A 69,621-nucleotide genomic window follows, 5' to 3' on the forward strand; every position below is an offset into this window, starting at 1 on the left:
TCTGGACCCTTAGAGTTCTGGGAGCATTGAGCCAAGCTCCCTACCAGCTATGGGACACTACCCTGAGAACCTCCTTTCCCTATTCCCTGCCCCACACCCCCACACACCCAAACCCTGTCTGCCAGTGCCCCAAACCCTGACACAATTGTGCCTGCCCCATTTGTGTCAATGTTCTGTCCTGTCCCTGCACCACACCCCAGACGACCCTTTGTGCTCTTCCTCCTTCCCATGCCCACAGCAGGCAGGGACCCCCTTCTCTCTTCCAGAGAGATGCAGAAGGAGAGGATGGAGAGAGAGGGAACCTTGAGTTCACAGTCTTTGTAGCATTCACTTTCCCTGGCACTGATCCTGGGTGGAGAACTAAGGGCACGACCTCCCTGGATGGCCCCTCCCTGCTCCAGCCCTTTCTTTGCCCAGTAAACTCCCAGTTGGATCACCACAGTGATGGAACCATTCCGCAGCACCTCTACTCTTTGTGCATAGACCAGAGGTGGAGTGCAGAGAGCTCAGCCCAGGGTAGAGGTGGTCATGCATCCAAAACCACCTAGGGAAGAGGAAACCCCACCCTCTACCCCACAGAAGGTCTTCACAGTGTGGCAGCCCCCTGAGGAGCAGAGCAGAGGCAGGAGCACCCTTTTTTTTGACAAATGCCTTTATTTTGCTACTGGATAGAGGTCTATTGCACAGCAGCCTGGAGGCTGCAGGGCATGCAGCCCTGCCCCTGTTCAGTGCTGGACACGGCGGATGGATTGGATCTGGTTGGTGTGGGCCTGGCTGCTGTATTCATTATACTTCTTGAACTCGCCGTTCTGTCTGTCCCGCTCCAGTACGTACTGGTAGCCCCTGTATCCCGGGTACTGGTATGCCACCCACCTGAAGGTAGACCCGTGGCTCAGAGCCCCATATCAAATCCTCCTCTCCTCTCTACTCCTCTCCATTCCCTTCCCTTTCCTTTCTTTCCCTTTCCCTTTCCTTCCCTTCCCCTCCCCTCCCAATCCCAATCCCAATCCCAATCCCAATCCCAATCCCAATCCCAATTCCATCCCATCCCATCCCTCTGTTTGCCCTGGAAAGAGAAGGACAGAAAACACCCCATATCTTAGATTGTCAAGGAAAATGTAAAAGGAAGGCATCCCATCTTTTTGGAGTCCCTTTTCCCCATCCTGGAGTTATGCAGGAGGGAGGTCCTTGCCAAAACCCTGCTCTCAGCTGCCCCCACCCCCTGCCTGGCTGGCAGAACTCACGCTCCGGAGTTCACTTTGATGGATGCCACCTCCTTGTTGCCCCAGCCCATGGCCTGCAGCGAGGGGTAGTCATCACTCAGCTCAAACTTGTGCCCCTGGAAGTTCTCAGCCTCGTAGAGGATGACTTTGCTGTCATTGTGGTTCTGGAGAGGGAGAGAGCTGGGGGTCAGCAAGGCTGATTTGGCTTGTGCAGGGGTAGGGAATGTGACATCAGGGTGACACACACCAAGGCATCATGAGAGTCTTGGGACCATGCCCAGCTTTGGTTCACAGCATGGGGATGTCCTTCAGCTTGGCATCCCCTCACCAGGATGCCCCCGAGCTGCACAGAAGATGGTGTTCTCACGTCCCTATGGTCCCAATGCACAGCTGCCAGTGAGGGTGACAGTGGCTACAATTTTTGCACCTACATGGGCTCCTCCCCTTAGCATCCTCACACTCCCCAAGGCTGCAGGAGGGTTGAGGGCAAGGCAGGCTGCTGAGAGAGGTCCCCATGGCTCTGTGGGGCCTTGTTGGATCCTGGACACTGAAGGGTTAATGGCTGGGACACTGAGCAATGCGGCACTGTCCCCCATGCCCAGCCCCCATACGCATCTATCTGCACTGAGGAGCAGTCCTGCCAGTAAGGAGTGATCTTATCACATCCCCTTTATTAAAGCCCAAACATATCTGCCTGGTGATTATTAAAAGTTGGGGGGGGGGGACACCCGGCTCGGAGGTGCAGACGTGCCACTGCTGCAAGCACCAGTGTCTCTGCAGATTGAGCGATAGAGCTTTGTCTTCATGGGCACAGCTCAGGTACCCTGGGCGGTAGGGGGATGGATCCTGCACCCTGAGCATCACTGCCATCCTGCTGGCTCCTCTCTGTTCACCCCATCCCTGAGTATCGGGGTTTGGGCGGTGGCTGTTCTAAGCACAAAGAAGAAGGAGCTGGAATGGTGTTTCAGGCTAAATTCTAGCCCTAAAAAGCACCCCAGGATTCTTGCAGGGAGGTGGGAGCAGCTATTCCTTCATCTTACAGGTACCTCTGTGCATTTGACACCTCCATCCCATGCCCCATGTAACTCATTCTCCAGTCTCTTCCTCACCCCTTCTATGATGGGCTGACAGAAGGAGACTCTGCTTGCCCTAGGCCTCCCCTCCATCATGGTGTCCCAACAACTCACTGCGCATTTGATGGGCCGGAAGGAGAGGAGGTGCTCGGTCCTGTAGCCACTGTTCCCACTCCAGGCCTCCCACCGGGGATAGTCACCCTTCTCCAGGATGAACTGCTGCCCTTGGTACTCAGGGTACTCAAAGCCTACCCAGCTGGAGGAGAGAGGAGAGAAACCCTCAGGGATGCATGACACAGACCCCACTGTCAGCCAGGCATTGGCTTCTCTTTCCCATGCAGGGAACAGAGGCATCCTGGCAGGTTGTGGGTCTGTCACAGAGGCTGGGGTCCTAAATGTCCCTTTTGAGAGCAGAACCCTTCTCCCCAGAGCCACACTATTGCTTCCAACCCGTACCTTGGCTAGGCAGCATCTCTCTGCTTAACAGATGAGGAAACTGAGGTGCCACACAAAAAGTGCAAGCAGGGAGGTCATACAGTGAGGCTGTGGCAGAGCCAAGGAAGGATTTGGTTGTTCTGGCTCCTCAGCAGCTCCCAACAGTCCCCTGGGAGCAATGAGTTTTCTGGAGTGCGATGTGCAAAGGAGCCACAGAGCTGATGGGACACTTACGGGCCGGACTCCACCTTGATGGAGCGGATCTTGCGGAAGCCACGTTCCATGATGCTGGGGCACTCCATGAGGAATTCACAGCGCTTGCCCTGGAAGCTCTCCTCCTCCCACACCGTGATCTTGTACTGCCCCAGGGTGTCCATGGCTTCGCTGCTGGTCATACGGGTCGAGCGGCTGCTGGCAGAGCCCCACACATCACCCCAGGACAGGTGTCCACCATCAGCCTCCAGCCACCCTGCTGCCTGCAGTGCCGGTGGTACTGCCCTTACACATCCCACACCACCAGCCCCTTGCCCTCCCAGGCTGGTGCAGGGGGAACTTCCCATTCCCCTTCCCTCGGTGGTGAGGTATCTCTCTCTGGTGAACCCCACATCGCAGGGGGAACTTGTGATACCCTGTCTTTCCATGTGAAGTACCCAGGACTGCCTCAGTTTTTCTTCACCCAAGCTCCCTGACATGGCTCTGATAGTTGACTGGGTGTGGCGGCACTGCACCCGGTGCTGGGAGGTGACAGTGACCCCCACCTTAGACACAGGTGCAGGGACAGAGTAGCTCAGCTCTTTCATCCCTTCTGCTAGGGTCCCTCCTGCCCGCACAGGGCACCCCTGCCGTGCCACACAGCACCCCGCCACTTGCCCTTCCCCACAGTGTGTGTTGTGGGGGAGGGGGGGGTGGAAAGGGGTGGTGTGGGGATAAAGGGAGCATGGCAGCGCCTGTGCAGTGGTGGGGCTTGGCGTCTCACAGCCTGGTACTTACTTGGTCGGCAGGGCAGGGCACAGAGGCGAAGGTGGCGGTGCCGGCGCCGGCTTTTCCCCTCGCCCTTTATAGACGGGCGCCGAAGTGCCGATGGTGCAGGCGGTCAGGGCGCTGTGTCAGCAGGCAGGGGATGCCGGGGGGACGGGGTGCGCACCCACCCCAGACTCCGGCTGTCCATTCCACTTAGGCAGTGTGGCGAGAGCGGCCCCCCCGCGCCTCGCGGGGCTGACAATGAAAGTGCTGGGCTGTGTTTGCGCAGGGGCTCAGGGCACAATGGGTAAAGGGCCTGACACACTGCTTTCCTTTCTGCCCCCAGACAATGTCCCCGCTTGGCCCAGGGATTAAGGACGCAGCCTTTCCCAGGGCACCCGCAGCCTTTGTCAGGGTTGAGGTTGGTGGGAAGGAGGTGCCAGGGTGAAGTGGGGATTTGCCAGCTGGGAGCTGAGGGGCACTGATGTCCTTATGTTGGGACACAGGGCTCATGTTCGGGCTGCTTCTACCCCTCTGCCTGGGGCTCTTCCACCATGGGTCCCTCCTCTGTCCAGGCTCTGCCTTGCATTTCCCGAGCTGGCAAGGCAGGGATTCAGACTGCACAGGTAGGGTTGTGTGTGGAGTGGGATAAAGTTAGGGTGAGCGAGAGGAGTGAAGGAGGTGCTGGAACAGGCACAACTAGGTCTGTCCATGCTCTGCAATGACCTGCAGGGGATCTTGTTGACTCTAGACTGGACACTAATGGACCCCGGTTACACACTCCTGACTTGTAATGCCCTGGGCATTGTGCCCTGGCTTAACAAACGGCTCCCTGAGCTCCCCATTCACCTCCCATTTGGGCAGGGGACACCATGCACAGCAGAAGGGGACCAGCCTTGGGACAGAGCTGTGTCCTTCACCTGGTCAGCAGGACCAGCCCTGACTGGAACTGCAGTGTGCCATGCAGACATCCCCAGTGCCTACCAGGATCTGGGCTGGATAAGGCCAGCACAAGCTGGAATGGAAGAAGAGTGTCCTACTGAGCTGTGAAATCCTGTGTCTATTGGCAGCAGTGCTTCTTGCAGCATTCCTGCACAGTCTGTGGTGAGGCTGGGCACTCCCCACCTTAAACTAGGCAGGTGCCATGCTGGCCTCTGGGCAAGGGCTGGCCCAGAGCGCCCTAAGCTTTCCCATGTAAACTTCAGCCCTTCTGGGAATCCCGAGGATGAGGTCAGCATCGGAAGAGACCCTGACATTTCCAGCGATGGAGAATGCAGCTTGGGCAGCTGGGAGAGGTGTTAGGACGCCTGGCATCAGGAAGAATCGGAGACTGAGGGCTGACAGCAAGGACAGGCTGGAGGCAGGACTCGTAGGTCCTCTTCATGTACCCCCCACTGCTCGACGGTGCTCCGGACAACTTTTCCCCGCCTGCTCTGAGGTTCGGTGAGGGGCCGCGCCGATGCCTGCGAGACCCAGCAGAGGGTGCAACCTAGCAGCGGTTGAAGAGGGCTCCAGCTGAAGTACATTAGCGGCCCTTGGCCGGGGACAGGAGCTGGGGAGGCGACCCTCAGCTTGTGTCGCCCTGGGTGCTCGCAGCAGGAAGTGGGAAACCCTCTGGGAGCTGCCCGGGGAAGTAGAAGATGGAGGGAAGGATGAGGATGCTCCCCAGAGAAGTAAGAGCATCTTGGTGCAGCCCGGTGGCCTGAGGACATCTCTCAAAGTGCTGGAGGACAGGGCTGGATAGCATTTGGGGAAGCCATCACCTTGAGAAAGGTGGGACAAGATGCATGACTAGGGGACTGCAAGGTCTCCCCATGTTGCTGCTGCCCCTCGCCTGGGCTGTGTGAGCAGAGGTGTGAGGCACTGGTTAGTGCAGGGGTGTATTACAGAGCCAGGACAAGGGGTACCACAGGATATGTGAGATGCTGCAGGCTTTTACAGGGTGTGCATATGGGGTGTGAGGGGCACTGCATGGTCTGCTACAGGATCTATGGGGTACTGGTGGTGTGCCATGAGTAGCATGCAAGGGGCTCAGTTATCCCCATACAACCCTTCAGATAACAGCACTGGAGGGAACGATAGTGGAAGGGAGAAACCCACACGCAGACTGTGCCACTTGCTGGTTTCTCAGCATGTCCCACTCACTGGAAAGTGCCTCATTCTCTGCTTGGTACATTCAGGGCAGCCACATGGGAGCCACAGCCACATCAGGTGACAGTGGATCAGTGGGGTCATCCACGGGGAGCCCTCCCCCACAGCACTCCAGAGTGCTGAAGCAGTCTCTCCTTCCTGGGAATCTCCCAGCGTCTTGGAGCAGTCTCTGTCACCAGTCAGCATCCCCATGGCTAGGTCACCTCCTAGCCCCCCCCAACCACACCTGTCCAGCAGGAGGCTGATGAGGGGGCAGGCAGCAACTCTGCTCAGGGGCAGCTGCTTATACTATCTGTGGAGCTGGTTAGCACTTGCCCAGGGCCTTCTGCATAGGCTAATTTAATAAGGGCCACTCATTGCTCCCAGCTCAGCCTGTTCCCTGTTCTAGCAAAACAGATCAGGTTTCTCCGTGCCACCAGGCACAGTGTGGCAGCCAGCAGCCCAAAAGCATGGTGGGAGCACAGGGTCATCCAAGTGCTGCATGCCAAACCCAGACCATGCCAGCCGTGGTGCTGGCTGTGGGATTGTGCCCTGTGCTTTGTGCAAGCACTGGTCCCAGGACACTGCACAGCCTGGGGAGCTGAGCAGGGTGACAGGCAGCTGTTAAGGAGGTGAGGCAGGTGCTGCCTGGGAATTCTGATGCTGATGCCACATCTGGGACTGATGGCAGCACATAGTCATTCCCACTGCTGTTACAAGTATCTGGGCTGACTGGCCAAGGCAGCACAGCTGTGTGCAGTCCTGCATCTGGCTGACACTGCGGGTGTCAGCCCCCACAAAAGGCCCACTAACCTCTCTCTCCTCCCCAGCCTTACTAGGGGCTGGACTGCCACCCCAGGGGACTGGAGGTCTCTGGGCTGGGCCAACAAGGAGCAGATGGAGCTGGTGCCGGTCCCTGTTTGTCTTTCTCCCAGTTGCCTGGTGCTCTGTTTGTTCTGGGGATGGCTTCCTGCTGCCAGGGCCAAAACAGGTGGCTTTTATTTGCAGGGTCTGGCTGATTAGTTCAGGGGCGGTGAGTCATTGCCCCCATGCAGACCCATTGCTCTCTTTTTCCTCCTCTTTCTCCCCCAGCCTCATTTCCCTGGGAAATCATCCTCCTTGGCAAGGGTGCAAACACCCCCTTTCCCTCCTCAATCATCTGTGTTTACCAGCTGCTTTGAACATGGCCACACTAGGATTGGTTAATCCCCACCAAAATCCCTACTTTCACCTGCTGGGTCCCCAGATCCCAGAGCAGAGGGGATTGCTAGGATCTCCACTACCACTCGTTGCCTCCTGATGCTTTGCTGGCCACACAGGACACACGTGTGGGAGAAGCCTCTTTGCACGAGCTCTGCCTTGCACAAGGAGGCCTGGTGCACACGCCATCTGCCCCACACTCACGTGTCTTCTGTGCACCCAGCCATCCCATCCCTGCAGCTGGAAACTCCTGGGATCACAAGAGCCTGGCAGATGTTGCTGGGATTAAGCTCCCACACGGGCACACACGCACACTATGGGCTGATAGCTGTTCCGTGCCCAGAGAAGTCCCAGGTCCTCAGGCTCCCCCACGGCAGAGCTTGGCAGGTACCTGCTGCAGCTTCTGCTGCACCCAGAGCAGGATGAGTCCAGAGGATCAGTGAGACAGGAACCTATTGGGGACCAAAATGATGACTGGACTCTGGGTACTGTCACAATGATCAGAGAAGAGCAAGAATGTGGTGGAGGGCACAGCAAGTGGAACCCAATGCAAGAGGTACCCACACATACTCGGTCACAGCTGGGTCTTGCACTGGCTGAGGTGGTTCTCCATGCAGCACTCCCAACTCCAGCTTCAGCTCTCCCCAGGCACCTGTGACCCTTAGCCAGACTGCCCACACTGGGACCAGCTCTCCAGAACTTCCCACCCTGTGCCCTCACCAGAACCCTGGCCACCCCAGGTACGCTGCTTACCCCCTCCCTGTGGAACCATGGATGCCCACTTTACCCTGTGGCAGAGGTGCACCTGCAACAACCCACCAAGGCAAGGATACTCCCAGGGACACATGCTCACCCTGTGCCACTCATCCATGACCTGATCCCGACTGCCTCTGGCATGGGGGTGTGCTCAGTCCCTGACTCTGCCAGCCTTGCTCAGTCCTCAGGAACTGCCAGGGGAGCTGTGGCTTCACCTGCATGCTCCCCACAGTTCCCATGGGGACTAATCCCACCTGAAGGTCAGGGAGGCTCCACCAGCTGCTCACCTCCTGCCTGTGGATTAAAGCCTGAGTGTGAGCAGGTGGCAACTGCTGCCTCCCCAGCCTGGCCCAGCCCTGGTATGGGACTGACAACAGCACAAAACCCAAATGGGCTGCTCTAAAAGAGACCCCAAGGTGGCAGGTCCCTTGCACCCTGAGGTGTTCCCCCTGTCATAACCCTACCCAGAAGGGTATGCCAGGCACTGGGGCAGAGCAGCAGTACTGGGTCAGTATCTGATCCTCTGGTCCAGATTCTGACCTGAAATGCAGCCCGCTGGTGCCAGCCTCCTGCTTGTTACCACAGGTGACCAAAGCCTAGCACCTCCAGGGTACTCCATAGCTTCAATGTCCTGGAGAAACCTCCTGGCCCCCACAGAGTGCCCAGTGCAGACCAGTCCCAGGGGAGTGGTGATGGAGACAATGAAGCATGTTCCACCCTACACCCAGCCTGTCCTGGACGCAGTTGCTGGTGCATCTTCTTCAATACCTTGTATCCTATTTGGAGGGGTACCACGGGTGAGAACAGCTTCCCAGATCCCAGCTTTACCTATAGTACCTAGGGTGTTGCCATGGGAGTGCAGAGTACAAGATCAGGGCCAGCAGCCCCTGGCAACCTCAGAACCAGAAGATGCTAGCTCAGCCAGTGCTTGGCCAAGGTCCCACTCCAACCCAGTTCTCCCCCACTCACTTGTCGGCCACATCTGTAGTGCCAGATGCTCCAAGTCTGGGTGACGCTTGCCCAGGGCGCAGATGAAAAGGTTGGCAGTGGTAGGTCCCCTCCTCCAGCAGCCCTGAGGATCAGCGCAGATGGGAGCTGAACCAGGTGCTGCTACAAGAACAGAACATCCTGCCTTGGGGCTCCCAAAGCCAGCAATAGCTGGTCCAGGAGCAGTGGCCCTGGCACCCTGCTCAGCATCCATCTCTCGGGCTAGTGGCCCACACACTTCCCGGGGCCACTGGCTGGCCCAGGAGAGAGGAGCCTGATTACTCACCCCTTCCTTGGATGCAGGATGGGGCTGATGTTTGCCAAGATGTAGGACTAGTGCAGGCTCTGGGCTTTTTCCCACAGCACCATGAGTCCTTCAGCAGGGGTGAAGGAACCCCCTTATCCATTTTGCTCATGAGGATTCAGAGCCATTTCTTGGGGCAATGGTAAAACATGTCGCCTCACTCCAGTGGATTGTGGGTGAAGGGGGAAAGATTCCCAGCCTGTATCTACACTGTACCTGCTGCTCTCCATGGCCAGGAATGGACTGGGGTGGGCAGAGCTGCCTGTAGTTTCACCACAGCACAATGAAACTCTCCACTCCACCCTGCCTAAAAGATAGCAACAAGTTGTCCCAGAGCCAGTTGGACTCCAGGCTGCCTTTCCTCATGGTCTTCAGTATGTGGGGCATGTGTGGGGTGGACCTGTTGCCTGGGTATAGTATCTGAGGCTACAGCCTGCAAAGGGAGTGCAGGACCCCAATACAGAACCAGGACAATCCCTGTGCTCCCTGGCTGAGAAATGGCCTTGGCTCGAAGCAGGTTGAGGGGCTGGAGAAAACCAGAGGAGGCACTCATCAACACCCTGACCTCCAGCATGAGCCCATCCCTGGGGACACAAGCAGTTTGTCTCTTTGTGTAAATTTTCTGGGTACCCCACAGTGGTGCTGGGAGAGACTGACTTTCAGTGTCAGGAAGACATTGCTCTGCCTGGCATTTCTTCCAGGCACAGCAGAGCTGTGCAAACAGCCTGGGTGGGGGACAGTTGAGGTCTAGCAGTGCCCACACCACCCTGGTTCTCAGCCCACATAACCCTGTGTGCAATGGCAGCTCTGTGGGCTTTGCACCCCACCTTCAGGGTGCTGGGGTGCAAAGGACAACTAGCTGCCACTACCACATCCTGAGGAAAAGGAGTGCCTGCCCCGGGCTGGCACACCCCATCCTGGCTGGGCAGGACACACAGCACTCTGTAGTGAGCAGAGCAGGGCACAGCCAATGCCACATGTTTATCTCAGCAGGTGCACAGGTGTATGCACACACAGGGCAGTGATACACCAGTTGCCCTGCCTGCCAGGGGGGGCATACGTTGTGCATGTGCACAGCAACACACACATATTAGAACACATATGCAAATACATATGCATGCATGCACATATACACCTGTGTGCAACTACATCTATGTGCAAATGCAAACCTGAGCACTCATGTCTCCTCAGTGGTCATCCTGCACCCTGCCCTCCCCGTCCAAATCCTCTTGGTGTTGAACTGTGGCATAGAAATTCCCAGCCCAGGTCCCAAGGTACCCAAAGCCATGCTACTGGCCATGCAGAGCCTGGAGTTGGGCGGACAGCACCGCCCAGCATAGGCAACAACACCCAATGTGACTCGCTCCTTGCCAGCCTGTCACAGCCCTTGACACCAGCACCAGCTCTGATGTGGTAGATGTGGGTGTTTAAAGCCCCTGGCTGTGCCCAGCTTGAGGAGCAACTCATCTGTGGATGCTGACCCTGGCCATCTGCCAGCCAACAATCTACAGGACAATGTGGCTTCCTGGGACCACCCCCAGCTTTGAAGGATGTCATGTCTTAGTGCCACTGGGCTGGCAGAGCTGGGACAGGGTGAGCGGGCTGAAAAGATGGCAGGGGGGCAATTTCTAGTGCAGCTGCTTAAGACTGTTCCCTTCTCCAGCTGGGACACACATGCTGCCCTGGGCACAGCCCTGCTGCTGGTGCCAGTACAGGATCCAGCTTTCTGGCTGCAAAGCTATGAAAATGCTTTTCTGGAGTATCTGGGCTAACTACAGATTGAAACATTGGTCCCATGGTGTGCTGGGTCATGCTAGAGAATAAGGCAGCCCAGTGGTGTTGCAGCCACCAAGAGAAAGCAGAGGTGGCATGGCAGCATCTCGGCAGCCCTGATCTGACAGATACCATCTTTGCTGGGCTCTGCTCCCACAGAAACACACGTGCAGTGACCGGAGCACATGGGCAGCAGGATCTGGCTTTGCTCAGAGTTATTAATCGTGTTCTGTTTGATCCCAGCCTGAACGGGGCAGCTGCAGAGGGTTGTGCATATCAGAGGGATACTTTGTGCTTTTCCAGTTTTGCCAGAGTTGGTAGCAGAAGACACAGAGCCTGGAAACATGGCCCCAAGGGGCCCATGACCACCATGATGGCCAAACACCACACCACCTGGGGGCTGCTTCCAGGCTAGAAACCACACTTAGCACTGGAGAGACACAGGAAACACAGGAACCCTGGAGATGCTCTTTGATTTTGGTCCTTTCCTACACCACCTGTTGGAAACTTCCCAAGCATCTGCACACACAAGAAGCCCAGGAAGGGCCTCACCTCCAGTCCTTGCAGGAGCACCCCAGGGAGGGAACTGCTGCTCTAGGGCAGGGGCTGCTAAACCTTGTCCCGTGCATAGATGGAATGGAGGTGAGAGAAAGTAGCAGGAATGATCCTATCCCTTGGCACACTCCTGAGCTTCTTCACCCCCAGCCTCTCCTCCATCTGCACTGGGTGGATGGGGTAAGCCTTCACAGCATTTGCAGAGAGGCTGCAGAAGGTCTCAGGATCCACCTGTAAACTCAGAGCAACCCTGAGCATGGCAGGACCAGAAATGAATCCTGTGCTACAGAAGTGCCTGTGCCTGAGACCGGAGCAGAAGAAGCTCAGGGCTGACAGAGAAACAGCAGACAGAGCCAGGCACAGACATCAGGGAGGTGGAGGGTCTCTCCGCTCCCAAACAACATTCTGGGGTGGGCAGAAAGCAGGTGCACTGCTGTCCCATCTTCTAGCTCTCCATCACTCCCTGCAGTCTCCATGGTGCTCCAAGCAGCTCCAGGGTCTGAAAGTCTGCACTGGTTGCTGGGGGACAGAGGTGGGATAGGACACAGGATGAGACAGGAGTCTGGGTCAAGCACTTCTGCTTTGAGAGCAGGGCAGACAGTGGGCAGGGCTGTCCTGGAAGAGACCCACCAGCTTGCCAGAGCCACCCCTTCCACAATAACCACAGGCAGAGGGATTGCCACCAGCAGAAGCTGGCACCTGACCTGCAGGTTGAGGGTGAGCATCAGGCAATAACTGCCCTAGGCAGTCAGACAGATGCTGGAAGGGCTGGAAAGTGCAGCTTCTGGGAGCAAACTAGGGCAGAGGTGTGCAGGAAAGGATGTAACACCCAACATCCTCTATCCTGATCCCTACTGCCTGCTCCTGTCCTTCCTCCCCACTGCCTGCACTATGTCATCATCTAAAGCTCCTTTGGTGCCAGCAGACCATTGAGACCTACTGCAGTGCTTGGCAGAGCCTGGCAAGCTCTAACTTGGGACAGCACTGTGCCAGGGCTCTCTGTGCTCTATGGCTCTTCAGTGGTGCTGAGGCCAGGCTGCCCTTCCCCAGCAGGCTGCTGCAGGCAGCAGTCAGCCACACAGGCAGGATGCACGATTCTAGATGTTGCATGTGCCTGTCATGCCATGGGCACACAGACGTGGGTCTTACATGCCACAGCCTGCAAAACTGAGTGCCAGAAATGCCATGTGTACGAATGTCACATGGGTCCCAATCCCATGTGTGTGCAGCTCCCATGGTGTTCGTGCATGCTGCTTGTGGATTGCATCATCTGTGTGCACTGCCTGTCCATCACTTCATGTATGTGCCACATGCAGGTGTTTGGGTGAGATTTCATGCTGTGAGTGGGTGTCCCTTGTGTGCTCTGGTCCCCACGTGGACTATATGTTCATCCTGGTATGCATGCTGCACACCTGCTTACAGACCCTGCAGGGGCTGCAAGCCAGCATGCCCTCCATCTGTGCGCTGGGGGCACATGGGCACGCTGGACATGCAGCAGCAGAGTGCGGTGGTGCCGTGCGTGAGCACCAGCCGTGCACTTGTAGATGGGCTGGACCTGCCTAACGCGAGCCGAACGAACAAAACATTCAGGTCAGGTCTTGCACGTGGGGCTCGACGCCAGGCAAGTGCAGAGTTGCTCCAAGTTCAGATAGTGCAGGCTGGAGGGGTGCTCTGGCATGGATTGTTGGCAGCCCCTTCCGCACCTTTCCTCCTGAGCTGAGTCTTTCCAGGCTGTGAGCCGGTGTCCTTTCTGCACCTGCTGCCCCAAGCCAGCTCCTCTGGGGGTAAAGTCCAGAAGGTGGATGCTTGACACCTGCCGCCTGGAAAAGCCAAACAGAGCAGGGGCGAGTTAAACTGGCGTGGCAGGGTGGGAAAACAGGGAAGGGAAGGAAGGAAGAACAAAAGGAAGAAAGTAAATGAAGGAGGGGAGGGGAACAGAAAGAACTGAAAAATCCAGGTGAGAGAGAAGGGAAGAGTTAAGGGAAAGGGACAGGCTGGACAGTGTCCCACAAGCCCAGCTCCTTACTTCCCAGGAATTTGGGGGTGCAACCAGGCTCCCAGTGCTTGTTTTGGGGAAGCCCCCAAGATGTCCTCCATGCCCAGTACCCTCCTCCCAGCCTGGCAGGCAGGACCCCAGACAAGGTGTGCTGGGCTATAGCAGCTCACCTGGCTCCGGTGACACGCTGGCAGCTGTCAGGTGAGCGGCTTCACCTTCCTCCGCTGGTTCACGAGCAGAAAATGAGGGTGACGCTCACTGGATGGGGCTTTTATAGTCCTGATAAAAATAGCGCTCGCTGGCCGGTGATCTGGGGGCTGGAGAGATGTGACTGAGCAGAGACAGGCGAGAGGGCTGGGCTGGCGGTGGCGAGCCTTCTCCCCAGCACACCTGTCACAGCTCTGTGTTTGCTCAGAGCAAATATTGACCCAGGGAAGGCAGGCTGGGCAAGGGAGGTGATTAGCCCACCTAGATTAGAGGCAGAGCAGGTCTCTATGCAAACTCTCCAGGGCTGCCTTTGTTAATGGGAGCCTGATGGGCTGATAGGAGCCAGGAGCCTGGGTGCTGGGCTGATGGGGAGGAGGAGGTAGGGGGGGAGAGGAGGAGACATTCATTAACCTGCACTGCAACAACACCAGCTGTCACTTTTCCACCCACCTGCCTGGCTCACTTTGCAACTGGGGGTGAGAGGAGAGCAGGGGGCTAGGGGAAGCAGGTGTGAGGGTACCCTACCTGGGCAGATCTAGGATGGTGGTGGCTTGCTTGCAGTGTTTTGGGCTGCTGAAAGGTGAGGGAGCAGTGAGATTCTAGGGCAGAAAAGCAAATCTAGTGCCTATCCCAAGCAGTCTGACACTGAGTGCCAGTGATGGCAAGGACTCCTTTGCCTCCAACCCAATCCCCCTGCTAGTGCTGAAAGTCCCCATGGCACACCAGGGTGATGCTCACACTTCATTTAGAGGAGCCCACAGACCTTTGAGCTGGGCAGCAAAGCAAAAGTACCCCTGCTTACTCTCTTTGGGAGCATTCCCAGCGTAGCCACAAGGGCCAGGAGCCAGCTGTGCTAACGCAACTACAAGAACAGGATGTGTTTCACTCCATGTGCACATGCCTCCCCGTGGGGTCACTGCATCCCAGTGCCACAGCACTCCTGCATCCCAGCCGTGTCACTGCCCAGCAGGGTAATTGGTACAGGCTTGCTCGTGTTGGCTCTGAGGGAGGTGTACAGAGTCCATGGAGCCAGAAGAAGTTTAGACACACCTCTGCAGTGCCCAGCCACGCTGCTCAGCCCTGACAGTCCTCTGCTGATCTCAGGCATAACCAGCAGGAGCTGGGCTATCACAGTTCCTCTGGCACCCGCAGCTCCCTGGATAACAGAGCATGAAGTGTAGCTGCAGTGGCAGGAACAGCTCCTTTGTGCAAGTGCACTGGCCTGTTTGTTTGTGTAGATGGGTGTGTCTGTGGGTGAGGAAGCGGGTAGAGCTGCTTTAACCCACACAGTGGACACCTGCAGGAATCCTGGTCCTGTGTGTGCTTTAGAAACTATCACCATCACTCTATTCGGAGCTGGAGTGTGCTTGCAGGTTGCAGTAAATGGATTTTCAAATACAAGTGGATAGCAGCAAATCCTTAGCAGCCAGTGCTATCCAGCTCTTCTTGCTTGTAGTCTTGACCCACTCAGTCAAGATTTTGAAAAACAAGCTTCATCACTCCTGCCTGCTGCTGCCTCTGCAGGCTGGGGTCCCCCAGGCCTGGCACTGATTGGCTGAAGTGTTGCCAACTTGCTGATCTTGCTCATCTTAATCCTCTTTTTCAGTAGTTTTGCCAGTGAATGAAATGCCACTGGCCTGAGTTGTGGTGCAAAGAAGAGATGTGATGTTCCCCCTTCTTTTGATGCTGTACAGGCTGTGATGCTTGGTTTTGCATATATCTCCTTACGTGGTGTGTGAAATGTACTGGACAGGACTCCCACCTCTCCCTGCCCGGTGACACACCAGCAGAGCAGAGCAGCAGCTCCTGGCATAGGCTAATTTTTTGACCCTTCTATTTCTGGAGAATTCTATAAAACCCCAACACCACACGAGTGCAGCTGCACTTCCAGCAGGTGTCTCCACGCCTATGCGTTGTGTCAGAATGGCAAAGGCAGGGCCTCACCACTCACCAAATAACAGCAAATACTGTCCTTGCAGGGCTGCCCCATGGAAAACGGGAGAAGAGCAGGTCCCTCGAGCTTGCAGAGTGCCCTGCACTAGGCTGCAATCCTGGGGAATGTCTTTCACCTTGCCCTGGCTATGGCATCTACCAGCTTGTGCTCTTTCCTTGCCAGGCAGGTGGGCAGTGCCAGGACCAAGCCTCTGTTTGTGCCCTCAGCAAGCAAAGAAAGCAAACTTTCACAGCAGCCAAGGACTTCAGTTGCCCCACTCTCCCACGAAGACCAACTTGCTTACATCAGAGCACCTCTTGTGTCCATCAGGAGTCAGCATGGCGCCCTGACCTGACCTGAGCATACACTCACAAGTCCCCACTGCCAAATACCAAAGCGACACACTGAGCCAGCAAAGCCCAATATCTTGGAGATTGGAGGCCAGGGATGAAGAATCTCTGCCACAGGCTTCGAAAGGATCACCCTTCGTGGTTTTGCTCTTCAGACTTTGCCCTGCTGCACAGACACTGCAGCTGGTCAGGGCAGGACTTTTCCAGGTTTCTACCTAATACTCCATATAGGGGAGAAGGGGCTGATTCCAGCCAGGAGTTGTGCACACTGGCAGCAGAGTGCCCAGGGCACTGCCCCCTAATACTGCCGCCTTCCCTACATGGACAGAGAGACCCGCCAAGTGGGTCTTTGCAGGGGATTCAGGTTCCTCAGATGCAAAGGGAGAGCAGAGCCTTACAGACACTCGCAGAAAAGCCCAAGAGCAACTTTGTTCCCTTCCCTTTATCTCCCGGACAATGGCACGATTCAGTAGGTGTTAAATGTTTTAATGGGATTCAGGATAGCTTCTGTTGCCCACCTGCCCCAAGGCCATTCCAACTCCTCCCTGGGAGCCAGGAGTAACAGCCAAGAAGAAAAGGCCTGTTGTGTATTGCATTAACTGCCTGATGATTGAGTGTTCCTGATAACTGGAACAAGGAGGGGAGAGTCCTATTAGCTTGCTAAGCTCATGCTCAGCCACCCTCACGCTGGTCGAATACCTGCCGGCACCGTGGCCTGGACACCAACCCCAGTCCCGTGGGAACATCACACAGTTCACCAGCCAAACACCAGTGGGAAGGGGCAAGACCCGTATCTACAATATTTGCCTTAGAGAGATCTGCATTAGAAATGTAGCTGTGTTGGAGCCCGGGCCAAAACGAGCTCTGAAAGACAGTATAAGTTCAGACTTCTTCCTGCCTGAGACCCAAATATGGATAGCAAGCAGAGACAGGGTTTGTCCTCTGTTCTGCCAGCTGAGCTGGGCTGTAGGTCACACAGTTCATTGCCCTTGGCAGTGGGTAACGAAGCCTCTTGCTAAGGGAAAAGCTCTCCCTACCAGCTCTGCCCGTCTCTGCCCACTGTTCACCATTGCTCCCAAGATCCAACCGAGGGAGGAGCTCTCCGGCTGAGTGCATCGATGTAGGCTTCACACTCTGCAGAATTTATCCGAGCAGTGCGGGGGGTGATGCTGTCTCCCGTTGCTAAAGGGACAGCTGTGTGGCCTGGTCACAGGTGTTTTTCAAAATCAGGGCCAGGGTCTAGCCCTTAGCTTGCGAAGAGGAAGCGGGAATTTCCTCAACCTGGGAAAGAGGATGCCCTGGTGTATTTATACTTTAGGATGAGGATAAAAGAAGAAAAGTGTGACAGCTGCTACTGCCTTTGCTTAGGACATGCAAAGTGGTTCTGGTTCACAGGCACTGGAGATGGCACATCACCATCTCACAGCCCCTGCAAAGAGTCAAGTAAAGGAAAATTTCTCTTAGAGATATAGGTCGCTCTCAGACCTCTTGTTCCCTGACTCACAAATTGCTTAAGGCACCATCTTAGGCCTCTCTCCTACTAGAGTGATGCTTATCAGAGTAGTGAATTTACCTCTGATAGTGCTCCCACAGGCAAGTACAGTGTGAGTTCCATTTCCCCCAACTCCAGGCTGTGTTCAGCACAGAGAGTGGGGAGGATATGAGCTTTAATGACAAAAAATAATTCCCTGAACATGTGACTGCATTTGGGCCCATTTACTTTTGGGTGTTACGCCACACTAACACTCAGCATTTCCCATATTAACTCCTTCAGGCAGAGGAGTTAACACTGATGCAGCCCAGAGAGCATCAGATCACTCAGAAGGTCTGAGGATGGACAAACTTAGTGACCGCTGGGGTCCTGCAGACAGCTGGATTCAACCTGCTTTAGGGCAATGGTGAGGCATCTGCCTCTGCCTGTGTTATCTATTTGGGAGGCTTGTCACAGGACCACAGGGCATCTGCAGAAAGTAAATCCTAGTGAGGAGACTGAACCAAGTAGAATCACCCCAAGTGTACTGAATAGCCAGGCCCTGATGCTGCCTTGAACTGCGGAGGAAGAAAGTGGTTCCCCATTACCTATTCAGCACTAGTCAAAACCCAGAGGAAGACAGAAGGTCTGCTGTCACATAGGAGACCTGACACCTTGAGTGCTGGGGAGGGAAGAGAGGGTCTGCACTTCTCGTGAGACAGATCCAGGACCCACGTGAAGGCCCGAGGCACTTAGGCTGAGCTCAGGAGCTGTATCTCTGACAACAGGAACAGCTCGACCCTGAGGCTTAGTAACAGTTAGGTGTGCAGGGCTACTGCACAGAGCAGAGCTGAGGTGAAGCTGGGTGAGCTGTGGTACCTCCAGGCACAGCAAGTATCTGCCCTCTGCTGAGCAGGGCAAAAGCCCTCCACAGCTTCTTGTGCTGAGTTTTCTCTTGGGCTGCAAGGGTAAAAGATGCAGCTCTAGTCTTGGCTGAGTCTTGGCACTGGGAAACAGGGCAGGAGAGTTTGAAGGGGAACACCAGCTGTATCCTCACCAGTGCTGGGTGGCAGCATGAGTCCCACGTTGCAAAGCCCATAGTAGGGCTGCAGAACAGGGGAGATGCTGCAACTGAGCCCCACTGTGGCACAGCCATCCTGCTGCCTCTGCCTGGGAGCAGCAGCTGGGGCCCAGCTCAGTTCTGCGGTGGCTGCAGGGATTTCTTATAACTCACACTGCCACCTCCCGGCTGCGACAAACCCACTCCTTCACTGTGACACCTACCGCAGCCTGACAGAGCCCCAGGTCAGGCCAAGCCTCAAAGCATCCCCTTCCCCAGGTGACAGCCTTGCAGTTTGAAAAGGGAAGACCTCGTCCAGGGTGCTCACAAACCCAGATGCATGAATTACGAATGTTACACGCCGGTGTCTATATCTGGAGGCCAAGTTTATTTTGTTTGGCTGCTGAGTGTGCTGATGGTGCTGCAGATACCTCCTTGGGCTGTTCGCTGTAAGGGGAACCTGCTGCAGCCACTGGAGCAAGGAGGGGAGGAGGGGCTCATCACCTGATTGCTCAGCTGTCAGGTCTTCTTCAGCTACATTTCAAAGCAGATTCTACTCCTCTCCCAGCTGGTACAGACTGGGACTACAGGGAATTCTTGCAGAGGTTGACAGTGTGCTCCCTGTAGCACAGAGTTCTTCTCCAATGATGTGCCCAGTCAGAGAAAGGAGAGATCTCATGAACTCTGCTGTGGAGTTGTCAGAGGATTCAAACTGGAGCTGAGGACACAATCAGTATATACCTCCTCAGAGGCAGCCAGCATACTGAGCTCAGGTCATGTTTTGAGAGGGTCAGAGTTGCTCTGGACATCACAGGGATGGGATGTAGAATGGAGAAAGCTGATGAGCTTGAAGAGCTCAAGTAACACAGTGCCCAGCAACTATGCTCTGGAGGATGGGGGTGCCGGATTGGTGGTTCTGAAGAAGAGATTGCAACTCTGAAGATGACATCTCTATCCAACAACCCTCTCCCATCAACCCTCAATCCCATTACCCTGCACTTCTGTCCAAGCTGGCGCAAACCCTCATGCTTTGCCCTCAGCCCCAGATCTACTTCCCCCACCAGTGGCCATTCCCGTAACCTAACTAGATCCCACGCCACCTTGGACTACAAAATCTTTTCGCCCTTTCTGCTGTCAGAGGCTCTGCTGCCTGCTCCTTGACTGTTTCCCATGGGACCATCCTTATGCTGGGCTCTCCAGTGCCTCAGGCCAGCTGCTCACCCACAGGGCCATGCCCCAGAGCTGAATTAGGGTCTCAGGTCCACAGAAAGGCTGTACCATTACTACTTCTGCTCTGTGGCTCAAGACAAATCAAGAAGGGGCAGAGACTTTGGGAGTGGATTTACCCCTCTTGCACAGGCAGCCTTGGCATTGATAAGCAGGGATTCAGCTAATCCACGTGGTCTAGAAAATGGGTTGTGCTTCTGCCTAACATGTTAAGGACAGGTCCTGTCCCCACCAGAACACAGCCAGATACACTTTACTACCTTCGAGAGGGGCTTGGGGGTAGAGCAATGACCCTGGGCCGCGCTGTCAGCACCACCTCCCCACGGCTGGCTTCAATCAGGATATTCTGCAGTGTGTTTTCCAGCACCAACTCCACGAAACTCCCAATGGCCAGCTGCCTAGAGGCACAAAAATGCAGGCAAAGGATAGCTATCAGAGAGGAGATAAGGAAGGATACTTGCTGTGACTCCTCCAAGGAATCATCAGGGATAGAGGTGGAGCACACACTGTTTCCTATGCACTGAGACCAATGAACCAAAAACTTGAATTGAGTTGCTGACCCTTGTCCCAGAACTGTCACCAGCTGGTGTCAGGCCCTGATCTCAGACAGAGCTGGATGACTGTGGTTTTACTGATTTCTCCCTCCAAACTGTGATGCAGCTGGTGCTTGTAGCCTGTAGCAGTGCACAACAGAGTAACCACAGCAAATGCAAGGTGGTGAAATACTGCAGTGAAAATAAAAGGTGAGGTAAGCACACATTGCACCCTCATGTCTAATATGGCCAGGACTGTCTGAGTGTAAATCAGACCTCACTCACTACCAGTACCCTGGTACTGCCCAACCCCAGACACAACAAACCTTCTTCTCTCCACAAACCACACTCAGGAGAGGGTGGATAGGTGGGATTGACTTCCACTCAGAGACCACAGAATACCCCAGCAGAAATGCTGCAGGGCTGAAGGAGAAATGGATTGCTAGCCAACCAGTGTGCTGCCACAGTTCTCCTGCCTGTGCAGCTCCTGCCTGTTATGTGTGAGCTCTTCCTCACCTACTTATCATCTCCTTCCTCTCCATCAACTGCTTGTGGTGAAAAATCTCCAAAGACTCCAGCAAATCACTGGGAGAGGTTTCCTGACTAATTTCTTTCCTCTCTCCATCCCTTTCAAAGTAAAGATCTGGTGAAGCAGAGACCCTGGAGGCAATCCTGGAGCACTCTCTCCTGTCCCAGAGCTCTGCTGATTTTGCAGACCGGAACTGGGTGAAATATGGAATAGGCTCATTGTGGCTCCTTTTCACTGCATCATGGAACTGGGTGTTCTCCAAAAGGCCTCTGGAAGGAGGAAAATAAAGGATGAGTTCCAGCAAATCAGCTATCTGTATGACCCAGAGTATCATTACAAGATAGTACAAATCACTGACTGATGTCAGTGTTTAGTCCATCCCTTCTTGCTTTCTGGGCCTAGGGGTGGCAGCAAGATGACCTAACTAATGAAACTACTTCTGCTTCCCCAGCACTTATTCTTTACATTTGTGCAGCTGACAAACCAAACAGGTGTGTTCCAATGCAGTCTATTTCCAAGATCACAGCAGGCAGAGTTCCCTGTTTTCTGAGAACCATGGAGAGGTGGACTCAGTCCCTGTCTGGGGAGTCAGCCCCTGCCTTTGGCTGTCACATCAAGATCCCCGAGCTTATAGTCCTTTGGTGGCTGGATCCCCTGTTGTGGTGCAACAAGACCACACAGCTTCCTCTGGGATTAGCAGAGGGCTAGCCATGCTGCATGAATTCTCTGCAGGACAGGGGCTCCAAACCAGGTGAGGGTGAAGGGACACATACCTGATGATACCTGTGAGTATGTCAGTCACCATCTGCAACTCCTGTTTTGATGCAACAGCCAGGGACAGCCATTTGGGATCCATGTCCATCCTGTCTCTGCACCTACTCCAATCCACAAACTCACTCTCCAAGGGCTGGGCACTGAAGGGGCTGGGAAAGAAAGAGTTGTTCCACCAGTGGCAGTACTACTGAACCAAATTGCCTGTACTATCCTGGCACTGCAGCAGCACTTCAGGCAAGCAGGGAGCAGTGCAGTGAACCAGGGGAGGAGTGGAAGCTGCTGTATTTGTGACAACAGCAGGGACAGTGTGATAAGAAAGGAGTACTGAGCTCTGACAGTATCTCCACATTGAGGGGAGAAAGAAACAGGTTGTGTCAGCTAATGTTGGGGAAAGCAGAGCACCTTTTACCTAATTCTGAGGCCCAGTTCCATATGCAGTGCATATCAGAGCATGGGCAGCTCTGGCTCAGATGAAGATGCCAGTCTAAAAAACTCTCTTACCGGCACAAGAAGTATTTGGGAAACTCTGAGGTGAAGTTGCTGAGAAAGTCCTCAATAGAGTGGGACCTTGCTGACACATCAAGGTGTAAGAGCATGGGCTTGGGATGCTCTGGCTTGACCCACACTCGGCTGGTGTCTTTGCCCAAGAGCTGCTTCCTCTCAAGGCATCCAGGTGGCTGACTGCGTTTAGGGTGGCTTTTAATAGGGGGTAATGTCTGTTGGAGAGAAAGGAATGGCATGTATATAGTTGCTCCTTTGGCCACATGTAGGCTGGTGTAGGTTTGAGCACAGGTACAAGAATGGAAAGCCCAGCAGCCAGAGCCACCAGATCCCAGTGTCAGAATGATCTTAGTACCACAGTACCACTATCAGGCATGAGCAGCCATAGTGAAAATCAGATCTGTTCCCCCCTCACTGCCTAGTGTGCTAGCCCCAAGTGTCAGCACAGCATCAGAGTCTCCCCACTTGGGGTTGTTGATGGATGTATCACTGTGGACCTCTGATAGATCATCTTTGCTTTTCTGAGCACACCAGGAGTGCTGCATAAGAAGTGGTGTACATGGATGGAATGCATGGGGAAATTGTCACCCAAACCTGGAAGGAAACCAGGAACTGACTCCAGCCACACTATGTGGGCCAACTTGAGGTTGCGTTACTGAGAGTCAGTCTGGGGGAACTTAGGGCAGTAGTGAAGAAGCTGGGGCCAGAAGGATGCTACCCAGATCTGGAGAAGCTCTCAGGCATTGTATGACTTCAATAATCTTTGAGACATAGCTGTCTCACCTCTGAGAATGAGGCCAGGGGCCTTCACTGCTCCTTACACAGACACAGCAAAAGGTTGCAGGCTCCAAATTGTCACTAGGGGTTAAAACTGTAGAGGACTAAATTAAATTGTAATTTTCCATGGCCATTCTTATGTTCATCCCAGTGAATGCCTTGATCTGCGTCACTGATCACACCTAATACACAGGGTAGACAGTCCAAGATAGAGCTGCCCCAAGCTTATTCCTTCACCCAGAAGAGTGAAGGGCACACAAAGGCACTATGCAGAGTCCTAGGAGCACCACTACAGCCTGACTGTGGTGACATTCCCAAGACAACACGCTGCATCTCCTAGTTGCCTCAATATGCTCAGGCCCAGCCTCTCCTCAGCTCCCCTAAACCCTTCCACATCTTAAGTTAGCTAGTTCCCCATGAGCTCTGTCATCCCCACAGCACCTCCTACTGACAGCTATAGGTACAGCACCTCCTACTGACAGCTATAGGTACAGTATGGCTTTGCCTCTGAACCCAGAGAATTCTGCAGAGCATGGACTGGGACCTTGTCTCACACCTTCCCACCTCTGCTGAAAAATCAGTCTTCCAGCAGTGCACACTGTTGTACAAACTTGACGGAAAACAGAGAAGAACTAGGCAAATTGAGCTTTTAAAGATTTCTATCCACTTAAACCAAGGCAGTTTCTCCTGCAGCTTCTCCTGAGGCCCAGAGCACAGCTCTTCTAGTGAGAAGCAAAGTCTGCACCCCGTTCTGCCAGGGTCCTGATGTTTTCCGTTGTGGCACACATTCCATTGTGTCCCCAGCATGAAACCAGTCCAGGTACCAAGTCCCCTGTCTCTTTGCATCTTTTCTGCTTATTTGAAACTTTTCTGCGTTTCTCCAGTCATGGGTGCACATTCGGTTCCAATTTCAGTTCCCATTCACCTCAGCTGGAAAGTTACTGCCCACAGAACATAGCCAGACAGTCTGATTCTCCTGGCTCCTCCAAACAGTCTGTCTCCCAAAGCCTTGAAGCTACAAATCCTCTTGTGCTCTCTGTCCAGACTCCCACACTGTGACAGCCAGCATCTGCCTCTTTTCTAAAGCAATCCGTTTGATTTTACTGTGGGCAAGACAGGCCTGACTTACCTTGTATTTCCTGATCACAGCTGAGGATTCAGGAAGATTTTCTGTTTCAGCAGAATCTACTAACCTCTAAATATAAAACAAAATATTAAAAAAGGTAAGAGAAATGACCATATAGGAAAGATATGGAGCAGAACAATACTCCAGGATTTTTTTTTACTTTGTGCCACCTGAGGGTCAATGACCTCATCTTCCCATTCTTTACTCAGGCCACATTCTTACTGCTAGCTAAACATTTTTCTCCAATGTTAATTTATGGTTAAAAATCCAATCTCTGTTTTCCACAGCCACTGACTTGTTTCTCCTAAGGCTTCTCAAGCACTTCCAAATTTCAGATGGTCACTAGAAATTTCAGAGCTTGTAAGGTGATTCTTGGCTAGAAACCAAGATGTCGTTTTCCATGATCCACAGATCAGCTTTGAGGTCCTGAACAGATCAGAGGCTCATATCCTCTTATCAACTTGCCTAGATTTTCTCAAATTACATTTCTTGTTGACACTGTCTGTCTTTTCTGAGCTGAGCTAAGCTGGTGTAAAGTTCTGAGAGCACTTACCACTGCAGGTGACATTGGCTTCTTAGTCTCAAGATCCTTCTCTGTGATGATGAATTCCACAGCCTGCTGTTCCTTCTCCTTTTGCCACGCGTGCAGGTCCCTCTTATACTGAACCAGGGACTCCTCGATGTACACCTATGAAGCAAACCATGACTCAAAGGAGCAGGGAACTGCAAATAACACAGTCTCTGGCTCAATTGCATGTCTGTCACCAATTTCTCCCTTTCAGGAGGTCCCAGAAAGAAGCCTACTTGTTTTTCGTGTTTTTCAGTGGCAGGAAGAGGAAAGAACAGTGCTATTACAAGACTCAGAGAAGAAATACTCTCTTGTCAAAGAAAACCTAAAAAATGTCCAGCGGCAGATTACTGCAAAGTCTTTGCCCCCACTAATATTATAACATCAAGACTTATTTTTCACAAATTTCAAGTCTTTGACATCCACTGAAGGCCACTCTCATTCAAACCATAACTTCTAGTAGCTGGGTTCACCTCGTAAAGTCGTGTGTTGCACAGTTATACCTCATCTAGTGAGACATATAGACAGAGAGACACTTAAAGCATCAGGAAGGATGAAGCTAAGTGTCTTCAGGAATGAGAAATGGGTAGCAAAGAAGAAGTCCTTCAGCTGGAAGCAGCAGGCAGCTGACAGCTGGGGACAGCCTTCTGAGAATGGCAATGACACGCTCAGGTAATGGTAATACACAGGTACCTCTTGGGTCTCACCTCACACACCAGATCTGTGCTACAGGAGAAGGGAGTCCCTGTAGGTCCCAGTGTGATGAAGCAGGGGATGCTCTCTCCAGGCTGCACAACCCCTGACTCTGGAGCAATCTGCAACACCTGGGATGGGGGGAAAAGCAAAATAAAACAAAACCAAACCTTCCCCACCCCAGAGGAGCTGTTTCACTGTCCTAGGACCTTCCTATGTGCCTTCTCTCTGCAGAAAACACACCTCTCCTTCTTATAGGTATGTGGCATGAGAGAATGCAGCTGATATATTCAAAGAATGACCATGGACTTTGCCGGTGGACAGAATCCTGAAGTTTGTTATCATATCCTGTAGTTTCAGCTTCACCTCACCACACTAAAATTTTCTGATTACCATCCTGAATTCCTGTCTTTCCCCCTATCCTAACCCTTGTCTTCACTTTTCTCTGATTTTTTTTTCATTAGCTAGTATGAAGACAATTCCCTAAAATTGTTTGAGTGTCTTGTAGCAAATGGAGTTGTAAGGTCATTTCATAGCACACTAGACATCAGCAAGAAGGGGACTCACCGTCTTGTCTTCACAGATGCTTATCTGCCAGGCAAACACAACAGACTTGCTCTCTGAGATATTGTTGAGAAACACAAGTCGACTGGCTTTGGTGCAGTCTGGGATATTTCCAAAGCAAATCCTGTGGTGTGACAAGGTGGCTGCCTGCAGGAAACAAGGAGAAAGCAGAAAGAACAGCAGGGAAGGAAGATGGGATGTGGCCACTGGAGAAGGGCAGTCACACAGTCATAAACTTAAGTTATCCAGCAATGCATAGATAATATTCACCAGTTGCCTTTACCATAACAACCTGAGCGGGTGTTACATTTCTCTAATTTTTGCTCTGGTTACAATGACTTCACTGCAAGAGAACAGCCCTATTTCAATGGGATTGAGTGAGCAATGAATATGACATAAAACTGGTGCTAGACAGGAGAGGATCTCAGAAGCACAGAAGACCAGTAACACCCTGATTCTCTCTGCAGTGCTTGTATTGTAACTCAGACCTTTTCCTACTTCAGCTGACAAACATGCAAGGCATGTGCTTGGACAAAATCTTCATCAACTTGAACACAAATTTTGGGAAATTGCTCCCTAACACACCTCGGTACTAGTATGCTACTAGTTTGTCCCATTCTACAGGCCCAGTGCAAACTCCAAGTACACTAATCATCAGAGAAAGAAACTAATGACTTGGTTTCAGACAACAGAGCCTTGCATAATGGCATCTTCACTGGCAGTCAGAGACAGATTTTTAACCAATTTCTCTTTGCTGTACCCAGGAATGTAATTGCCCTACTGAAGCCAAAGAGCATATGGAGCTGTGGCTGAGCTCCAAGGAAGACATGCTAATGTCACCAGGGATGAATCCTTTACCTGCCTGGAGAATGCCACTGCTGATGCTGTTTAATGCTGATTCACTATGTTGCGATCTGGGGGTGAATTGAACAGACTGTTCAGGCTGGCAAGCCAGCTCTAGCCAGGCCAGACAAGCTCCTGCTGAGCCAGTGGCAGGTCAAACAAGTCAGAAGTATAATGGTCTTTTTGTGAATGAATTACCAAAGAAAAAGGTGTTGCAGCTGCAAATGAGAAAGGCAGCTGGGATGGAGGGTACCTTCCAAGAGAAAACTCAGTACATGAACAAACCCTAAACTCTTTTTGATTCTAATGACTATGGAAGCAGCAAGCTGGAATGAAGGCATCTTTTAGCTTTTATGACTTAGGCTCTAGATGACCTACTGGAAGGGAAATATCTTCTTCTATCTCATGGTAAATGAACTCTCCTGAAACACAGGCTACTACTAGATGGGGCCACTTGCATATTTGAGTCTCTCACACATTTCCGGACTGATCATATTGCTCATACCACATACTTGGACTTACCTGTCCAGTCACAATTAGCTTGTTAGAACCTGGAAGGATTGAAGGTGACAAAGCTTTGCTGGATGCGGCAGTCTCTCCTACAGTATTTGGATTGTAGCCTACTCCCTGGAAAGTGATCAAAGCCGATTCACCCCCCATGATGTGAATGGGAACATCAACCTGCCTTGGACAAGATAAGAGTTTTAAGTCCAGAGTAATTTTTGGGAGAGATGTGCAATAAGCTGGTATACTTGCTAATGGACTGGTCTAAAATACACCACATGCATGTATGAAGAGAAATCTAGTCTCTTCTTCTCATTCAGGCCTTGCCTTCCCTGCTAGCCCAGGAAAGCTGGTTAAGTAGTCAATTAGCCAGCTGTAGCATGATGGGCAGAGACTCCCTCTTGGAGCAAAAGTTTTAAAATTAAATTCATTTATTTTTCCATGCATCCATCACAGAGTGAGGCAATAAGTAGTGCTCCAACTCTGGCCTTGCCTGCTTGCTGCAGCCCAGGGCAGAGGCCTTTGGGAAGGCTGTTCCCAGAGGTCTGCAGCGGCATGCGCTGCAATGATAAAAGACTTCAGTCTCTTTGGTGGGAGTTGTTGGAGGCCAACAATGAACCACAAATCTGAACAGATACTATCAATATACCCAGTTACTGTTGATCCTTGACAAATATATACTGGAATGACTCTGCTTACGGAAGACATTTGTTCTTGGGAAGAAGGAACATATAACAATTTATCTGCTCCATTTCCTGATCAGACCAGCCAACTCACTCTCAAGACTCTTCTTAGAGGAATGGAGCTCAGTCCAGTTGTAGCATTACATGGACCAACCATCAGTAAGAAACCTAAAGAATTTTAGGTCAACAGAAAGAAACTCTTTCTGGTAGTCTTGAGGAAGATCTTACCAAGTATGTTTTAGCTTCCAGTGGTGAAAAGATCCACTCCATATGGCCTGTTTTGCCAGGGGGAATTTCTCCTCTTGGAGTTAGGCAGACGAACACAGGGTGCTGAAAATTCTCCTCCTGTATCCTCACAATGTTGTCCAGCTGAACCTCAAACATCACAGGCATGGAGCCACCATTGTAGAGTTTATAAATCTGAGGTGAGTCAGAAAGAGCTGACCTTATTATACTATGCACAAGTTAAACTAGTTAACATTTCCCCAGAGGATTTGGATAAGTATTAATAATTAATTAGTCAGCTTGTCTTCTAAGAATGAGGGACCTCATAGCATGAAGATTTATCACTGAGGCTCTGATAGGAGACTACTAAGGGTTTGTCACCACACATGTACATTGATAACCATGGTGTCTCTCCAAATGGTGCCTTGCAAATTCACATTATGGGAAAATTAATACAAATTAGGTAAAGGGATCACTATAAAGCAGACTACTTAAAATGCAAAACCACTCATACTAAAGTGATCTTAATTCAATTCAGACATATTAATTTCCCAAGTAAATTAGGCAGAACAGAATCAAAGCTGCCTTTTTGCTGAATAAGTTAAGGAAGTTTAATTAATTTACCGAAAAATAATTGGGATTTATTTCCAGAGTACCTGGAGCAGCTAGGCAAGTTTTCACTCAGATCCAATGTAAAGGAATAAGTGAAGAGCCCAACATGCCTAATGAGCATTCTGACTAGAGTGAACACCAAATCTGGTCAAACTGGAAATGATAAGTACTTTCCCTGCTACCATTCCAGCAGCTCTTTCCAGACTCTGCCAAGGACGAGTCTCAAAGTTCTGCTGTGATGGTTTCCTGTGGAGGCCATTCCATTTCCTGAGAATTACCTCAGACACTGCCTGTTCTTGGGACACAGTAGCACTAGCTCCTTCCCTACACTTGCTGCTGTGTTTGACTCCAAAATGCTCACCTGTGTGGGAGGATAGGAGCCTCCAACAGCAATGGGTGTGAAAAGGTGTTTAGTGGATGCAAAATGAACATACCGCTGGTCATGTTCCACTGTCACACCAATGAAGGTCAGCTACAATGGAAAGAAATGCAGTCACTTTCTCTCAGAGCCTTGGCCCCATCATAGAATTTTAAGTAATGGCCTCTTCTTGGAAAGGACTATCTGGATGTCCTCACTCCAGAGGATATCCCTTGCCATGAATGTGTCGAACAGTCCAAAAGCTGCAAGAAAATCCCAGCTGAATTTTATGTGATCAAGTCATGATCAACAGTATTTTGTTAGCAAAGCAGCCACCAGGCACTCCAAGCAACATGGAGAGATTTACAGAGCTATTTCATAGAAGGGATTCTGCCTTCACACAGGATCCTGCATTTTGAGAAAACTGCAATCAGGCTGAAGATGAGACATGACACGCGATTTCCTGCATAACCAGCCCAAAGCACTTTTGAGCTGTCTTGGGGTAGAGGCTGCAAAGCAGTCACAGAGTTACTAATATCTCTACCTGCGCCAACGGGCTGAGTTGCTGCAATTCACAGTAAATTAAGCCTGAAGCATGGCTATTTTTCAAGTGTATGTGCAGAAAACAGACAGGATGTTTGCAATGGCAGGTGGATGCCTTAGACAGACATCTGCAGGAGATACTGTAACAGCTACTTAAAAAGGAGCAGAGAATGACAATTCCTTCAAAACAACCCATTCAGTTTTATAAACAATGTGAGGGAGAGAAGACTAGAAATACAATGCTAACAAGGTCCTACATGGGATCTTTTCACAGCACTGCATGAGCATTCAGCCTCTTGAGGGCCACAATATGTCAGATGAAGTGAAAACAGGAGGAAGACAAAAGCTCACACTTTCAAACTTCAACAGTAAAAGACAAGAACACTTGTGAGCTTTGTGAGTGGAACACCCATTTACATTACTTCAGTCAAAAAACCACCTTGGATTTCAACAGACCACAGCTTTGCAGAAAAAACTCTCATCAGTTTCCATTAGACAGAGGATGTGACATTTGGAGGAGCATCAGTTAAAGGGAGATAAATGGAGAAAAGTGAAGACCTGCTGCAATCAGTTCTCCTTCCAAAGTGCATAGACTTCATCCCACAGTGAAGACTTAGAGCATAAGGGGGATGCCAGATTCAGAAGACCTGCCTGGAAAAACATGTGCTGCAGGTGATAACATCTCACAATACCTTATTAGTAGCAAAGAAGGGAAGTGTAAACACTTCCAGTTTATGAAACCTATATGCCCAGAAATTCTCCTTCTCCAGCCCTTCTCTCCAGGAAGTTCTGCAAACCAGCCTACCTCATCCTGAAAAACCTGCAGCTGGCTGTGCTTTTCCTACTAAAAATGCTAAGGGCTGCTGACTATGCCTGGCCAAAAGATCCTGTAACTCTGTGAACAAGGTCACAGGCGAGGGGGCATGAGAGCATTACGCAGTTGCAGGCCCTGTTACCCCACTGCACAAAGAAATGAGTAACACGCAAGTCCCACAGAAGTCTGACGTAGCCAGAAGAAAATGACAATGGGAAATCAGTTAGGGTCCCTCAGAGCACCTATAAATCCTGTCATTTCAGGACCAAAAGTTGGCCACTGAATGGGGAAGGAGGTATGAAGAAGGAGCTTCTTCCAAAAATGAAGTAGAGAGGCTCTGTTGGGGAAACAGAGGAGTGAGAGGTCAAAATCTATCCATATAGGTAGAGTCATCACAGAAGTGAATTTAGACCCCACAAAAACAGGCATTGGCTTGTAGCTGGCTAACATCACTGCTCCAAAGTCATGCAATTTGGAATTTGACAGAATAACCAAGCACTACTCCAGCCCAATAGTCTCCTCCTCTGCTTATTGTCGCTTTCTGAAATTTCAAAATCTTAACTTCCTGGGTGTTTTTACAGCATTTGCTTCCCTTAAAGTTAGTCTATGTTCTGCACATTTCCCCAGATTTCCAGGTAAGGAATTGCTCAACCCTGGCATGCGAGCAGGCTTAGGATAGTCTCCGCTACAGGGGCTGCCAGCTTTGTGCACTTCATGCCATGATTGAAAAGAAAGAAGGCACACTGTGTTCAGCCCCCCAGCTTCACTGTCTGCAGAAGGAGAAGCCTCTTCCACTCTTACTTTCTGATATCAGTAGTTCAGTACTGGCACTGCATCATTGCAGGTTGCAACCACCTACACTGCTCCATGTCTCTGGACTGGCCTCTGCAGCTCCTATTGCCAAACGTACACAGGAATCTTTTCATCTCCAGGGGCTCCTATGCTTTTTTAACTCCTGCAGTGACAGCATGAGGCAGAGTGGTGGCCTCTGGTAGCCACCAAAGCCACTAGCTACAGGACAAGAGAGGATGTATGACCTATAGGCTCCTGGTGCTTCAAAGACTATTCCCTCCCTCACTGGCCAGCTGGTGAAAAGCTCACAGCCACTCTCAGGATTGTGCCAGGCAGGCAGAGCACAGGGAGCCTGTCCAAGGGCTTTGAGGGAAGGCACAGTTAAGCCACTGTTTGAACAGCTTGGTCAAAGGGTTGGATTTTCAGCTGACAACAATCCTGAAAGAAAAGAAAAATAAAAGAGATGTGTGAACACAATGGTCTCATAGGAAACTTTAGAGACAGACAGGAAGGCTCAGCCGGGCATGAGCTGTGCCTGGCAGAGCACAAGGTGACTTTGACTCTAACTGACAGTTTGAGGGAGGGGAAGAGAGAGAAATCAGTTCCAAGCCTGAGGAAATGCTATGGAAAAACACATCATAGATCAGCTCTGGGATGTTTTAGGAAGCAGTGAAGCAGGAAGAATGAGTAACAATCTCCTCTATCATTGGCAGGGGAAATAAGTGGGTGGACAAAGGCTGCAGCCAACCAGGAACTCAGGGAGCACCTTCTGGGCTTGGTGAAGGAGGTGTCTCCATACCTCCAGAGCTGAAGGATGCTCTGCCACCCTGTTGGTCCCCAAACTGAAGTCAGCACAAGTGGTATTTTTGGAGAAAAGCACATTCCAGGGGGTTTGAAGAGCTTAGAGATTTTATGTTATGGAGAGATTCAGAAAAGCTGCATATGAGAGAAGTAGGATGGGCTGCAAATCTGAACTCCAGAAACATTGCATGGAAGAACTCATGGTGAGGCAGATGAAATGAGGGGAAGCATGCATAGAAATTCTGTCCATGAGTTACACTAGTGTGGAAAACATATAGGGTCTGTAAAACCTGGCAAAGCTGTTTTGGACTTGGAGTTCCCTTGAAGGAAGAAGCAATTCTGCACTAACACCAGTAATAAAATACAGAGGTTAAGAATAAATAAATAATAGTCCTGTTACTGAGGAAACTAGCAAATGCAACATCCAAGGGCCATTTTGTCAGTGCACTGCCCACATCACATTGTGCTGGAACAAGTTTGTCAGAATGTTGGTTTTATGTCTCTGCTTGGCCTTCTGTTACTGCCTGACTAGTGCAAATTCCAGGGGAAGGCCACAGGCCCCTGTACACTATGCAGCTTCTGGAGAAAACACCTTTTAATTGAGTTCCTACCTGCTATTGTTCTGCAAACAGAAGGAAGTGACATCTGCTATCTTACCAGAATCTCACGGCCATAGGAAACCTTCAGCAGGACAGGGAGGCGATCAGTGCCAATGAAATCATGTCTAGCAGTGAAAGAGGAGAGAGAAGAAAACATTAGAAACCAACCTTGTGCCCAGGGTGATGGATTCAGGGTCACAGAGAACAATTAATTTCCCAGCTAACGAGTCATCGTTGCATAAGGTCCCTGAGGAGGCAGGGGTAAGGGGAGATGGTAGGATAGGGAGGGAGAACAGTTGTGTCTGGGTGGGAATGTGATGTTAGTCATACACTTATTTCGGAACCCAAGATTCTAGGCCAACAAAATGCCAGTACTTCTCAAATATGGTCTGCTGTGAAAGGGGAGGTGTTCACTTTTCATCCTACCCTCTACAGGCACACAAGGGCCTAGCAGGGCTAGCTGGTGACAAAAACAAGACTATTACTGCATAATCAAAAGCACAGGAAGTGCAGTAACTTGTTTATCTCAACTGTCAGGTCAAGGCAGACAAATGTCCCCAGCATGTCACAGTAAATGTCTTTTGCACCACATTGTTAAAGGACATTAAAACATTCCCCTGAGGAAGACAACCACTGTGGGACCCAGAAACTGGACATGCTCAGGAACCTTTTACTTGCTTGGTCTGTGCTGAGTAAGGGACAGGATCTGGCATGGAAATAGAGGGGGCTGATGGCATGTGCTGCTCTGGCACACAGCATGAGGCTCTGAAGTACAGGTAGTTGTCATCACCTGTGTGAGAGATGGACACATTTCTCCTGTCCTGGAAGAAGTGTTCCTGACTTTGGGGAAACACTGAAGAGCTGGTTATCCTGAATTCTCATCTGGTGCAGCTCCTGTGGGCTGAACTCAATATCCTCTGCCCAGCGCTGCATGTCCATCTTCTGATCAGAAGGAAACAAGAAGGCCCTAGGGAACCAACCAGTTGCTCAGCAACAAGGACATGCAACTTTTTCAGGGCCATGATGAGCACGTTCAATCCAGACAGGCTCAGCCCAGCTGTTGGACACATCACATCTCATCAGGTCTGATCTGCAGCTCTCTGCTTGCTTCCCCACCCAGACCCATCAAGAGGTCTCAGTTGCAGCTCCACAGCACAAGCTGCACCTACAAATCCCACCCTATTAATTTGCAGTGAGCACTGCTTACCAGTCCACAGGCACCACACCCTTGTTCTCCAGCAGAAGCATCACAATGGCAGGCTCTGAGCCTACAGGGGCAGACCCAAAGTTGAAATCCAGCAGGAGAGGGGTGTACACTGGAGGGATCAAGCATGTGCTGGTCAGAAGAAAAAAAGAGATTAAATTGGAACAGGAGGAAGGGGCAGCAGGGAGTTACATGGGAAGGTAATTCTTCATTGGCTCTCTTCCTTATAATTCCTCTCTGACCTTATGTTCTTAGATGTTTTGGGAGAAAGGATACTGGGCATAAGGCAGGTCTTCTGATTTTCTAAAAGAATCTTTCATATATGCCTAATGAGAGTGAGTGGCATAAGAATCCTGCTTAGCTGAAGTCTCTCTGCAGCTACCCAGTACAATGAAGTCACTGACATACTGGAGCAGGTCCAGTGGAGGACCCCCAAGAGGGCTGAGAGCTGGAGTACATTGGCCAGGCTGGATGGGGCTCTGAGCAACTTGGTCTAGTGGAAGAAGTCCCTGCCCATGGTCGGGGGGCTGGAACTAGATGATCTTTAGGGACCCTTCCAACCCAAACCATTCTATGATTACTTACAAGGAGCGACTAAAAGTCCTGGGTTAGTTCAGCCTTATGAAGCAAAGGATGGCAACTGCACAAGATATTCCAAACAGATACCAGGAAAACAGGTTTTACCATGGAAGTGTTAAACAGGTGCTCAGACAAACTGCAGTTTCTTCGTCCTCACAGATATTCAGCACTGAACTGAACAAGGCCCTGGACAACCTGATCTATATGTCCCTGCTCTGAGCAAGGCGTTAGACCAGAGACCAAAGGTCCATTGCAATTAAATGATTCTTTGTTTCAGTGCGCCCTTTCTAGGAAGGGTAAACAGCGAAGTGCAGGGGATCAACTGCCCTTAGCAGCTAGGATGGCATGACATAGTGACACTCAGTAGTGAGCTGCAACACATGCCAATGACCACAGCATCTCTGCCTGGCTTGTGCAAGGGATTCAGAGATCCTCTGAGCCATTTCCTTATCTCACCTGTGCCTTGTGGGAACTCTGTAAGTGAGCTCGCCAGGAGTTGGGTCTCGTTGCAAGTATTCATTCAGTGTATCCAATGAGAAGAGCCCCCAGAGGTGCAACTTGCTGATATTATTGGCACTCCCTCCTGAACAGGCATCTGTGATGCACAAAGTCGGGTAGACACCTGTTGCTACAATGCAGCAGAGAGGCTGCTGCTCCTCTTCTGTGCTTGCATGATCTGTAGCTTGAGAGAGAAAGAAATACCAAGGGCTAGTCATGTACCATTAAGGGGAAGCTGCCTGAGTCCTTTTGCCTATAGCAAAGGGCAAAGAGACCCTACCAAGACCAAAGAAAAAAGAATGGGACTTGTACATAGTCTTTACTTTGGCAGCTTTTCGAAACTTCTAAGCCACTGACTTCTAGTTGTACCTTGACTTCTGCATTTAGAGATCACCAAAAGAGTATGAATGTGATCCTTTTCAACATATATTTATACAATTTAGTTTTGCACTATGTGAAAAAACCCTTTTTTGATTTAAGCTTACAGCCTGTCATTTTATGAAGTGCCTGTGGTTTTCACACTGAAAAATCATAAGCAGTTATTTATATCTTGTCTTCTCCCTACTATTCGTGTGACATTGCCATTTTCCACTTTCCAAGATGAAAACTCATTTTCTAGCTAGTCTCTTCCTTTACAAATGCTGTTACCTGCCTCTGAACATCCCAAAACATCCATCTCACTTGTGGGGGTGCAAAGAGCACATTTGATTGACCAGGTGTAATGCAGCCGACGGGCTGGCCTTACTGTTATGCCAACAAAAGTTTTTGATCTTGCAGGGATTGTTCCTCTGGAGTGTTCCAGCTCTAGAGCTGTAGGAGACAAGAGATGGTGTGAACTGCTGGTATCACTGGCTTCTCTTACACTACACATGTGTTCAGCAGACAGATCCCTAAGCCTACCTGCACTCAAGCCACTGCTCCCCCTTGTCTAATAGTTAGGATCAGCTTTGGGTGTTGAAGTTGAGATTCCCAGGCTACAACTGTAGGCAGTTCATTGGGAGTACCCAGCCTGCCTTTGGCCAGCAAAGAACAGGGAACTGCTCCACAGGAGGTCCTCTAGAAAGGCAGCTAAGGGTTGCACTCCAACACTTCTTAGGGGAATTTTCTTTATTTAACTTCCTTCTCTGCTGGGAAATTGCAGAGACCAGACTGGTCTAACTACAGTTGTCAGGCTCTGGGTTATGCTTTTTCCAGCAAGATAGAAGAGTCACCTCCTATACAAAGGAGTAGACACCTTAAGGTTTTAGATAATCACTGCAAGCCAGCCAGCAAGCAGATCAACCTCAAAGTTCATGTTAGATTGATTTTGGAGTAAAGAGGGAAAAGCTAACGCCCCATCTCATGTTAATTCCATTACAGTACCTAGTGGATCGCTGCAGACCTCCTCAGGGTCACAGGACCCAGTGATGAGTTGTTTCACACTGAGGATGTAATTCAGGGAACAGATCCCATCATTCAGCAGTACAATGCTGAAGCTTTGCAGATCACCAACCAGAACATTTCCAAGGTCCAGATGCCGCTTTTCTGCCTGAAATACAAACTCATATGCTAAGGTCACTGTTACACATCAAGCATAGTGGTTGAGTGCAGTCACAATTTATCTCACCACATGCTGATCCCTTGGCACATGCAGGGCAGTGCAAAGGGCTCCATGTTTTTTGTAGTACCTGGCATGCGCTGGGAGATAGAATCATAGAATCATTAAGGTTGGAAAAGATCTCTAAAATCATCAAGTCAAACCATTGACCTCACACTGCCAAGCCCACCACTAAACCATGCCCCCAAGTGCCACATTCACACATCTTTTAAATACCTCCAGGAATGGTAACTTAACCACTTCCCTGGGCAGCCCATTCCAATTATTGCCAAGCCTTTTTGTGAAGAAATTTTTCCCAATATCCAATCTAAACTTCCTCCGGTGCAGTTTGAGGCCATTTGCTATTGCCTTATTGCTTATTACTTGGGAGAAGAGATCAACACCCACCTCTTTACAATCTCCTTTCAAGTAGTTGGACAGCAGTTAAGACGTTGTAGCGAGTCTGCAAGGGGCTCAGTCCTTTCTCTAAATGCTTTCTCCTACTGTTATTTAGGTTGCTTGCTGGGTAGGATGTAGTATATCTAGGGCTGCAAGGAGACTAGCTGGTCAACTGCTCTTGGGTCAAGGGCTGAGAGATGTTTGCTGGCCCCTTCATGACTGCATTAAGTCCCCCTCTCTTTTGGCTAGTTGTGCACTCACATACAATTTATAGTGACTAGGTACCTTTAACACATTATCACCCATCTGTCCAACATGGTTGACACTGGGCAATGACTTACAAAGTATTTTTTTATTTATCTCTGGTTCCTGGAAACCTGACTGAAAATGAAGGTGGCTGCACCAATCTGCAGATAATAGGAGGAATGCCAGGTGGATGTGTGCTGGCTATATCACTGCAAAAGGTCCACTACACTTAAAAATCAGACTAATGGCAGAACAAATGGAGGACAGCAGACAGCATGAGAGGAGAGAACCATGATTCCCAAGGAACTTGCTTGGTTTAGTCTGGAATGGAGAATTTGAGAGTTATCCCAAAGAATCTGGGAAGGTCACATTTGAACTGGCAGGATATTTACAACATGTTGCCACTAGGCTATTAGAATCAGTTCTGTTATTTACACTGAATGCAGAGTCTGGGAATTTTGCTGTGAATCCTTATTGGCTGCCTCCAGTACAGATTGTGCAAAATGGGGAAGTCCAAGACCCCCATTCCACCCTAGTACCCCTTCTACTACCCAGTGGGCCTCAGTTCCTTACCCTGATGGTGCCCAGTGTCCCCTCTCCAACAATCCGTAAGGCATAACGGACACTTTTAGGAAACATAGGGTCTGGCATTTTCCACCTCACAAACACCATAGCTTGCAGCAGATACTTGGTCTCCTTGTCAGGAGTAAAAGTCCATGCCTGAGCCTGCAATCACAAGAGGCGAGAGTGCTCACAGGAGCTCTAGACCAGAGACACACCCCAAACACCTCAACAGTTGCATTAAATGCACAGTCCCTTCCTCCATTACAGCTAACCTAATTCTCTACAGACAACTCTGGAGACACTCTCCCTTCAATCGCCCATCTCCATCTGTGTCAAAGATTCGCATGGGGAATACACATTCAGATAGTCAAAGCTAGGCTGTGGCTGTATTGCAGACAGCAAAGCACAACTTTGGTAGAACTTGAACTTACCATGGCTTCATAGGGCTGGAGAATCCCTGCAGTGGGTCTGACAGACAGGATCTTACTGTTAGACTGATGGATCTTCCATGTGAAAACCATGGGTAACCTTGTGCAGTTTTTTATGGTGTACATTCGTGTAGAGGAGGCCCCTATATAGAGAGGCTTGAAGTATAGATTTCCACCACCTTCTAAGAGCAAAAGAAGGGACTCTGCACAACTCTGGAGAGAGATCTCCTGTAGAATTAAGGGAGAAGATAACAGAAATTATCTAGAAGTCTCAGCTACCTCTGGAATGACCTTGCAAAAATGTTGCTCCTTCCAGGAGAGAAGTAAGAAGAAACTAGATCTGAAGAAGGGGAAGTGCTTTAGGTTGTGCTGTCAAGAAGAGCTCTGAGCATAATACAGTGCATTCCAGCACATAGAAATGCAAGGGAACAAGGGGTACAGGATGTTTGTTGCCACAAGCACCTTCTTTATGCAGTGTTGATCCCAATATTAAAGGCTGAAAATATTCTTTCATTCCTACTTCCGAATGGAAAACTACAAACTAACTGGTAGGAGATAAGATAGGCATCACAGTGCAAGTCACTGTGAAAAGGGAAGACTATAAAGGAAACAAAACTTTTCTCACCATCTTCCACTTCTCTCTCCCTACCTTGGTGTATCCAGGATAAGAGTTCAGCTGCAAAGGCAGGATATGCTGCTGTGAGACTGTGCTGACTGGGTGAGTGGAGAGAAAGAAAATCTGGTGGCCTCCAGGAATGATGTGCCCTGAGCTTGGCTTGACCAAAACAGAGGGACAGACAGTTTGGTTCACACTGAAAGTCATCAAAGAGGTGCCTGTGTTGGACAGCAGCATGCTGCAGTAGGTATCAGTGTCAGGAACCACAGGAGGAAAAGTCTGGTGGAGACAAGCAAGAAGGGTTGTTTTCACAGGGTTTAGAAAACAAGCTTAAAGGAAAATCTTTCACTATATTGGACTCCAGGTTTCAACAAGCACTATCCTGAGTCTATGGAGAACTTTGCAAATGCTTTTTTTCAAGGAAAGAAATTAAACCACCTATGGGTATACATATTATGGTCTTTTCCCTTCCCACAGTAGGCCTCATCTTTCACAGGATTATGAGACCAGTCAAGCTACTTTCCTTTATGCAGTTCTCTACGTTCATTCAGTAAGCAAGCTGCTTGATGGTGCCCACAGTTTCTGCATGGAGAGTTAACTCCTGGATCAAGAATTCCAGCAGGCTGGAACTTGCTCCAATTCAGCATATCAGGCTGCATGTCCTGGATTAGCTGAGGAGATTTTCTAAGAGGTTCTCAAGACTATTCTTACTTCCTAGGATCAGATCTCACTTTATCTCATAGGAACAATACTTAAATGTGATACAGAAACAGCAGAAAGGGTGAGGAAAACTTTCACTTTACCTTGCAACCACTTCTCTTCCATAAGTGTGGATTATCCATTTGCCTAAGTGCCTGCAGAATACTTGAGGCTCCTGATAGGGAACTAAACACCATTGTTAGTGCCTGTGTTCACTTAAACAGAAAGGAAGGAGATCCCAACAGCTTTCCTGTCAGAGCTAATGATATGCTCAGGGCAACCTGACATGCTGGAGGCTGGAAAGGTAATGCAGGAAAAAGAGTTTCCTACTTTTGCACCAAAGCAGGAGTCTCCACACCATCAGAAACCACCAAAGTCACATCTCAAGATGGTGCAATGGGAGAGCAAGTAAAGATTTCAGACTGAGCATCTCTGCAAATATCCAAATGTCAACCAGTTACACACCTTGGGGACATCCAGAATGTACTGTGGAATGAAGTGTTCCCGTTCTGCTTCATATGTGTGCGCTCTCAGCTTCACAGTCAGGCACCACGATGGACAGATGGTGGTATCATTCTCAACGTTGGTGTAGTGTCTCATCACCTGCAGACATGAAAGGGACAGCACAGAGTGTGTGCAGGAAGAAAGTGTGGTAAGGTGCCTTCAAGTGCATGTACCACTGCAAGCAGATACTTGTTCAATGACATTCCTGGGGCCAAGGAATTTACCTTCTCAGGGAAGAACTACTGGCCAGTGGCAGATAAGGAACAAAAGACCAGATAGCAACTTTCAAGCCGAAGAACTTATTCAAGCTATTCTGTGATATTAAAAGAGCTGCTTTAGGAATAAGGGTCAATAGACATTCTAGTGCAGTTTGAGAGACTTGCAAATCCTAAGTTTCACCTACCAGGATAATCCTAGATGCCAAAACTCCTGTAACTGAAGACTTGTGTGACATGAGTCCCATGTCACTTGGAAGGAAAGCAGCTTTACTTCCAGAGCACCAGACACAAAAAAACAATTTACTCTCCATTTCCAAGGCCACGATAGCCATCCTTGTGTAGGCTCACACCTACACTAACAGTGCAGTAATTCACAGTAATTCCTGCTTCAATGAGGTGTACTTTGTTTTGTGTCCACTGAGGTTAAGAGCAAGTGTACCTGTCCACATGCATGAGCTGTGGCTTGCTTCTTTCATTTCTTTGCCAGGACACAGGTGAAGGAGAAATTTTAACCCACCAGTGTACCAAAGTAGTAGCCAAAGGAGTTAATGAAGATGCTAGTTTGTCAAATTAAAAATTAAGGGTTTCACTTGAATTTTAACTCCCCCAAAAGCCTTTATTCTGCAAACAATTGCTTGCTAGGTCCTCCCTAGCCTTAGTAATTTCTACTAACCTTGTAGAAGGCAAAACCTTCCAGTTCCGCTGCATAGAGTGTGTTGACCTGAGTGGGCTTGAAAAGGACACGGAAGGCTGAAGACTTCAAAGGTGGGATGTCACAGATTTCAGGGTGCACCTGGAAGGCACTACCATGGCTTGGAGTCCAAGAAACAATGATGTTTCCTTTCGTGTGGTTGGTCACACGGAGAGGAAGAGGTTCTGCCATGTGAGGAGGTATGCAGCAACCAAAATCGTACTCTCTGGGGCTGACACTAACATGAGTGGGAAACAAGGTGAGGTCACTGCTTACACCATCATAGAAATATTCAGTCATGGAGTTGGGTTCAAGGTATTCCTTGGGAGCCTTGTCTTGAGTGATCTACAGGATGGAAACACCTCAGTGTGAGCAGGGAAAGTGTACCAGTGGGAGACATCAGACACTACAGTCCTGACTGCCTTTATGAGCAAGAGGACATGCAAGATGCACTTCAGCAGCAGTTCCCAGGACTGCTTAAAGTTTAGGATTCAAAGAGGCTCCTGTTTGTAAGCCAGTCCTCAGTCTAAAACTACATGAACCAAAGATAACCCTGTGTTTGAGATAAAACCAGAAAGTAGTTTAATGGCTGGGCTGGGGTAAAACGCATCTGAAAAAGATAGCGTTGGTGTGTGCTGGAAAGATTAACAGCAGAGATACTAAAGAAATCAATCTGGCACCTGCAAGTCCTTCTACATCTGTCTTCTGTGCAACAGAAGCCTGGCATATGGAGAGAACAGCTGGGAATGTCTTAGATTCCAGGGACAGCAGCTCATACCTCAGGAGGCAGCATTAGGGCTCCATTTCCATCCATCTGCAATTTTCCCTCCTTTAGCATCACACTCAGAATATCAGGGGGATAGAAGGTCAGTCCCCTCACCATGTTGGTTCGGTACAAGGAGAGGTGTCTTGCTTGAAGGGTGGTTGGCTTTGCTGTGCCTGAATGGCAGGTACCAAAAAAGTCTACATACATGGGTTCCTGAGAAAAAAACAGCAAGGATAATAAGAAATAAACTGTCCTTCTGTGATTCAAGAGTTACACCATTCCTGCATGTCACTTCCAAAACCATGGGTGGGAAAGGCTTAGCATCTGCAATGGTAGGCTGACATTTACTTTATATCTTGTTGTGATGCAAGAACTTTCTGGAAACTGGAGTGAAAATTGAAGAGAACTAAATGGACAAAACCCACTGAGGATGCACCCCACTCTGCCCATAGGCATTACTGACTGTCAGTCCATGACCTATTGCTGATAGCAACCTGCACCATGGGGATTCCTCTCAACAAGAGCCTGTGTCCTGCACTGGGGTTACAACAACCCCAGCACTACAGGCTTGGGGCAGAGTGGTTGAAAAGCTGCTCATCAGACAAGGACCTGTGGGTGATGATTGACAGCTGGCTGAACATGAGCCAGTGTGTGCCCAGGAAGGTCAGTGGCATCCTGGCTTGTATCAGAAACACCATGGCCATCAAGACCAGGGAAGTCATCATCCCCCCGTACATGGCACTTGTGCCTTGCATACTGTGCTCAGTTTTGTGTCCCTCACTGCAAGAAAAAGATTGAGGGCCTGCAGTGTGTCCAGAGAAGAGCAATGAAGCTGGTGAAAGGTCTGGAGCACAAGTCTTACGAGGAGTGGCTGAGGGAACTGGGAGTGTTTACCCTGGAGAAAGGGTGGCTTACTACAACTACCTGAAAGGAGGTTGTAGCCAGCCGGGGGTTGGTATCTTGTCCCCAGTAAGAAGTGATAGGACAAGAGGAGATGACCTCAAGTTGTGCTGGATTGGATATTGGGAAGAAATTCTTTACCAAAATGGTGGTTGTCAAGCACTGTCAGGCTGCCCAGGGAAGTAGTTGAGTCAACATCCCCAGAGGTATTTAAAAGACGCAGCATTTGGGTATGTGGTTAGTAGTCAATTTGGCAGTGCTGGTTTAATGATTGGACTTAATTATCTCAGAGGTATTTTCCAACCTTAATGATTCTATGATAGGTATCAATGCAAATACAGTGGGAAGATTTTCAGAGGCTACTAAGTGAGAGAGGCCAGCACTGTTGGGTTACATTGGAAGATCCCTCTAAAGTATCACAGCAATGAAACTACCTTTGCCTCCCATACCTGATGGTGGACAAGGCACACGACTCTGCGGTGATAGGTCATTGGGTGAGTAGGTCGAAAGGTCACCTTCAGTGTTAGTGTTGTTGTGCCCTCCAAGACTCCACAAGGGCGATCCAAGGAGAAGACACTTCCTTTGTAATCAATATCAAACTGATAATAGGCTGGGACATCTGACATGTTGCTGATTTTCAGTGTTTGCATCAAACTTTCTCCAAGATTGATCCATTCAAAGTCCACAGAATACTGGTGCAGGGACACCAAAGGACCTAGCATAACACGCAAGATAGATCCTGGACCTGTCATAGCTGTTTCTGTCAACATGTCACAAGCCATTGCTGCACTTGACTGATCTTCCCAAACCACAATCACCTCAACAGCAAACCCACTAGTCCTAGAAAACAGCTGGACATTCACCAAAACCAGTCAAATAGCTGTCTCAAGCAAGTATAAACCTAAAACGGTGAACTAGGGACAGTCAGGATCCCAGCAGAAGCTAAGTCTGTGACCGCAGGCTGTGACTGTTCCTAACCCTTCCCCAAGCACTAGCCCTCTCCCTGCAGTGGTTAGAAGATGACAGGGAGAAATAGGGAAGTCTTTCACTCTGGTACCTTTACATGAGCCGGCCACCTTCAGCACAGTCTCCAGGAGGCATCCAGCAGATGTGATTGTGAAATAGTCAGTACTGTGCTCTCCTACTATTTGAGGCTGAAACCGTATGCACAAGACCAGCTTCCCTTTGGCAGGGACAACACCATGGGACATATCACAGGAAAAAACATAATCATGAAACAGAGGATCTTTTGCTCGTTCTATCCTACATGGTGCATCAACCTGCAAATAGAAAAAAATAGGTTAACAAAGGGGCCAACATGAGCCAGCATGGCTCTGAATGCAGGGTACTAATCAGGTAAGAACTGCAGTTTTCAGCAGAGCTAAACACCAAGAACAGCACAGGAATGCTGTGCAGCAAACTTCTGCACTGATGGAGAACTGGCGTCAGCAAGCTCCCACAATACACTCAGAAGTCAGCGGGCTGCAGCAAAACTCCTGGTGCTCTCTGGGGTTAGTGTACCACTCCGGGTAGGGGGAAAGATGATTCAAGGTGTCCCCAGAGGCCAAAGTAGCCTAATTGACTTCTGTGACCATGGGAATAGGAAGGCAGAAAACTTATTTCCCTCCATCCATTCCATTCCTGTCTAGGGATCTTCTTTTTGCAAAAAACAAAGCTGGTGCTCTGACACCTGCCTCAAGCCCCTTAAAAGAATGTCCTGATCCTTGCCTGGTGATACTGAGCACCCCTGCAGTGGGAATAATAACAGTACAGCAAATGAGTGTGTCTTTGCCACTCCCAAGGCGCAGAACCTGGGGGAGAGAGCACTGCTGTCATCCATGTCAGCAGTCTGTGAGCACATCCATCATTTAAGGGGCTTGGATGGGCTGAGCTGGCACAGGTAACAAGGTGCTAAAATGCAGCCCTTTTGACTTTCAGAACAATTCACCAGGCTGCAGTCCACTAAAGGCAGCAGAAGATCCATCAGCTGCCTGGGACACATAGACACCAGTTTGAGACTGCCAAAAGTGCCACACAGGCTTGTCCAGAGTGAGCAGGAGACTTGCAGGATGCCAAGGACAATAGTGGCTGTCTGATCTGGATCAAGCCCAGTGGGAAGCAGTTAGCTCATCACCTCTTTTTCATTCACATTCACACTTACGTTATTTTCACAGCATTAAGGGAAATAGACAAGACTGTATATCCCAGGAACATGTGTCAGCATGCCAGCTTCTCACAAGAAGTCAGTCTCCCCCTCCACATACCACAGACATGTTGAAGATTTCTACACACTTCTCCACAGTTGTCCCCACTGGCACTGATCCAAAGCACAGGACATCCTCAAACTTTCCAGGCTGTACACCTTCACACTCCATCCCTGTCACACACACACGCAGGTAGGGGTATTTGGCTATGAAAGAGAATAGTATACTGGATTAGGAAAGAGAGGTGGAATCTCCATCCTTGGATATTCAACACTCAATAGGACAAGTCTCTGAAGAATCTCAGATAACTCTGAAGTTGGATCTGCCTTCAAAGTTGGCCCGGGGTTTGAATCAAATAAGCTCCCTTCCAGCCCTAATTTCCTTAACCAAAAAGCACATCTTTTGTTTGTCAGTGGCCACACAAGGCACTTCAGGCAAGGACTTCCTAATGAAACCACTGCTTATTTTAGCTTGCATCCAGAAAGCATTAGAATTTTTTCTCTACCTCTCTGTCTAGCAGGGACGGACAGGAGACACTAAGTACAGACAAAGCCAGGAGTTTGTGGAGGTTTTTTACAGTGTACTCATCTAATTTCTTCATTTCTGTCAATTTAAGCAGGCCTAAGAAATGCTGTTTTGGCCAAAGCATGGCACAGGGCATATTAGATCCTCTGTCTCTTCAGATAACAGTTCCAAATTCACAAAAGTACATCAGAGAATTTTACAGGCCACTTTCAAACCATGGGCCTCACTTGTTCATCATTGGATTGAGTCAAATGTGCCACAGCCTCAGAATGCAGGCCCTCCAGGTATCTCTGTGGAATGCTATTCCACAGTTAGGGGTGATACACACTTCTTTTGAGTATTAAATGCAAGAAAGACTCACCCATGGCTTTTAGCTGGATTATCATCTTCTGTTTCTCTTCATTTCCAAACCAGCATGTGGCTGCCACATCATGCACCCCAGCTACCTTGGGCTGGAAAACCACCTTGACCATGCACTCAGCACCTGGGTTCAGCATGCCATGGTCAGGAATCATGCAGAAAGGACTCGGTGTCTCCCAGGCAAACGTGGTAAAGAGATCACTAGGAAATGGAGATACATTTTAAGCATTTGCTGCTTGTGCAATCATGCCTTTCCCAATGGGTTATTCAATTAGGATGTGAAGCAACCAATGCTGAATGGCAGAATCCCTAATGCATCTGGACAAATATGTGATGCTGGGAAGAAATTTGTCTCTGGTCTCTGCAAATGCTTTATTCACACTTTAATGAATCTTAGAACTTTATTAATGGCCATAAAATTTCTTAGCTTCATCATGGCAAGCAAATCATCTCCGGAACTAGTATTTGCTTTTCCTGTATCTAAATCCACTGCTACTGTTTCTATTATACATCCAGGTAAAAAGAGGGGATTGAGAGATTTCCCTAATACCTCCTTCAGCTTTCCAGAACTCCCTTTGCTTGTTGGATTTCTGCAAAAAGTATGATACGCCATCAGCTTTTTCTGTTTTACTGATTCCAAGCTGTGTGTTGCTTACCATTTACATCCTCCAACACCCTGGACCTTTCAGTTGGTAAAAGTTATTTCTCTAAGTGTAGAATGAATCACTTGAAATGGCTGGAATCACTTGGTTGGTAGTACACTCCTCCTTCTCTGGGAACTTCACTGCATTCCTTTCTACAGTACTGCTTCATTTACTGTACTTCCCTCGTTAAAATAAAACAATCCTTAGTAACTGGGAGCATTTTTTCTCCTAAATGACCAAAATGTTTCCAGTTGGTAGCTTATCTCTCTCTGCTCATCCTGGGAAGACTGCCTTTGATCAACTGGAGGTCCAGGTCTCTCATGAATGTGGGATGTTCTCAGTAGGACACTGTGGTGGTTCCCAGCTAGTTACTGTGCAGGAATGGTCCTCAGTATATGCTGGAAACAAATGGATGCGAGATGCCAAGATGAGCCCAGAGGGGCTCATTTTGCTGCCTCTTCTGCCAAGAACTCAGGGGAGGCAGAGTTTTTCTGCCTGTTAAGGCAGCTAGCAGATCTAGCTAACAACTGGAACGAGCTGCATTCAAAAGAGAGTCCAAGAAGGTGGCAAAACACCCGACAAAACAGAAAGAGTGGCTGCTCAGCCACATCTCACTCACCCAACATTGTGCACAGGGAATGTCGTCTCCGTGACATTGTGGACAGCACAAATAGGCAACTGGACAGCAGCTGGGAAGGACAGATGAAGGCATGGAAGCACAGCACGCAGGGTAACAGAGAACTCACCCTCAGCTTTCACAAAGGAGATGCTGTCTTCATACTCCCTCTGCACAGAAAAGCAAGGGGAGACAGCAGTTAGATGGACTCCACCTTGCAAGTACTGCAGCTCCACCCATGAATACTCTGTGACCTTCAGCTCTGCAAGTGCTGTGTTAAAAAATGTCAGTAACAGAGGCACCAGTGAAGGCCTCTGTGCTGGGCAGAGAGCATATGAATCACTTGGAAAAGGCAGGCAGTGTGAAAGGTACTCAGACATACTCCTCACTCTGTCAGCAAACATACAAACACCCTCAGAGAGAGCAGTTGAAGGCCACATTTCTTTCACCTGATTTGTTTCATGCAGATAGATTTCTTTCAGTATTTTCAAGATCCCAGTTCAGCTGAATTGAAGCACGTACGACCTTTCTTTGAGCTCCACAAGCACAAAAATATTAGTCTTTGATTAAATGCTTTGTCAGCACACAACTTGAAGTTGCAGTGTTGACAGCACTGTGCACAAATAGTCCCAGGACACCTGCTAACCAGCTAAGACAGAAACAATTGCAAGATACATGTTTTCCATGCTTCCCATTAGTGACCCCTCCTGAGTACCACTTATACAGGTAAGGAGAGACCTTGGGCACTGCAGCACACACAGTCCTTGCTCTCTGTAAGAAAGGCAGCCTCCTACTTTAGCGATTGAGGTGCTGCGGACAAACTATTCACTGAAAATGGAACAAGGCCAGCAGCTTATTTCATAAAGGAAACACTGAACAGTCATCAAAAAATCATGATACTAAGAGGGCAGGGTACTAGGAATCTGTCCAATAATCATGCTCTATAGCCAGGATAGAGATCCACATCAAAGACATACAGCTGTTGACAAGAGCCAGAGACCGACACTCAGAGACAAGACAGATACCACAAACAAACTGAAAATCAAGAAAAGAGGATGGGTAAAAAGAATCATTGCTGTTGACAATAAAGCTTAAAGAAACCCAACCCCATCTAAAAGAAAGGAGGCCCCTTACAGAAAACCAGTAGCCCTTTAATGTAGGGGCTTTGGGGTCTCCTGTAAAAAAGCAGAAAGTGAGTCCTCCCAACCCAAGGTTCTCCACTAAAACCACATAGCTGAAGTTCCCTGGTACCAAACCAGGTGTGAACAGTTCAAGCACTTTATATTACTGATTTGATGGCCAGAAGTAACACGTAAAAAACTTTTAGTGAGGGTCCCTCTCATAATTCCTGGGAAACTCTGCAGAGAAATCAGGGATTAGGGCTCCCTCCGGTGATGAACATGTGGGGAGAGCAGGAAGGTCACTGCCCACTCTTTATATGCTAGAACGTTCCCCAGGGACTGATTCATTCAAGTGAAAACAAATCAGAAAGAACAAGAGACCCACTGACCCCTGGAAGAAAGCCTGAGCACTGGGAGCAGTTGTGACATTACACTTTACCTTTTCACTGGGCCGGAAAACGATGGGCAGAGTTAAGGACATACCAGGGCTCAGAGTAATCGGCTGCGGAAAAACAGTGAAGAAGAATGGTGTGGGAGGACACCTAAATAAAAAAATCAAAACATGAGATTTTGTCTGAGGACATACAGCTGTTCTTAAGTTAGATAGGAGAAAAGAGAATACATAAACAAAAGCTCTAGATGCCACAGTTTAGAAGCACTTTAGACACCTGGTCCCAAGAGTACCTTCGTAGCAAAGTAGCAGAAAGAGGGACAGACCCAAGGTGTCCTGAAAACCCATTCCCAGCTTTAAGTACCTACTCCTTCATTGAACAGTATTTTATGTTTTCAGGCCATACATTATGAGCAAAACACATTGGGCAGACGCATTTGAGTTTCAGAGCAGGAAGGGTCACAGGGAGTGCTGGTGTGGCTGAACAGGAGCATGACTCCCGGGAGTAATGGTTTTAGGACACACTAGAGACTGGCTGGCATACATCCACAATTAAAATCCCACTAGACTGGAAATGCCTCACAGACAGAAGTATCAGCAAAACAGAATTAAAAAAAAGCAATTTCGTTTACCACACTTCTGTCAGGAACAAGGGCTATGTTTCTGAATTAACAGGTTTCTGTCCTGCTATGTAAATGCATATGCACTGTCTCCAGCACAGCACTCAAGGAGAGAAGGGGGAGGTGAATATGAGAAAAAGTGATGATGTAACTGATGCAGCAGGAGGGAGGAAGATGCAGTGAGAGCATGAGGAGTACAAAGGACAAACAAACTTCCCACGCACCTGTAGCTCAGCTTCTGGGTTTTCTCATGAACATTTTTCAAGGTCAGGTGTTTGATCATCTCTTTTCCAAGCTCCCAGCCATGCCAACTGAGTGTTTCAGGCACCTCAATGCCCCAGAATAGGCATTTCTTCTTTGCCTCTCTTGCAGATACCTTAGAGAGTAGCAGTTGGGAAGGGATGGAAGGAGTGAGAAGATATCACTCAAACAGCCGTTTCTATATGGTAAAGATTTCTGACACTGGCTGAGGACGAGAGGAGCCACCCTGCGGCAAAACCCCAGGAGTCACCAAAAGCCCTGGTTCAGGAGTCCAGAGGAGACACCTCCTGGCCACAGCCCAAACAGCAAATACTAAAGGGGGGATGAACTAGGGAAGCAAAGGCTAAACGTTTTTCTGTTTCTCTCCTCTCCTTGCCTGCCAGAAAATCCACCCACGATAATAGCACCCTTTGATCCTCCGTCCACTTTCCTATCAGAAAAGAGTAAGGAGTTCTGGGGCTCGCCATGCACCTGAGCATCTGAGAAACAAAAGGGAAAAGGCCTCACACGCGCTCCTCCTACACCCAGAAAGCCTTTTTTGCCAAGAACTGGGCGCTGCCTGAGAACCAGCGCCCCCTCCTGTGGCACCGGGTGGCACTGAGCCTCCTCCCTGCAGGGGCTGCTGCAAAGTGCCCTCTGTGTCCCCATTTTGCCAGCGGAGTCCAGCCCTCTCCACAGATCACCTTGTCCCCATGACCTGCGGGTGACAGCTCAGCCCCTATGGCAGGGCTCTCTCCTCGAAGCTGGATAGCATAGCCCTGCCCTGCCCACTATGGGCGCGCAGAGCCCAGTATAGCAAAGCCCTACTTTGTAGCCTGGCCTGGCTCACTAAACCCCACATGTGGATGGCTATGGCAGGGCACTGTTCCCTACAGCGAGCGTCTGCCGTGTTCACTGGGGCACGGCCCGCTGCGGAGCCCGGGCCGCGGGCCGCCACCACCGCCTCCCCCGGGGACCGCACGGCCAACCCGACTCTCCCTAGCCCTACCTGGCTCCCTAAAGCACCGGGAGCTCGGGGCACCCCGGGCGCAGCCCCGGGCCGGTCCCGGCCGCTCAGCGCCATGTGGGGTCGGCCCGCGTTGCCATGGATACCGGACGCGGCGACTCCGGGACCGACGACGGCGGCCGCCTCGGGTCAATCGGCGGGAGGCGCGGCGGCCGCCAGGGGGCGGCGGAGGGACGCGAAGAGCGGGAAAGATAGAGAGGAACTGGGGTAGGAGGGGATCGGGGGAAGACGGAGGGGAAAACGAGGCAGGTGAGGAGTACGGGGGTAGACGGGAACCAGGAGGAGATGGGGAGTTCGGGGCAGAGAGATGAAGGGGGCCGGGTGGCAGACGGAAGGGTGCCGGGGATGCAGAAGCGTAGGAGAAAGCTCACGCAAGGCATGTTGTTGATGGGTGCAGGGGAGGGAGACAGTGTAAAGCTGAGCCAGCAAGGGGGGCATGGGGGGGAAGGGAGGGGAGGCGTGAAGTACGTGAGTGCGCGGGATGGGTGGGTGAGGACACTGTGGGCAAGGGGGTATGGTGTGCAACAGGCTGGATAGTGGTGCCATAGGATGGGGTGGCACCTTAACGTGGCCAGGACACCCTGAGTTCCTTGAAGCATTGCTGGCACAAGTAACAAGTTGTTATCATTGCAAAAGGAAGTTGTGGGGCCGAGACCAGAAGACAGGCTGGGGAGCCCTGACTGCATGAGCTCATCAGGTATCCCAGGTATCATTCCCACAGGGCACCACCACCATGGGACAGTCCTACATCTTCCCAGTGCCCTGGATGAACCTCAAGGAAACAAGATCCTTGTTTTCCTGGTGAGGAGGGACAGATAGCCCCTCCGGAGTGTGCAGGCAGCAGAATGGTGTGGAGCGGGGCTGGCCACATCCCACAGCACAGGGAGGGTACCAGGACAGAGGCAGAAAGGAGATGCAGCTTTAATGGCATTTGTCGGTGTTTACAACATGAGTCATCCAGCTAAGAAGCCATAAATCAGCACCCCAGTTACTCCAGCATCAGTTGTGTCCTCTCCTCTGTCCTCCCAGCACTGATGAGTACCTGGCTCCTGCAAGAACAACCTCATAAATAACAGCAACAAAACAAACCTTCCTGCAGCCATGGCAGGCCTGAGTGTGCCAGGCATGAGATGAATGCTTCCCATCCATCACTTTAATGATTGTACTCTGGAAATTAAACCTGTCACAGCCCATCAAGGTGAATGTTTTAAGTCTGTGACATGCCTTCATCTCCCCTCCTCCTTCCTGGCACTTCTTTTTGTTGCTTTCCTTCTTGCCTTTTCCCGTGTCTCTACCCTCCCTCTCACCTTCGCACCTGTGTGGCCGGGTCCTCTCTGTGTTGCCCTGCAGAACAAGGACCAGGTTGCACATCAGGTGGTAGATGTCTTTGGCCCTGAGGCTCCTGCAGCTGACATCTGTGCCAGTGTCTCTATGCCCAGTCCTTTGTGCCTGCTGGGAGTGGGCACAGCTACCCTGGGGCAATGGGTCTCTTGTGCTTTGCTGTCCCCACAGGGCAATGGCAGGGAATCGGGTACCATCCTTTCATACTTCCCTCTCCCCTTCTCCTTACCTGCCCTTTTTTGCTTCCTTCCCCACATTATTTTCTCTCCTGCTCCATGTTACACCAACCATTGCAGGCTCCTGGCACCTGGCTCCTACCCTGGCTCACATCTGCCCCTTTGGAGCAAGGGCTACAGCCTTCCCCGAACCAGAGCTCCCCACTGGGCAGCACCAAGGGTCTGGACACCTCTTGCATGGGCAGCAGGGGCCTACCGTGCCCTAGGATGGATTGTTTGGGGACAGGAGTCCTGGGCACCGAGGATGCCATACACCCAGGGGGAAGGTGCTGAGCTGCCAGTAGCCACTGCGGGTCACCGTCTCCCCACACAGGACCGTCATCAGTCCGTCCATCCATCCATTCATCCTTGTCCATGCTCCTCTCTCCCACCATCTGCTTCCCCGGTCCATCCCTCTGTCCCCTTGCCCAGGATATTGCTTGCCAGCCGCCGCCAGGCTTTTCCCAGCCCTGCAAGGTGTGACAGCACTGCACCAATGCTTACCTGTCCCACGCATCCCTGACCGTCTACCAGAGAGGACTCGGGATTCCATGGCAACTGTTGCCCCTCGGGAATTTCCACCACCACCGCAGGTCCTGAGGCAGGCGGGGCAGGGGAGGGGAGGGGAGGGAGGGGAGGGGAGAGGAGAGGAGAGGAGAGGAGAGGAGAGGAGAGGAGAGGAGAGGAGAGGAGAGGAGAGGAGAGGAGAGGAGAGGAGAGGAGAGGAGAGGAGAGGAGAGGAGAGGAGAGGAGAGGAGAGGAGAGGAGGGGAGGGGGGAGAGGAGGGGAGGGGGGAGAGGAGGGGAGGGGAGGGGGGGAGGAGAGGGGAGGGGAGAGGGGAGGGGAGGGGGGAGGGGAGGGGAGGGGGAGGGGAGGGGAGGGGAGGGGAGGGGGGAGGGGAGGGGAGAGGGAAGGGGAGGGGAGGGGAGGGGGAAGGGGAGGGGGGAGAGGAGGGGAGGGGAGGGGGAGGGGGGAGGGGAGGGGAGAGGGAAGGGGAGGGGAGGGGAGGGGAGGGGGAAGGGGAGGGGGGAGAGGAGGGGAGGGGAGAGGAGGGGGAAGGGGGAAGGGGGGAGGGGAGGGGAGGGGAGGGGAGGGGGAAGGGGAGGGGGAGAGGAGGGGAGAGGAGGGGAGGGGAGGGGAGGGGAGGGGAGGGGAGGGGAGGGGGAAGGGGAGGGGGAGAGGAGGGGAGGGGAGAGGGGAGGGGAGGGGAGGGGAGGGGAGGGGGAAGGGGAGGGGGTGGAGAGGGGAGGGGAGGGGAGAGGAGGGGGAAGGGGGAAGGGGAGGGGGGAGGGGAGGGGAGGGGAGGGGGAAGGGGAGGGGGAGAGGAGGGGAGGGAGGGAAGGGGAGGGGGGAGGGGAGGGGAGGGGAGGGGAGGGGAGGGAGGGGGGGGTGGGGGAGGGGGAGGGGAGGGGGGGAGGGGTGGGGGGGAGGGGGGAGGGGGGGAGGGGGGGAGGGGAGGGGAGGGGAGGGGGGGGGAGGGGGAGGGGAGGGGAGGGGAGGGGGGGAGGGGAGGGGAGGGGAGGGGGAGGGGGAGGGGAGGGGGAGGGGGGAGGGGTGGGGTGGGGAGGGGGAGGGGGGTGGGAGGGGAGGGGGGGGGGAGGGGGAGGGGGAGGGGAGGGGTGGGGGTGGGGGGGGGGGTGGGGGGGGGTGGGTGGGTGGGGGGAGGGGTGGGTGGGGGTGGGGGGGGTGGGGTGGGGTGGGAGGGGAGGGGGAGGGAGGGAGGGGGTGGGGTGGGGGGGGTGGGGAGGGGTGGGGAGGGGTGGGGGGAGGGGAGGGGAGGGGGGAGGGGAGGGTGAGGGGAGGGGGAGGGGGGGGAGGGAGGAGAGGGAGAGGGAGGGGAGGGAGAGGGAGGAGGGTGAGGAGAGGAGAGGAGAGGAGAGGAGAGGAGAGGAGAGGAGAGGAGAGGAGAGGAGAGGAGAGGAGAGGAGAGGAGAGGAGGAAGAGAATAGAGAGAAGAGGATAAGAGAGAGAAAGAGGAAAGAACGAGGCTGTGGGACGGGAGAGATATCATGGTCTGCCCTGGAATGGGTCAGCTCAGCCCAGCCCAGCCTGCCCCTGCTTCTGCAGCCCTAGGTGCACGGGGGTCGTGAAGCAGGGCTGCCCCCTCCGCCTTCGCAACCATCTCAGCACCCCCAAGAGGAGACCCAATTAAGTGTGCAGGAGGCACAGGAGGTTTCTAGCGTCTGCCAAGACCATCCAGCATCCTGTGAGGACAAGTGCAGCCTGCTCAGTTACAGGGAGGCAGGGCTTAGCCCTAGTGCTTCTAGGGAGGTGGTAGAGGATGTCGGTTGTGAACCTACCACCAGGGGTTGATTTGAGCCCACTCGGAGCGAGCAGCATCCCAAGAGCATCATGAAACAAGCCCAGAAAGGGACTGAGAGGATTTAAGCATCACCATGGGAAAAAGGGAGCTCACCACAGCATTGAGCCTTCACAGCCTGAGCACTTCCCCCGCTCCATCCTCACCTTAATTTGGGGCAATGCAACCAGGCTACTTACAGCATGGAAAACACCACCAGCTTTGCTTCACAGGACAGATTAGTTTTGCTCTGCCAAGTGCAGACCCTACCAGGGTTGCTGCTGGTGCAAGAGGAGGAGCAAGGCAGGCTGGCAGGCAACCTGGACATCCTCCTTCACAGCCCTTCATGCCACCAAGGGAAAGGGCAGCTGGCACCACCACACAGGGATATGTTGCTCCAGACACTGTCAGATCTGCAAGGAAGCAGCAGTGCAGTCAAAGAAGAGTCTGTGGTCGCTCTCTTCCAGCTGTGCCAACAGGCTGCCAGCTGTGCAAATTTGCTTTCCCCATCCTTTACCCCAGGGACCCTGGCAGGACAGCACAGTAGCAGGAGAGGGGCAGAGCCTCCCATCCCCTAAGAAAAAGCACAGGCATCCGGATAACATCTTTATAAAGGAGGGATGCACACAGAGGAATAATTACAAGTTAAATAGGATCCAAACATACATAAGTTAAAGGCGGGCAGGTGCCCTGCAGCCCCCTGCTTTGCCTAGGCACAGTCTGTATCTGGCAGCAAGGAGAACCCCCACACCACAGCCCAGCCCCTCTTCCTGGCTGGTTCCATCCATCTTTCACAATACAGAGCTGATCTTTCTCTCGGTGGCACCCATCTCATCCTCCTCCTCTTCCTCTTCCTCGCCCCCCGAGTAGGAGGAATCAGGGCCGTAGTTAAGTTTGTCAGTGCTACGGCACAGGAAGCCTGAGTCAGGGCTGTGCCCCATGAACTTGGGGCTTTCAGCAGCTTGTCCCTGGGGCTCGCTGGGCAGCAGTTTCTCGCAGGTTTTGCTGAGCCCTCGTTGCTTCTCAGCCTCTGCCTGAGCCCCCTGCTCCTTGGCTTTGCGACTCCGCTTCCACTTCATGCGGCGGTTCTGGAACCAGATCTTCACCTGCCAAGGGAAATCCCCCAGGGAAGACTGCGTCTCCTGCCCCATCTTGTCCCCACTCACGCCCTCACCTTCCCTGCACAGAGGGTCTGCTCAAAGCCTCTCTGCTGCGGGGCATCCTGTGGTGCTGCTGATCTGTGCAAAGAAGCTGAGGTTGTCATGGGGAGAGGAGTACTCAGGGACTGCTACCTTCCCTCCATCCAGCCTCCACAGGATGGTCAAGGACATGCACAGGGACATTTTCCTTTTAGCCCTACAAAAAAAACCCTCCCACAGCATGTTGAGGGATGGGAAGGCTCTGAAACCCAAGTTGGGGGCTGTGTAAAAAGAGGAGCAGTATTTCTGGAGTGCCCTTGAAAAGAGAAGAGCCTGGATCCCACCAGACTGCTCACTGCAGGAGATGTCCTGGAAGGGGCACTGATGGGAGCATTGGGGTATGGGGCTGATGGCATCAGCACTGCCCATGACCTTGACTTCCCTCACAGACAGCTTAATGGTGCAATGCTCCATCCCCCCAGGATCAAGGTACCTGTGTCTCAGTGAGCATCAGTGACGTGGCCACTTCAAAGCGCTTGGGTCTGGACAGGTATTTGTTGAGCTTGAACTGGTTCTCAAGCTCCAGGAGCTGTTGGCTGGTGAAGGCTGTGCGGGGCCGGCGGCACTTCCCCATCAATCCAGACTGTGGGGCAGCTGTGGAGCAGACAGTGGGCAGGGATCAGGGGACAGCAGAGCAGGAGGGGGACATCCACTCAGCAAACCTGGGATAAGGAGGAGGGCGAGTGTCTTCCATCATCTCCCATCCCAACAATGGCTTTATTGCCTGACTGACAGGAACCAGTGAGATAGGTTATCGGGCCTCAGTGTGCAACTAGGATCAGTCCTGTGACTGAAATTAATCCTCTGTTTTTATTGCTGGGCCACACAGGTGGCAGCTCAACTGCCAGGGGCTGTGGTGGCAGGGCTGCCCGTGAACCCCGCTATCTCACCCGCAGCCCTTGAAGGCAGTGCGGCACTGAATCAGGAGGCAGCGGGAACAAAGAGACCTTTGAGAGTCCAGCATGGGGTGGCTTCTGCGCTCTGTTTGATCCCTGCTTATCTCCTCTCCGATGGCTTTATTGTCCCTCCAGTGTTCTGCTTTTACTGCTTCTCCCATCACCCAAGCAGCAATCAAACCCAAGGGTTTGCAGTCAGAAGTAAAGTGCTGGAGCAGTGGGGGGAGGAGACACTAACGGGAAAGGTCCTTGGCATGTCCCTGCTGATGCATCTCAGGTGACAAGATGGAGCATCATGCCCCCAGAGATGTGCCTTTCTTGACAAGGGCCACTTCAACTCACCCACTTTTCTGGGCATGGGGCACCATTCATGTTATCTACTCCAGAATCCAGCTTTGAATCCAACCTGCCCATCTCCCAGGGTGTCCACTGAGCCCTTCATGAACACAGCAGTGACACATGAGGCAGGAATTTATGAAAGTGACATTAACTGATCACAATCCAGGTTTGATTCCAAGTAGTTGGATGTTGGATGGGATGAGTCAAACAGACAGAGCACAGGCTGGGCTGGGGCTAAGCAAACTCCTTGTGGGAGGGTGACAGATACGATCTCTCCTGTGCCCATAGCTTCACAGTGCCAGGAGAGACAGGCCATGGACCCACCTCGCAGCTACTTGCCAGTTAAACTAGGGATTGAAGAGAAACACAGTGTGCCGATGCCTCTGACACAAGCAGTGCATTATTTTGCATACAAAACATATTCAAAGCTAAAACCAAATGAAAGGCTTAAAGGATTTCCAGGACAAATACAAATGTCACATGAAAGATAGCTCAGCTCTGCAGAGTTCGGCAGCTGTCTGGGCTCTGGCTGGCTGTGGATGATCTGGCTGTACAAATCCTTGATGGAGACATGGAACCAAACAGACCTGCAAAGGCTCCCTTTGGCTAGGGAAAGGAGGTGTTATGGGAACTAGCATCTGCAGGGATGAGGCAGCCCAAGCCAACATCCTTTGCAGCTCCTCTGTGAGGGAAAGGCCAAAGATGCATCAGAAAGAACCAGAGGGGAAATTCATTCAGTCTGTGTTGGTGGGGAGCACAATGCAAAGCAGTCCCAGGCAGTGTACAGCAGCCTAAGGGCTCTGGCTCACAGCAAGCCCCCTTTGCTGAGAGAGACAAGAGGGTGCCTGAAGCATCTGGTGCTCCAGTCCCTCCCTGACCCAGGGGCTGCACTGCACAGACTGGTCGTACTGGGTCAGGGAAGGGTCCCTCTGAGCAGTTCCTCTTTCTGGGCAGGGTCTGTAGAGGATGTTTTGGAGAAAGTGAAGGGAAGAGGATGTGGCCATATCTCAGCATCCAGTAATCCAGAAGTCCTGTGCTTTTTGGAGCTGGAGGGTTCAAGGGTGAAGAAATATCATATTGCCAGTCTGAATTCCCCACTCCAAAGCAGAGAACCCAGGGCCCAGCTTCTAGGGCATTGAGTCCTGGCCTCGGGGGGCACAGAAATCCCTCAGACCACCTCAAAAGGCTCCTCTGTGTCTCCTCCTACAAGGTCATATCTGGACAGACTAAAACCACATGTAGGAAGAGTGGAGGCATAGAAGTGAGTCTCTGTCCAAAAAGCAGTGCAGGTCTGTCCAGCTTCAGAGGAGGCTAGAAGGCAGCTTCCCTTAATTAATAGCACCCCTTCGAGTGACTCACTCTTCCCCAGGTAAGGTGCTGAGGATTTCTGGGTCTAGCAGGGAAAAGAAGAAGAGAAATTTTGCCAGAAAGTGAAATAAATTCAAATGGGATATAGCCCAGATGACTACCAATGCAGGGTACTGACTGCTGGAGCATGGTCTTTCTGCCAACCCCTGTTTCTTCCTCTCAGTGCCCAGTTCAGGCTCAGTGCAGTGGTGTCCATTACAAACATTGTACAGACCCTGACTCCCTTGGAAACCCACCCTGCCTCCTCCCAAGTGTTGACAAAAAAACCCCCAACACTCAAACCCCTTGGTACTGCTGTCATAGAGCTCAAGCTGCCACTACCAGTCCACAGCCCAGCCTACACAGGTTTGGCTGGCCATCTAACCTGTGACCTCCTCTGACAATACACCCTTCAGCAGCTATTATCCATCACCACTTCTCCCCACCATGACTTGTTCAAGACCTGACCTGCAGACAAGGTGGGGCAAACCCAAACCAATACAGCTGACCTTCAGCCTCTGCGGTAAGTCACCATGGACCTGAATGAATATCTCCAGCCTCAGGTCCACTTTTTGTTTACATGAAGGGCTCTGGGTCCTTTGTGTGGGGAGAGTATGGAGGAAGAGGGTCTGCCGTTTCTCACAGGAGAAGGAACAAAGGCAGGAGGAGAAAGTGGAGACTGCAAGAAGTAGGGAATGAAGTAGTTTCCAGTTTCCCATGAAAAGAGGAGATGATGCCTTGTGGCTATTGGTAGCTCCAGCCTAACCTGCCAGTGTGCTTTGTGGAGTCCTGTCCTTCCCTGTTCTGTGGCAAGCTATCACATGGACATGGACAGATTCCTCCCAAGCAATACACAGGAAGTATCCCCCCAGGGCTTACCTCCTCCAGTCAGTGTCAGCTGAGTTATGAACCCATCACTATCATAACCAACATCCCACAGAAAGAGTAACCTCTTGAGATGACTCTCCCGCCTTAACCAGCTCCTACCAGAAGACCAGTGACTGCCTCAGCATCACACCTTTGCTTGCCAAAGGATTTACTATATGCTCAGCCATCTCCTCCAGCACTACATCCAAGATCAGAGCTCATCTTAACATCCCTTCAGTCTGACAGAGTTTGGACCACCTGATGTGTGCTTGGCATTTGGCTAAAGTATCAGTAAATAAATTGCTTAGGCTGTGGCCAGGAATGCCCTTAGAGTCTGAGACCCGGAGCTGCACAAGGCAGCTGCCTCCTGGATAATTAGATAAAGCTTATAAAGAATTGTTGGTTTATTTGACACAGTTCCGTCTACTTGATAACAAGGATTATTCTAGGTTGATATTAACTCACTTGGTTTTAATTTGGTTTGTTTAGCTATAGTTCACTTAGCTTTGTGTGCTGGCAGATAAAGGAGAGGAAATTAGCACCCTGACTGCTTTGGAGGCGTTTCTCCAGATGTCAGAGCTGAAAGGGAGAGAAGTGGTCTCATCAGCATCAGGACCATCACCACAGGCTCCTCCTGGCCTGCCAGCAGCTGTGGCCATTATCCGTTGGGCAGCATGTTTAAGGGCAGTTGCTATCTCTGCAAGCCCCTTGCCTGCTCTGCTATTGAACCTTGATTGCTGCTTGCCAGCTGTTTCCCAGCACATACTTCCTGCTGACACAAGACCACTGTGCACCTGGTGAGCCTTGGAAGGCTCTCCCAGCCCAGCACAGCCCATCAGCAAGCTCTCTGCCACTATGGGCAGGATCTGAGATGGGCTCCAGATTATCAAGGTGCTGAGTAGGCGATGCCGGGAAGTTGTGTGCAAGGAAAGCCATCTAAGCACCAGATCCACCATCGGGTTCCTTTTGCTCTGAGAGTTTACAGCTGTATGTCACTGCTCCCCACTTCTACAACTCTGCTGAGGTGGGTCTCTGCACTTGGCTCCTGCTGCTGTGCTGCATTTCCATGCTGATAACCAGGGCAAATGACTCATAGCTCCTAGAAAAACTAGGAGGTATGGCACTCCAGTGCCAAACACTCCCCCTGTGCAGTTCAGGAGGTTCTCAAAGACCCAGAACAGGGACCCAGGCTGGGGATAGTGAAGCCTAGGCAGGCAGCACCTGTGATATCTGCAGCAAGGGCATGCCTGCTCCTGCACCAACAGCTTCCCACAACCCTTTCAAGTCCGCATTGCAGCAGAAGCAGCCAGGCACTGCGTGCAGCTCTTGCACAGGCAGCTAGTGAAGAAAGCACAATACTCACTTGCCTCATAGCAGCAGCACTGCTCTGAGCAATCCCAGCACCCAAGCCCAGGCCAGGTTCCTATGGGTACCACCTCAGACTGTCTCCCTGGCATCCTACCTCCCCATACACAGGTTAGAGCAGGGGTAATGTGTGCAATGCATACTCACACAGCTTGTGGCTTCAGTTCATGGGCTTTCCCGCTCCTTCCACCACCCTGACTGTCCCCAGGAGACCAAACTACACTGTAGTTTTGTGCCTGCAAAACTTCTCTACACATGCAGCTAAAGAAGGAATTTATTCCAGAATTAAGTCCTGGAATTCCCGTTAAATAAATCACAAGTGTGATTTCTCTCTGGAATGATCCATAACATGTCCTAGAAGGCTTTCAGATTCATCTCTTAAAACTATGAGAGCACTAAACATGACTGGTGCCAGCAGCATGGATGCTTGTACTCAGTCACTCTGGAAACTTCAGCTAGGCAGGTCTGTCTGTCTGTCTGTCTGTCTAGGATGGGTGGTAGGACAGGGAGTACCAGAAAACTACAAGGCAGCCCAGGAGTCCTGTACCAACAGTGTGAGGCTCCTGCCAAGCCCACCATTCTCCTCAGAGGAAGGGCCATGGAAGCAGCACATCCCAGGCAGGTGACCCTTCTTGTCCTTGTCCCTACATCATGGCCAGGACAACTGGGGCAATACGAGCCCAAACACAGCCATCACATGCAGCTGAGGCCAGCACTGATGAGTACAAGGACAAGGTGTGCTGCAAAGGAATCTGATTTCAGAGCTTCAGTGAGCCTACCAAGAGCAAGGGCTGGAGACATATTTGAGAAGCCTGATGTTCCCAATGCACTAAAATAAGGATCAGAAGATGGATGAGGTTCTGTCCTGCATAGCAGAACAACTACTGGAGTACTAAACAGGACACTCTGGGGAGAAAGAATCCCCACTGCAAAGGGATCCCCAGAATTGTGAGCAAACACCTTTTAGTATGGATATGGATTAAGGCTGGTCACTCTAACTTAAAAATCTACAGTTTTGGCAGCTTTTGCTGTATACTTGTTACTCTATGTGTCTACACTCCTTTGGGCTCTTCAGAACACAGTCAAGTAGTATTTGGGTCAGACTGCTTTTTCTCCCTTCCTCCCATAGGAGCCCTGTTCAGTGCTTCCCACAAAATCCACTGATATTCAGTTCCAGTGCATTCTGCACAGCCCAAAAGCTCCCTCCACAAGCTGTTCTAAAGCCCATAATTTGGGATTTGTCTCCTTTTGGTGAGGTTTTGGATACAACCAGCTGTAGAGCAAATCCTGCACTTTAGAAGAATAGGGTTGATGCACAAATACTTCTACATTACCCCAGCCAAAAGCTGCACTCAGGGTCACAGGACTGGATGCAGTGGTGTGTTCCCACACTGGTGAAACACAACCCTCCATGAAGTTACCAGGATGCTGAGATAGACCCAGATTTTGCAAGGATAACACAGCCTCTGCAGAAGAGCAGGAATGTGTTTCACCACCTAACAAATAGAGATTTATTTTTTCTTGTCTTAACTACATGCTTGAAGAACACACACAGACCATAACTCTGGAGGCTTATTCTACACCTCTAGATTCACAAGTGTACCTAGCCTAAAGGCCCAGGGAAAGCAAGAAAGCATGGGGAAGAAAACAGCCTTTTTCCCTTCAACACACACAAGAGTAATTTGAGGAAGAAGCAATAAATGACACATGTTAATTCCCCATTTTTGTACTATTATGCACCCAGCCTGTTTATTTATTAAATTACTTTCCCATCCTTTTAAAAATTCTAAATCGTTTTTAATTATTGTTACTATTTTGTAAATGGTCTCCCAGGTTAGTAAGACACTACACTACAGTTAACAAATCCGGATACTCTTCCACGGTTTATTAACTGTCCAGTCTTGGTTTAATGACCACCTTTGCACTGACCAGACCCCTGATCACCCACAAGCAGAGGGTAGGGTCCAGCTCACACTGCCAGGGATGCCAGTGACAGTCCCCAAGGGGACAAGAGCCTAAAGTAATCCTTGTGCCGTCTGTGCCCTGCAGGATGCTTCCCACCCGTGACCCGTGATCATTGCAACGTACAATCTGGCGGCTGCCCCCATCATTGCAATGCAGGAATTGGCGGCTGACCGCAGCCCTGGTCGTGTCCACCAGGAGGGACTGGGGCAGGGCTGGAGCCGAACACGCTGTCGGGCCGCCCGGTTCCCGCCGCTGCCGCCAGCCAATGGACTCACTGGCCCCTCGCCCCTACGAGCCGAGCACGGCGCTGGGCAGGACCCGGAGCTTCTGCCCGGTCCCACACGGGGGCCCGATCCTGCCGCGCATCCCACGGGTTCGTTCCCACCCACAGCAGGCGAGATTTATTCGTTTCCCAGTTCAGGTTCTGGCTGCCCAATCTTTATTTTCGTTTCCTTTCCTCCGCGGTGAAGCCCAACGAGCTCGCGGCGGCCGTGCGCGGCCAGCAGGCGGGGTCAGCGCGGTTGACTCGGCCTGGGACCGGTTCGGCTCCCAGCGGCGCGGTCAGTGCCTCTCTGGGCTGTTCCGGAGCACCGGGTCGGGATAAGGCGGGACTTTGCCCTTCGGATCGGTTTCCCGGGGCCCTGCAGCCCTCGGAGTCCTCCGGAGGGCGAGTCATGTTTTTCCCTGGTGAGCTGGAAGCGGGTCTAGGCACGGCAAGAGCCCCGCATAGAGGTCCCGTCCCGAACCGCCGGGGAGCCTCGAAAGTGAGGGTTGGGGAAGCCTCAGTCCTTGGTTCCCTAAGGGACCTGCACCCTGATGTGTTGCCAGAGACTGCTGAGGGCTGGAACGGGCGAGAGCCATGTTCCACCTGACGGGAGAGTCGGTTCCCGGGTCACTCACCGTGGAAGTCGGAGAGTCTCGGCACCACCATTCCGGCTCGGATCCAGTGCTCCAGCGGGAAGGAGCCGGCCACGGCTGCCTTCAAGTGCTCCGCGGCGGGCGGCGGCAGGTGGGGGATGCCGGAGTAGGCGAAAGCGGCGTGCTGGCCCCCCAGGGTAGTGAGCGGGTACATGGCGGGCGGGTAGAGGACCGGCAGGGCGCCGAACCCGGGGCCGGAGAGATGAAGCAAGCCGGGTTTGGGGACAAAGCCGGCCGGGGCGAGCGGTGCGGCGGCTGGGGCCGCCCGCGGCGAGGGGGTCTCGGAACGCCCGGCAGGGCTGGGGCTCACCGCGGGACTCCCGGGGCTCAGCCCCGACGGGGAGGCGCTCCGCGCCGGCTCCTCGGCCAGGAGCGCCTCGATGCGGAAGTTTTGGGACTTCTCCATGGGCTTGTGCATTGCCCTACCCGGTGCGGAGCCGTCGAGCCCTTCGCCGCCACGCCGCTCCTCTGCCAGGGCACAGCCCGGTCGGCCAGCCCCGGGCCAGCCCCGGTACCGGCGGGCATCCACCCACGGGGCCCCGCCGCGTCGCGCTCACCGGGGCTGCCCTCGAGGGCAGCTCTCCTCTCTGCTCCGCCTCCTGGGCACTCACTCGCACGCCGGCACTGGGGGGTTTTAACCTCCTCTCCACCTGCCCCAGCTTCCCATTGGCTCTGCTCCGGCCCCCCGCCCCGACGGCCCGGCGGCCCTCCTCTCTCTTCCTTAGCCTCTACCGAGCACACGCCAGTGCGTGACCCGAGGTACTCTGCCCAGACTCGAGGTACTCGCAGCCCAGCCCCTCCACACCCAGCGGTCTCCCCAGCTGTGCCATTTCCCATCACATCACCCTTAAGCCAGGGAGATCAGTAGACCTGAGCTGCATACATACACACAGGGCCACCACCCTCCATTACCCACGTCTGTCCAAGATGCCAACAGAGCAAGCGTCTACAGAGAGATTGTTAACTCATTTGCCTGATCTTATCTTTCCCAGACAAGACACAGCTTGGAGAATGACACCAGGGAAGGGTAGAGAGGAAAGCCTTTGCTGGTCTGCAAGCTGTGAGTGAGTAGTAGCAGAACTGGGCCAGACCCCGTACCACTGGCCTTCAGGAAGAGACAGAGTGCATGCAAGTGCATCAGTGATCTCTGTCATCGAAAGTGTGCCTGTGTGTCTCTGGGCCCCAGTTTTTTGTGTCCTGCTGATACAGTGAGACAAACCTCTGCTTGTTGGTGCCCAATGGTCTCTCCTGCTCTTTGGAAGGGAAGTAAGACAGCTGCTATTGCCCGAACTAAATGTTATAATGGCCAAATGGAGTCCCCACTGCTGTGTTTCTTCTCCCTTCAGCATTTCAAGCACTGCCCTGAGCAAGAGAGTGGTGCACCCCACTGTATCCTGCATCCCACAGAGGCTGTAAACAGATGCCCAGAGGAGGAAGGCAGGGGCATATGGGGCCTTCCTCAGCCTCCTGTGTTTTCTCTGTTCGGTAACCCTGTGGATTTCTCTTCCCCACACCCATACAGTCCGGTCTGGAATCTGATGGTCTCCCTGCATATACATCACCCTGATGCAGGTAGCACCAAATCTCCCACGTGTGCATCAATTTCCTTCTTCTCTTGCCTGAGTCCACCACCAAAAATCTTCGCTGGGTGGCCCAAAACTCTTATGTGGAACAGACACACGACAGCCCTTTTCCAGATGCATTCCTGGAAGAGAGGAGAGCAGAAATCAGCCCCATGGACGGTCTAGAGCTGGATTTTCTCAGAAAGGGTTTTGAGGTGGATGTCACCCCACAGTAACACCTCCTACTTGGACAGAAGGTACTGAAGGTGGAACAGTGTTCTTTTCCACCTCAGCTCAGCTTTGCCTGCCGCTCTACCCTGCCTACCATCAGGGAGGTTATAGAGACCCCCTCTTCCATTCCTGCCAATCCATCCCCCTCTGCTTTCCCAGGACAGAAACTAAAGTCCCTGCCAAGCAAAAGAACACCAAGTCCTTTCTCTCTGAGTAGCCAGCATTGCCAAGCAGCAGGCATGGAGACGACAAGGTCTGGGGAGGAATGGAGCAGTCTGACTCCCAAGCACAGGGGAAAAGTGTGAGCACAGTGGAGGTTGGACAACTCTTCTGCTGCACGTCAATAGCCTGTGCTGCTGACGACGTCAAGGGGGAAGCCATCACTTCCTTATCTGAGCCCCCAGGACTGACTCTGAGGATTGCAATGGCTTGTTAGCTCTGCACAGGAAACATGCCTTGAAACCCAGGGCAGAACCTAGGGGACAACAGAAAAATCACCATCTCGGTGACCATCATGGGATAACAGGCAGTTAGCGAAAACAGGAGAGCCCGGGTAACACCGGCCAAGCCCTGAGACTGTGGCTGTACCCACTGTAGCTTGAGCAGTGAGAGCAGGGCTTGAATGAGGGGTCTGGGTCACAGCAATGAGTCACAGGCTTACTCTTCTCATGGAAGTCCCCTGCACTACACAAGGAGGCTTTCCAAAGACAAACAAGGATCCCTCAAGGATCAACAGGCTGGAGACTTAGACCCTGAGATTAGCTCAGTTGGTTAAAACTTGGTTGCATAATGCCAAGGTCATGGGTTCAATCCCCTGTGTGGGCCATTGACTTAAGAGTTGGACTCGATGATCCTTGTGGGTCCCTTCCAACTCTGAATAGTCTGTGATCTCTGTGATCTGTGAACAGCCCAGGCTGGTGCCCAATTCACTGATCCCAAGGTGATGCAAGTACCACTAGCCAAGCTGCAGACTTTGAAAGAGGGAATCCAGGCTTGTGCACAGGAGAGCCAGCCTGGGTGGTGGACAGCAGAAGGGGCAGGATGCAAGGCAGTGATAGATGCCGGAGTGCTGATGAGTTCAGAGTCTTCAGGGTCATTAATCAGATCAGAGCTGGATTAAGGTGTCCAGGGTCTGATTAGCTTCATTTTCCACCTCAGAAAGGAGGGAACTCTCTTCCCCATCCATCAGGTCCTCTGGTGACAGCTCACCTGTTTGCTAACTAGGTCTGAGCACTGTAGTAAGTGAGCTTGACTGTGGCCTGGCCCCTTACCTTTGCCCAGCATCCTTCCCTTACAAGAAGGTCTAAGGCTTGAACATCAGCCACAGGTGGCAGACCCCAAGATACCAGCCAGAGAGGCAGCTCATGGCCCCAGCCTGAGAGATCAGGGCACTAAGGACAGAAGTTGTTCCAGGAAACCGTCCAAGTTCAGGATGAGATGGAGTTTATCAGGGGATATTCCCAGTCAGCACCATATTGCTCCCGGTCCTCCCACGGCTCACCCTGTGCTGTGTGGGCTTCTCTGCTCACCCCATGGTAGCAGAGCCCTCCCAAGGTTAGCAGGTCTGTGAATCTGGACAGCAAACACCCACCTTGCTGCTGTGGAAGATCTTGGGCACATCCAGGACAGATCTTCCATGCCCCGTATGCAGCTAGATGAACCATCTCAAAGCCCTGAACCAGTCAGGGTGCTTCTCCCATCTCCTCATCCTTTGCTGGCTCAAAGCCCACCCCATCAATATCTCCATTCATTCCCTGCCTGATGCACCTCATGTTCAGTATGCTCTACATATCCCTCCACTTTTAACCACTTAGACTATTGCTGTCCAGCAAGCACAGACCAGGAAGAGGTCCATGCTGCCTGGAGAACAGCAAGGTTCTTCAGCTCCCTCACCTCTCTGGGGGGGATCCTGACCACAGCATGCCTCACTGGGCAATGGGCAGCACTGGAAGTATTCACATAGCCCAGAGCTTCCTGGGAACCTTTCACTTGTCTAGGTACTTTGGGAGTATTTTCTGGATGTGCCTCAGCTGGACATCCAGAGCTCAGTCCTCCTTCAGTCACCTGAAAGCACCAGGTACAGCAGCATCCATGCAGGTACACATAAGCCCCGCAAAGCCCTTTATTGCTCATGGGCAGGTGCCTATCTAGATAACTGGAGCTCTTGGCTGTGTCCATAACCTCAAATGGATTGTCTCCATTGTGACTCCCATCCATGTGAGGTCAAGTAGCAGGAATACAACTAGAAGAGCAAACACCCACATGGCCACCAAAAACACCCAACTCTGCTGCATACAAGTTTTCAGCAGCTTATAGAGCCCTGCAACACTACCTACAGCACTTCACATACTTCCCAAATCTGTCACCAGCAGTACCTGAGCACTCAGAAACAAGCCACGGGGGTCACAGGTAGTATTTGGGAGCACAGTTCAGTTTTACAGCCTCACAACTTCCTCAGTATCACCTTGACAAGCAACGTAATGTCCCTTAGCAAACGCAACTGCGCCAAGATCAAAGGGAAGGGTGATGAGGAAAATCCATACCCTAATAAAAAAAATTCCCAACTGGGACCAGACTTCCATTTTCCCAGGATCGAGTCTTCATCCCAGACATCAGATATTACATGACTCATGCTGGGGTGTCTTGATTTTCACCTAATCTCTCATTTTGTCTCTTCCTAGATGCACAGTTCAGAACCAGGTCCTTCTGACAGCTTTGGGTCACCTCCTGCCTTTAGTCAATAGAAGTTACCTTTGACAGACTATGCAAGAACTAGTGCATAGCCCATCACAGAGAGGAGACAGGCACCCTGATTTCTACCCAGGCTATTTAAGGTTTTAAGCCTTGAAAGATCTCCCTGTCCCCAGGATGGCTGTACCCGTTTGGTAAGCATTAACCATTCACCAGGTCACAGCCCCCAGAGCCTTCCATGTTCAGAAATTACTTCTCTGTAAGAAACCTACAGTGCAACAACTTTGTTTAAAGCACCTCTGAGGAAACAGAGATCTTGCTGCTCTAGCCCTGATGCCTCAGGTCATCTTGCACCACTCCAAAGCTAGTGGAGAAATACATCTTGGCGGTACCACTGATGCTGAAGACACAGGATGTAAGTATGCTCACAAGTGTTTTCCCAGCTCTTTGCCCATGTAGAAGCATCTGACTCTCATCCCAGAGCAGGCTGAGCCCTTGGTAAGAAGTGCTGGGTGTTAAGAGTCCCATATCTGCTCCAGTTTGGGGTATCCCAGGTTTTGTTTGGAGCCCTACTGCCCATGGCAGGATGTTGCCCTTCCCCTGCCCCTCACAACCAGGCCACCCGCTATCTCCAGAGTCTGGGAAGCCACAGGAGGCTGGTGGGGAAGGTAAATAAACTGCCAGACCAGTGATGATTTGTGGCTAAATGAACAGTTGAAGTCACCTGTGCATGGCCTGGGGCTGTTAACCAACCAGATAAAGGATGCTAATCAGCCCTATAGTGGTGGGAGCTGAGCTCAGCCTGTGTCAGACCTGGCACAGCCAGCCCTGAGGTCCCAGGTTGCTTGGTGGCTATGCTCTCTGCAGAAACGTTGGAAGAGGCATCCACACCTCTGTCAGCTCTCTACAGAAATGCTCACAGGGGCTCATCATCTATCTTTAGGGGACCCCCTCTGCTCTGATGGTGACAGCAGACAAGTCAATGAAGCAACCTCCCTGCCTCCTTCCAGGGTGCTGTGCTCGATCATTGCCATGCTGTGCCCCTTCCTGCATCCTCTCTCACATGGGTCATCCTGTCCCTGCCCACCACAGAGACTTCTGAGCCAACCACAGGCTGCTGAGGTCTTCTCCACTGTGGCACAGCAACTGCTCAGTCCAACAGGCAGGGATCTGTCCTGGAAGGCAGAAATTCCCATGACTCTATCCTCTGCCCACCTTACCCAACCTTTACCCTTCCCTCCACATGGCGCCCCAGGTACCTGCTCCCACTGAAGGGGTTAACAGGCAAAGCAAACACAGCTCACTCTGTTCCAGACAGGACTCCTGCAGGGATTTCTGGGCAGCTGTTTATTTAGCCAAGGAGTTCCTCAAATAAGCAACCTCATCTCTGATGGGACATGGCAAGGCTGAGCAGAAAAATGTGTTAACAGCTCCCACCGTGGAGCAGGGGGAAAGCAAACCAGCACGGGAAGGCTGGCAGGGTAGGGAGAATGGTTGTTGCAGCAGAAACAGCCAGGGGAGCTTTGACATGTCACACCTGATCCCAGCACACTGCCAAGGGTTTGGGCACCAGCATCCCATAGGATTAGCAGGCAGGGGCTACAGAAAACAGGCAGGGGATGCCCTAAGTCTCCCTTCTGTTAGCTGTTGACTTCCTGGAATTCAGCAATGCACTGCAGAGGTGCTCAGGTGTGGAGACAGAGGGCTTGTTGCCTTGTAAACATGCCATGTTGCCATGTAAACATAGATTGGAGGGACAGAGACACCCACTCAGCTTACAAGGACTCAGGCTATGACTGCTACATTTCCAGTCCTGTAAGCTCCTGACCACTCTGAAATACCTGATCTTGGAACACCATGAACCCACAGGACCCACACAGAGATCTCCTTCATCCTACTGCCCCTGAATGAAAGAGCAGCATCTTGGCTCATCATCAGTGTCTGTCCTCACCTGAGGCCTTGGCTTTTGTGAGGAGAGGCTAAACAGTAAGCATCTCCCATAGCTCAACATCACTCAGGAAAGCAGGGAAGTGACTGAATGCATAGCATTCCTCCTGCTGCTTCCCCATGCCCCCAGTACCCCAGCCCTTGCCGAGCACACCACTCCAGCACATTGTGTCCATTGCCACACATCCTGGGCACGGCCAGACTCATCTTCTGCCTGGCACCAATATCACTGGGCACACAGGGGATTCTGCAGCCTTGCTTTTTCCTGTCAACTCCAGGACCTTCTGTTTTGGCTTCACTGGGTGTTGTCCCAAAGCCAGAATT

The 69,621-nt window shown here is 51.4% G+C and overlaps 3 protein-coding genes across 8 annotated transcripts; all 3 read right to left on the bottom strand.

The window, feature by feature from the left end:
• Window positions 1–725: 725 nt before the first annotated feature.
• CRYBA2 (crystallin beta A2) lies at window positions 726–3,126 on the bottom strand. Its single transcript, XM_071562295.1, has 4 exons — window positions 2,966–3,126; window positions 2,411–2,552; window positions 1,245–1,387; window positions 726–873 (listed from the first exon to the last, which is right to left on the bottom strand). The coding sequence occupies exons 1-4, from the start codon at window positions 3,124–3,126 to the stop codon at window positions 726–728; spliced, it is 594 nt and encodes a 197-aa protein (XP_071418396.1).
• A 15,867-nt stretch (window positions 3,127–18,993) lies between these two features.
• Window positions 18,994–50,175, bottom strand: CFAP65 (cilia and flagella associated protein 65). Of its 6 annotated transcripts, none has more exons than XM_071562667.1 (32): window positions 50,098–50,175; window positions 49,073–49,224; window positions 48,277–48,379; window positions 46,720–46,886; window positions 45,458–45,657; window positions 44,632–44,777; window positions 43,425–43,647; window positions 42,817–43,082; window positions 41,480–41,680; window positions 40,684–41,046; window positions 39,754–39,891; window positions 38,623–38,868; window positions 37,977–38,201; window positions 37,555–37,707; window positions 36,123–36,288; window positions 35,409–35,570; window positions 34,719–34,944; window positions 33,687–33,815; window positions 33,270–33,446; window positions 32,538–32,604; window positions 28,934–29,044; window positions 27,964–28,155; window positions 27,071–27,229; window positions 25,709–25,852; window positions 25,156–25,272; window positions 24,434–24,568; window positions 23,884–23,949; window positions 21,978–22,192; window positions 21,476–21,625; window positions 20,690–20,971; window positions 19,901–20,038; window positions 18,994–19,131 (listed from the first exon to the last, which is right to left on the bottom strand). In XM_071562667.1, exons 1-32 carry the CDS (start codon window positions 50,170–50,172, stop codon window positions 19,089–19,091), a joined length of 5,337 nt encoding a protein of 1,778 aa, XP_071418768.1. In that variant the 5' UTR covers window positions 50,173–50,175; the 3' UTR covers window positions 18,994–19,088. The 6 variants fall into 6 exon arrangements, 5 of the variants coding, with proteins under 5 accessions (XP_071418768.1, XP_071418773.1, XP_071418770.1 ...); XM_071562672.1 differs by lacking the exon at window positions 50,098–50,175 and adding an exon at window positions 49,617–49,622; XM_071562668.1 differs by having other exon boundaries at window positions 19,040–19,329.
• A 4,586-nt stretch (window positions 50,176–54,761) lies between these two features.
• Window positions 54,762–63,284, bottom strand: LOC139675185 (motor neuron and pancreas homeobox protein 1-like). The gene is made up of 3 exons (XM_071562502.1): window positions 62,849–63,284; window positions 55,603–55,763; window positions 54,762–55,076 (listed from the first exon to the last, which is right to left on the bottom strand). The coding sequence occupies exons 1-3, from the start codon at window positions 63,282–63,284 to the stop codon at window positions 54,762–54,764; spliced, it is 912 nt and encodes a 303-aa protein (XP_071418603.1).
• Window positions 63,285–69,621: the final 6,337 nt, after the last annotated feature.

Source organism: Pithys albifrons, chromosome 8 (genome assembly GCF_047495875.1).
Source record: "Pithys albifrons albifrons isolate INPA30051 chromosome 8, PitAlb_v1, whole genome shotgun sequence".
Classification (NCBI taxonomy): domain Eukaryota; kingdom Metazoa; phylum Chordata; class Aves; order Passeriformes; family Thamnophilidae; genus Pithys; species Pithys albifrons.

Coding starts and splice junctions, on each gene's coding strand:
- LOC139675185 (XM_071562502.1), bottom strand. CDS start 63,284: ATGCACAAGCCCATGGAGAAGTCCCAAAACTTCCGCATCGAGGCGCTC. Junction 55,764..62,848: donor GAGACTCTCCGACTTCCACG/GTGAGTGACCCG, acceptor TCTGCTCCACAG/CTGCCCCACAGTCTGGATTG. Junction 55,077..55,602: donor TGATGCTCACTGAGACACAG/GTACCTTGATCC, acceptor TTCCCTTGGCAG/GTGAAGATCTGGTTCCAGAA.
- CRYBA2 (XM_071562295.1), bottom strand. CDS start 3,126: ATGACCAGCAGCGAAGCCATGGACACCCTGGGGCAGTACAAGATCACG. Junction 2,553..2,965: donor ATCAAGGTGGAGTCCGGCCC/GTAAGTGTCCCA, acceptor TCTCTCCTCCAG/CTGGGTAGGCTTTGAGTACC. Junction 1,388..2,410: donor TCCGGCCCATCAAATGCGCA/GTGAGTTGTTGG, acceptor CTCCCTCTCCAG/AACCACAATGACAGCAAAGT.
- CFAP65 (XM_071562667.1), bottom strand. CDS start 50,172: ATGGCGCTGAGCGGCCGGGACCGGCCCGGGGCTGCGCCCGGGGTGCCC. Junction 46,887..48,276: donor TTTTCCGGCCCAGTGAAAAG/GTAAAGTGTAAT, acceptor TTTTCTGTGCAG/AGGGAGTATGAAGACAGCAT. Junction 41,681..42,816: donor TGTGCCTTGTCCACCATCAG/GTATGGGAGGCA, acceptor TTTTTTTCTCAG/GAACCCATGTATGTAGACTT.